Below are 72,089 nucleotides of genomic sequence, written 5' to 3'. Positions count from 1 at the left end.
CCTCGGCCAATCTCTCACCGCTTCCACCTTGGATGGATCCACCTTAATCCCCTCTGCGCTGACTATATGCCCAAGAAAAGTCACCTCTGGTAACCAAAACTCACACTTCTTAAATTTGGCATATAACCGATGCTCCCTTAACCTCTGTAAAACCTGTCGAAGATGTCGCTCGTGCTCTGCCTCTGAACTGGAGTACACTAAGATGTTGTCGATGAAGACAATGACGAACTGATCCAAAAAGTCCTTGAACACCCTATTCATCAGATCCATGAAAGCTGTCGGGGCATTGGTCAAACCAAAAGACATGACCAAGAACTCATAGTGCCCATACCGTGTTCGGAAGGCCGTCTTCGGTATGTCCTCATCTTTGATCCTCAACTGGTGATAACCAAATCGAAGATCAATCTTTGAGAACACCGTCTTTCCCTGCAACTGATCGAATAGGTCATCAATCATTGGTAGAGGGTACTTATTCTTGATAGTCAACTTGTTCAATTCTCTATAATCTATACACATCCTTAAAGTTCCATCCTTCTTCTTAACAAACAAAACTGAAGCGCCCCATGGAGAGTAGCTAGGCCTGATGAATCCCAAATCCGAATTTCGTGTAGTTGTATCTTCAATTCCTTCAACTCTGCTGGTGCCACCCTATATGGTGCTCTTGATACTAGTTCTTTGCCTGGTGCTAACTCAATAACAAACTGAATCTCCCTGCGCGGAAGCAATCTTGGTAGCTCCTCAGGAAACACATCCAAAAACTCACAAACCACCCTGGTCTCTCCTGGCTCCACTGGCAAAACCCTAGTAGTATCCACCACACTAGCCAGAAAACCTATACATCCACCTTGTAACAAGTCTCTGGCTCTCAATGCTGATATCATAGGTACACGGGCTCCACATACCGCACCCACGAAGAAAAAAGGATCCTCGCCCTCAGGCTCAAAAGTCACCATATTCTTCCTGCAGTTAATAGTAGCCCCATACCTGACCAACCATTCCATCCCTAAGATCATGTCAAAATCCTCCATATCTAACTCAATCAAGTCAATTGAAAGCTCCCTACTATCAACTAGCACTGGCAGTGCCCTGATCCACCTCCTAGAAACTACCAGTTCCCTAGTAGGCAGTAAAGTCTCAAACCCTGCAATCTGATACTCACTATGTCTACACAATCTATTAATCACTTTACTAGAAACAAAGGAATGTGTAGCACCAGAGTCAATCAATACAGTAAAAGAAGAGCCAGCACTAGAAAGTTGACCTGTCACTACTGAGGGACTAGCCTCGGCCTCTGCTTGTGTCAAGGTGAACACTTGAGCTGGAGTCAAGTTGTCCACCTTTCCTGCTTCCCCTTTCTTCACTGTTGGGCAGTCCTTCTTGAGATGCCCCACTGTCCCACACACATAGCAAGCCTTGGCCCGACATTCATCCTGATGGCATCTTCTACACCTCGGGCACTCCAGATAGGTCTGCCATGCCTCACCGCCACCCTGACGAACACCCTAACTACCCCGACCCCTCCTGTCAGGTCCAGCAGCGGTCGAAGTGTCAGGAGTCTTTCTCTTATAATCACTGGGGCCTCCGCCCCTACCTGATCCAGAATAAGGAGGCACCAATCTGCGACCCTCGCACCTCACTGCACTTTCCTTCCAAATCTTGTTCTTCGCTTCCTCAGCGGTAAGAGCCTTCTCAACGGCCTGGGCATAAGTTGTTCCCCCAGGTACCATTGTAATCCTTACATCCCGGGCTATCATAGCATTAAGCCCCCTAATGAATTTGTCTTGCCTGGCTGCATCTCTAGGCACAAGGTCTGGTGCAAATTTCTCAAGCCTATCAAATTTTAGGGCATACTCAGTAACTGTCATGTTGCCCTGCACCAAACCCACAAACTCATTAACTTTTGTTGCCCTGATGGCAACATTGTAGTATTTCTGATTGAACAAGTCTTTAAATCCTTCCCAACCCAAAGCAGTGACGTCCCTGGTCTGTGATGCCACTTCCCACCAGATGCGGGCATCCTCTCTCAACATATATGTGGCACAGGCCACTCTGTCATACCTCTCTATCCTCATAAATTCCATAATAGTATTAATCATAGTCAGCCATTTCTCGGCTTTCAGTGGGTCAAGTCCTCCCTCAAAATTTTGGGGATGCTGCTTCCGAAACCGCTCATACAATGACTCCCATATGTTCTCAACCGTTACTGGCTTAATTACAGGTGCCACTACAGGTGGCATAATAGGTGCTGCACTCCCTGCTGGAGCCTGCTGTCGTAGCAAACATATATATTCATCTTGGCTCTGTAATCGCGCTTGTAAATCTGCCATAAGTTGCTGCCAGTTTTTAGGAGCTGGTGAAGGAATCTGGCCCTGATCATCACCTCCAGTCCCAGACCTAGTGCCGGCTAGTCGCGTAGATTTTCTTGGATGCATAGCTATCCAAGTCAATCTGCAATCAACGACTCGACAATTAGACCAAGATGACAGGGTAAAAGCTTCTCCAAAATCCACTAAAGGAACATAACCAATCACAAACAATCAAGATATAGGCATTTATCCACATGCACCAACATTGCTAATAAGCATGCCCCAACATTACCACACAACAGCTAAGATATAAACATCCATCCATACACAATATGCAGTTAATCATTCGAATATTCATTTACATGCATGGCGATGCTAATAAGCATGCCTCAATACTTTCACACAGCAGTCAAGGGTTAGGCTCTATCAGTATCTCATGCTTCCTATAAATCCAATAGATAACAATAATCATAATTCTTTCCAAGCATACAAGCATATAAGCACATATACACATTACCAAACCCTGAATCGAGCTTGTCTCTAGCAGTGAATGTACATGTCCAGCCGGTCTTCAGGAACCATTCTTAACTGAAAACATAAGACTAAAATGTTAGCTAAAACAAAGAAACATAATAACTAAAACATAAATACTTACATTGGCGGTTGGATTCGGAGCTTGAGCGTGTGTATCAAGGAGAATTTCATGTAAATAGACCGTTGCTCTGATACCAACTGTAATGACCCAACTATTTCTAAGACTTAAACCATTAAAACTACTAGACATAACTACTACTTTGAAGAGAACATACATGAGAAATATTCATAACTTTATTGAAACTTTAAAATAATATTTGTAATACATAAATGAGCTCATTGTTTTAAACATAAAACATAACTTTAAATGAAATTGTTTAAAAAGCTAAATGTGGAAAATACATAAAAACATAATTTAAATAAAATACAGAAAATAACGTCGTCCTCGAATCGACACGCAGCCCATCTATAACGACCCAAAATCGCTATTAAGGCTTAAGGGCCTTGGGTAGTGTGCCTGGAGGGCATAATGGAATTTATGTTTGATTTTAATGTGTTAAATGCATGGTTATGATTTAAAGCATGTTATATGATTATTTGACTATTCGAGATGCATGGCTATGTGTATTAGTATGCATGTAGGCCCTGATTGTGTTAGAAGGGCATAATTGTAATTTTGGCCATTTTGGGCATAACTGTATTGATATGTGATGATTGTTGAGACCACATTGGTATGTGGATGTACCTGTGACTTGTGACTCGAGACGATCCCAGAGAGCGGATTAGCGGAAAGTCAAGGAGGAAATTTATACCCGGCTTGGGTTAAGCCTGGGGGTATAAGCTCGGATTTATAGAATATATTGAGGTTAATTTTGATATCGAGGAATATTATTTGGTGACTTTTCAGGTATTAGGGAGCAAGCGGGAAAATATTAGAGACACTTGAGGATTAGCGGGAATTGGATAAAATGACTAAAATGGCCCTACTTGGACAAAAAGGGTTTATAATTAATAGGGAGGGCATTTTGGTCAATTGGCTTTTAGAGATTGATTTATGAGGCTTTATTTAGTGAGTGGGATTATTAGAGAGTGTGAGAAATCTGAAGGAAAAGAAAGAAAGAAAAAGGAAGAAAAGAAAAGAGAGAAAACAGAGGGTTTTTCTAAAGGATCGGTTTGTGCATTCTTGCACCATTTCTCTCCATTTTTCTTGGAGCAAAACTCAGTGGAGAGCTAGGATAGGCTGAGCATCAAGGATCTTAAGGTTATACTGGAAGATTTGGCAAGGATTAGCAAGAACACATCAACTTTTGAGGGAATTTCTGGGCATGCTTTGAGGAAGAGCAAGCTATGAAGGTCTAGGAAATGAATCAAGGTCGAAATTGCATCAACGGTGTGCGCTAAGGCTCGAGTGGGATCGTGCTCAAGGATTCAAGTGTTGAAAGCTATCAAATTGACAGGTAAGAAAACTATAGCACCCACAGGACAGGGCATGGGCCCATAGTGTGGTTGCAGGGCACGGCCCTATATTGCATTACTTGTTAGGGTGCAGACTTGATTGAATTGATATATGTTCAATTGTTATTTGAGTTAGACTATCTATGATTATAGTTGAATGTAACGACGAGGAGCCGAGAACGGTAGTGGGGCCGGAAGTACCACTTAGCACGTGAAGTGCTTGTAGTCAGGGTGGGACCCCATGGATACATGTGATATCCTTACGGTGAGGACCGAGACCCCAGGCTTAGGTAAGGCTTCTGGGGCGGCATGGCCGAGTCGCATAAGTCTATTGGTTGACCCGTTTATCTGTGGTCTATCTGATATGATTAACTGTATAATTTGCATATGTTATGTACTGTATGAGTTTTCTTGCTGGGCTTCGGCTCACGGGTGCTCCGTGTTGCAGGTAAGGGCAAAGATTGAGTCAACCAGCCATGAGTACGGAGAGCGTGAAGCGACACGTACATGTTCAGCCTGCCCGACTGCTTTGGTTGGGGGTTTATTCAAGAAATGGCTGTAATAATCTATGATTTTTATAACTAATCAACTGTAAACTTATTTTAAGATGTAAATAGTTTTCAAACCTTATTTCGGGATCCCAAATGTTTAATACTAGAAGTTTTAGTGAAATAACGCATTTTCAAAGATTACAGCCTTAAACTTTTGATTAGTCACACTTTCGTTTTAAAAACCTCGGTTAGCAAGTTCATTGCACACTGTTTTGTCTTAAAACTCACTTGGTAACGGCTCTAAGGAAGTAGGGCGTTACACCATCCACTCCATTCACCTTAACACACATGCCAAGCTTCCAAGAATCTTTCCGCCTTTGTATCTATTTTTCTGCATCACACTAAAAGTAAAGGAGTGAGCCTAATGCCCAGCAAGGAAAAACTACTAACAACATAAAACATATACATAAATTATATCATAAACACATATACTATAAACATATGTCATATAATATTACAGTGGCCATTATACTACTTGGGGCTTGTTAACTAGGCAAGTCATATGCCCAATATATTTGTGGGGCTTGCTAGCTAAGCAAGTCATATGCCCATAAATTATTGGGGCTTGCTAGCTAGACAAGTCATATGCCCAAGGTCTATAAACATACTATAATGTAAAAATTACATAACATAAGATAACACAACATTAGATAATATAACATATCATATAAACATATAAAGTTATATCCTATTTTCCTTACCAAAATTGGGATATTTGAGAACAAATGCAGGACTTGGAACACTTCTAATAACAACAATAAAAATGGTGAGTATTTCTAAAGAGTAAAGAATAATTGTGGAAACTAAACCTTCAAGAAGAAACTTATCAAGGAAGATCTTTAAGTTTCAAGAACCTAATCAAAAACCAATATCAAAAGTTAGGATCTCAATAAAAGGAACTAAAGAAACTAAAGAGTTTTAAAGAACAAGACTTAAAGAATAAAAGTACCTTAGTTGACCTTAAGGATTGGTCTAACTTCAATACCGAAATACACTAATCCTCACTTCCCAAGTATTTTATAAAGCTTAAGAATTGCAAAGCTTTTTCCCAACCCAAGTGTTTATCACTCTATGGAATCACTAGCACCTTGGAGTCTCTGATCACAGCTTGAAGAGTGAGTGAAAGGGCTAGGTACTATGTCCTATTTATAGAGGTAAGGAGTGAAACTAACCCTATTTTGATTTGAATAAAATAATGAATAATAATTGAAAATATTTGAATATTCGTCAATCAGAGGCTGAAGACTCGGTCAAAACTATTCAGGGGCAGGTCTAAGTAGTTAAGGTTTATTTTAAAATAAAAAAAACTAAGTTTCAAAAATCATATCACTCCATGCGATATATCGCCCATATGTGGCGATATATCGGCTCTGGCCTAGTCCCGAGCCTCCGTTCGTACAATCGTTCAACGTCAACGTGTTTTCTGTATCCTTCGTCAGGCGATATATCGGCTCCAATGCTGCGATATATCGACATACGTGAATATTTTAAACACGTAATTGCACGGTTTTAGCATTATTGAAGTTGGGTAACTTCTTTGACTGAGTCAAACTACGACCCTAACAGTTTCTGGTGAATACTAAAGCTTATATTTTCTTATTTTATCATTAAAATACTTAATTCCTTAATAATCATGCTTATGACAAGTGTCATATTCCTATTGGCTCTATCTAAACCTTAGGTTATAATAAATATCATATTTATGACCAACAATATTAATCAAACCTTATGTTATAATTAATATTCTTAAACTATAGGTTAAACTTATAAAATCCATAACTATTGCTAGGAGTTTCAAACTAAGTCCCGGTTTGAACCAAAACCCACGAAATCTAAAATACTACAATTACTACTAACTATCTAGCTAAGTAAACATTCTGGGACTCTACAAAAAGTTTTATTTTGATGACATGGGACATTCAAATTTACCTCAATAAGACCATCATCAATATAGTTTCTTCCCCCCTCTTCAACATCACCGTATGTGTCATCATCATCATCACCATCACCATCACCATCACCATCACCATCATCATCATCATATTCTAAACCAACATCGTTATCATCTTTTAAGCCAGCATCGTCAAAGTCATCATCACTAGAAATGTCTGCAATAGAATCAACCTTTGCAGTGGAATCAATATTAGTAACAAGTTTATCCTTAGTGAGTGAATTTTCCATCTTCTTTATCAAACCCACACATAATGGAATCAGATCATGCTCTTGCCATGTAAAGAAACTAACAACGTCTCTACTATTCTTTATTGCAATCAGTTCAATTTCCACCATCGTCGTTACCTTGTAAGTTAATTATATATCGAGAGGTTGCGATCGATTTTTGTAACTTTATAAATATGTTCAACTAACTCCTCAAAAGTGAGGTTAGTTTGTACCAAACTTGATCTTGATTGTGAGCCATTTGAAATCCATTTCCATGAGTCTTCATTCTTTTTCCATAATCCATCACATAATATTACAATATTTTTCGATGACATCTGAATAAAAAATATGACAAAAAAACAAATATAAATTATTGGTATTAATTAAATTGAAATATTATATAAGAAAATTAAAATCTAAAAATTCAACGCCCTGTCTGAAAATTCGACAGTCTGTGTAAAAATTAGATAAGTGGTCGAAATAAATGACATTCTGTCTGAAAATTCGACATGTGGTCTAAAATTTAGACTGGCGATCGAAAATATACTACGACTAGTCTGAAATTTAGATAGCTAGTCTGAAATATTAGACAACCTGTCGAAAAATTAAACTGGTTGTCGAAAAATTCTGGCTTTCTCTGTCCTCGAAAATGGCCGAAACCACCATTAAAATTTTCAGATTTTCAAGCTTTGAGCTCCATAAAACTCCATAAATAAACCCAATTTCTTACTAATACTTTCAATCTACTAAAAAAATTATTTTACACTTTTAATCTACAAAAACAACACCAAATCTTATAAAATCTTATTTTTAATAAAAACTCATATAAACTAACCTTGTTGGCCAGATTTACGGAGAGGCGTGGTGGTGGCTGTGAAGGGCAGTGGTCCCCGACGACTATCCTAGGTGGTGGTGTTGGTGGTGGCAGCGGCGGGATGGGGGAGGGTGGTTGTGGGTGGGTGGGTGAGATGAGTGAGGAAGAAGAAGATATTTTTAGGGTTTTTTTGTTTTAATTTAATATTATATTATTCTAAGGGCAAAAAGGGTAATAATAAAGTTTCATTAATAAAAGAGGTCATTTAACTAAAAACTATGTAAAGTAGGCCATAGTGCAAAATGCATCATAAAAGTAGGTCATTTCCACCAATTTCTCTTTTAATATATACATAGTTGAGGGTATTAATTTATTTCAACAAACATACATTGCTCATTTCATTTAAAAGACATTTCTCATTTTTACCCAAAACTTCCAACAACAAATTAAACACTCAAAAATCATAAACTTGGAATTAAAACTTATATTTTCTTCATAAAATATAGAAAAAAAAAATGTAGGTGTTAATTTGAGTAAAAATATCATTTTAATGTGAATTAAAATACCCTTTGTGACGCCCCATGTCACTATGGCTGCTTTCTGGAATGGCGACTGGCCCTACAAACCAACACAGGTCTTTTCAGCGTGCTTTGTCCTCACTCACATGCTTCCTAGGAAAACTTCCCAGGAGGTGACCCATCCCTAGATTACCTCAGGTCAAGCACGCTTAACTTTGGAGTTCTCAAGTGATGGGCTACCGAAAAGAAGATGCATCTTGTTGATATAGGTAGTACCCATCAATCCATTTAAGCCCTCTTCAACTGTGTAGTCTCATACCTACACAGTCTTAGAATCATCACACTTGACCTTCCCCAGGCGGTGTGGGATTGCACAGCTTACCCGGTCTTTCCCCTTACGGATCACGGGATTCTGACTGTCACACCCTTTTAATTTTATAAAATCAACATAGCATTTGGAACACCACTTATGCACGCAAATCATTATTTCACAAAATTTTCTCACCAATTATACACAAAAATCAGCAAGCATCTCAACATGAAATTCATCTTTTAAATCATGCTTTTCAAAACTCATACAATAACCTACATGCTTAATCAACACAAGTCCAAACACAAACCCTAGCATGCACCTATTAACATATTATCACACTAAGAAAGAAACCCTAACATCATTTAGATATTTAAATCATAGGCATATCTCAAGATCAATCATGCATAAGACATGCTACAAGAAACCCTAGGCTGAAACCCACAACATGCTTCCATTCCTTATTGTTTTCCGAAACCCAAGAAATCCCTAGCATGTTTCTAACATGTATATGTGACATAAAATAAAACAACACAACATGCATCAAACCCTATAGGCCGAAACTCACATGACCTAAACATAAGAAATACCAAAAAATCTCATTCACATCCACATGGACCCTAACATGTTTCTACACCCTCTTTTTTTTAGGTACCATAATATTACCATTAGCATGGAATAAATTAATCAAACCATCTTAAATCATACAGACAAGGCCGAAACACCCTTAGTGCCATTACAAAATTATACCACCAACTTTTCGTGCTTTTGAGAAAATAATACATTAGGTTTGTAACAAAAGCATACAACAATAATCCTTAGCATATTTCAATGAAATTCAAATAAAATAAAAATCATGAGGAAAAATCTAAATGCATAGAAACAAACCATGGAAAATTCCTAATATGTCCAAAACAATAAACAAGATTTTTCCCATGACTAACTATAGAACAATGCCACAAACTAACCACATAAAATACCAAGCCACACGCCTAGGTCAAATCCTTCATGCATCAAAATAAAATAAAAACATCAATCCATATAACCGAAGAAAACATAATAACAATAGGGCTAAAGGTTCATTACCTCTCTTGATTATAAAATCAAGAACACAAAATATTCACCACCTCAACCAACCTCTAGGGATTCGAAACCCACAAAAGAAAAACAATAATATCAACATGAATACTAGAGATTAAAATAAAAATATGTGGATATAGAGGAGAGGATTTAATTCACTAAAAATCAAAGACACTCACCTATGACTTCAAGGTTCTCTTCTTCTCTTCTCCTTCTTTCTCTTCTCTCTCTCTCTCTCTTCTCTTGCACGCCAGCCCAAGGAGCAATATGCTCTTCTATTTTCTTTCTTTCCTTTTTATCTAACCCTAAAGAAAACTAGCCTAATGGGAATGGGTAAGTTTCATATTTTTAATTATTTTCATTTATTTTTATTTGATTTTTATCTTGATTGTAGAAAAATAAAGAGTGCATAAAAGATGACAACTATTTTCCTGTTTTAACTATAATTACTAAGGTGCATCACTACCTATCATGCACCTTGGTGCATTCAACCAAAACTCATTTTATTCACAAATTAAATTAATAAATAAACAAAACAATTATCAATTAAATTCACACAATTTCTACCAAACAATTCTAACAATTAAAAAAAACAATTCATAACACTTAACAATTAAATAAACAAAGCACAAAATAAAATAAAAAATTGGTGCGCTACAATTATCTTTCTAATTTTGTTGAATTTAAATAATTAAGAGAATCAAATTCAAATAATTATTTAAAGTTGAGATATTTAAAATCTCAACCAACTAAAAGATATTTTATTTTCCTAATAAAAATAAGATAAGATAATTAATTTTACAAATTCAAACAATTTAAAAATCAATTAAATATAAGATATTTAGCAAGCTTATATGAATTTTTATTAAGCACCTCACTTGGTGCTCAAGCTAGGGCCGGCGACAACAAGGTTGCTAGCACACAGGGGCGTGGGACTCTTGTAATGCCCTACTTCCTTAGAGCCGTTACTAAGTGAGTTTTAAGACAAAACAGTGTGCAAAGAACTCGCTAACCGAGGTTTTGAAACAAAAGTGTGACTAATTAAAAGTTAAGGCTGTAATCTTAGAAAAATGCGTTGTTTCAATAAAACTTCTAGTATTAAACATTTGGGATCCCAAAATAAGGTTTGAAAACTATTTACATCTTAAAATAAGTTTACAATTGATCAGTTATAAAAATCATAGATTATTACAGCCATTTTCGAATAAACCCCCAACCAAAGCAGTCGGGCAGGCCAAACATGTACGCGTCGCTTCACGCTCTCCGTACTCATGGTTGGTTGACTCAGTCATTGCCCTTACCTGCAACACAGAGCACACGTGAGCCGAAGCCCAGCAAGAAAACTCATGCAGAACCTAACATATGCAATTTATACAGTTTATCATATCAGATAATCCACAGATAAACAAGTCAATCATTAGACTAAGCAAACACGGCCATGCCGCCCCAGAACCCTTACCACAGCCTGGGGTCTCGGTCCTCACCGTAAGGATCTCACATTTATCCTCTGGGTCCTACCCTGACTATAAGCATCCCATGTGCTAAGTGTTACTTCCGGCCCCACTGCCGTTCTCGGCCTTGCCGCCCTCGGCCATAGCCGTTCATTTCACTATAATCATATATAGCATAAATCAAACAACATTCAAACAAATATCAATTCATTTAAATCTGCACCCTAACATGTAATGCAATATAGGGCCGTGCCCGGAAATCATCTCATCATGCAATATAGGGCCGTGCCCCGCAATCACACTATGGGCCCACGCCCTATCCTACGGGTGTTATAGTTTTCTTACCTGTACTCCGAGCTTCCTGATGCACTAAAGCCGCGAGCACGGTCCTCTAGCACGAGCCTCTCCAATATCCTAGTCACAACACACATGAAACATCCTTTAATACTAATCAATTCAAAACCACTTCCCGGGACCAATCCCACACTCTCGGGACTCCCAAATTCCTAAAACAATTCATCGGAAACATCTCCCGAACCCCCGGAGCAAAAGCTCAAATTTGCAAAATTTCCCATCCCGAAAAAGGCGTAGCGCCGCGGCGCTACCCGCAAGGGCCGCGGCGCCCAGAGAAGTCAGAGAGCTCCCTGACTGCAAACAGCCTCGCGCCGCGGCGCCCAAGAACAGGGCCGCGGCGCTCCTTCGCGAACCCAGAAAAACTGGGTTTTTCCTCTGCATTTCATCATCCAAAACACTCCCAAATCATCCCAAACTCACACCTAAGCCCCAAAATCACTTCAAAACCTCAAATGAACCACCCAACAACCCATAAACACTAGCATCAAGATCAAAACATAATCACACTCAAAATCCACCCTTTGATTTCTAATTTCAGCAAACTCAAACAAAACTTAAAACTTAACTCATGCATTTAAATTCCTCAAATCAAAAAAATAGAAACAAACCTAAAGATTGCATAAAATCCTTACCTCAAGAGAGAATTCAACCTTTAAGCTTCCTTGATTCTCCCCCTAAATCCTTCAAGTTTCAGCTCCCTTCTTCTCTTCTTCCTCTTCTTCTTCTCATTGCCCTAACTTTCCTTCTCTTTATTTTTAACAAAGCCATCAAATAACCCAAATGCCCAAACCGTGTACCCTATAATCCCAGCTGAAAATTGTCTAAACCCCTTGCCAAATGACCATGCTACCCCTCCAAATAATCCTTTCCCAACTAAGTCCTCAAGGGCACTCTAGTCCTTTCACTAATATTTCAATTCTACCATTTTCCAACTAAACTTGTTACTCACAGCAGTAACTAATGGTTACCCAGGTTACTCAATCATTAATAACCATAACCCGCTAAATCTCAACTTAACCATATAATTCCCAAGGTACCCCTAGGCTCCTCCCGAGCCGGGTATAGAAATCCCGTTGTGACTTTTAAGTTAATTTGCTCTCTAGGACTGTCTCGGCACGTGCATCACAATAATAACACCACACTCACGTGGTACAATTCACAGGATACAATTATCACATATATGTCCTCAGCGGGCTAAAATTACCAATTTACCCCTATCATGCAAACGGGGTCCACATGCATATTTATTTCACCTAACATGCATACTAACCACGTAGTCATGCATCTCGAATGTTCAATTAGTCATATAACATGCTTTAAATCATAATCAAGCATTTAACTCATAAAATCACACATAAATCCCAACATGCCCTCCTGGCACACTAATCAAGGCCCTTAAGCCTTATTAGCGATTTTGGGTCGTTACAACTCTGGTGTGGCAATGCGCAAGTGTGCATGGTGCAGGGGCGTGGGGCTTAGGCACGCACGGATGGGCGCAAACGCACTCGCGGTTGGGTGGTGCATAGGAGCTCGGTTGTGCACCTTATGTGGTACGTGGCTCGGGTTCCATTTCTTTATTTTCTCCTTCTGATCAGAATATTCACAATAGTAAAAAAAAATTACAAAAAATTCTCATGCCCCAAAGTGGCTTACACAAGATCTAAGAAAAATTAAAATTCAATTCCTAACCCAATAGTACCATATAATTAACGACTTATCATTCAACCACACACTCATAAAATAAAACCATCCATTCAAGGATGATAGTGGTCGCAGCCATAGTGCTTTACAACCTGTCAAATCTCACAAATTTCCAAAACGTCTCAAACCCCTTTCCGCTTGATTTTGTAACCTCCATAGACATAATAAGAGTTAAAATCATATCTCCAACAGCCATATCACATTATGGCTTTTTGAAATTCATACTCAAATGTGTAACTATTAATCTACACATTATTGGGTAATATTTGATAGTTACAAATTTGTAACTAAATTGTAACTCCAAAATATGTTACATTTGGACACACACATGTGTCTAATTTTGTAACACTCAATACTATGTTACAATGTGTGACAAATCACATTTTTTCACATTATTTATTCTAACATTATATTATAAAAAATAATATAACATTCCGCACTTTGATTAAATAATAACCTTTTGTAACACTTATTTAATCAATCAAACATTATATTAAGATATAATATTCTCCCCCATTTGATTAAATTATTACTCTCTATAGGAACCATTGCATTAGTGTATAAAGTAAAATGTCTTTTGACTTGAATTTTACCTTAGTTTAATTATCACATAGTTTGTTGGAAATCTAGTTTCACTAGGCTATGTACACTTGAGACCTCAATGTCTCGCTTTGCACCTTTAATGGCCTTGTGCACTTTCCATTCACAGACGTTCTTGAGAATACTCTCAATTCTCATGAGGGCGACACCAACCCTAGGTCTATAAAGGTAGAACTCTTATTGTATTTTGTTACCCTAAAATATTTATCTTCTCAAAACTAGGTTCTATTGAAAAACCTCTCGGTTTTGACCCTCAATTTGGTAACTCATAAGTACTCATATCTCAGATGTGACTATTTTGAGTACTACTAATATTCACTTGATTGACTTGTTATTACTTATTGAACCTAACACTAGTTAAGTAACATCTCGAGGGATAGGTTACCATCAACCATGAATCTCTTTAGGGACTTTAAGTCCCATCCCTCGAGATGAGGCAAACACTAAATCTCTCATTAGTGACTTAGTGAAAGGATCCACCAAGTTTTCACTTGTTCTCATATAGGATAGTGAGATGACTCGTCTTTGAATCAATTCTCTTACATATCTGCGTCTTAGACTAATATGTCTAGACTTCCCATTATACACTCTGTTGTATGCCCGAGTCAATTTTCTTGGTTATCACAATGTATCGATATGGTGGATACATTCTCTTAGATGAGATGAATCTCTATCGAGAGATCTCTTAACCATTCAGCCTCTTTACCGGTGGTAGCTGGAGCTGTGAACTCTGCTTCCATAGTAGAGTGAGATATACAAGTTTGTTTCTTGGAACCCCAAGAAATTGCACCCCCACCAAGTGTAAATACCCAACCAGTGGTGGACAAATTGTCCCCAAGATTGGATATCCAACTTGCATATGTATACCCTTCTAAGAATGAAGGAAATTTGGAGTAGTGAAGGCTTAGTCCCTTGGTTTTCTTAAGATAACCTATGAATCTCCCAATAGCCTTCAAATGATCCACACTTGGATTACTTGTAAACCTACTAAGTTTACTTACTACAAATGCTATATCAGGTATGGTACACTAGGCAGCATACATAAGACTCCCTATAGCACTTGTGTACTCTAATTGAGCCATCGCTCTTCCTTTATTCTTCTCTAGTTTTACACTATGATCGAATGGAGTATTGACTTCTTTAACCTTAAGATGGTTAAATTTTTTCAATACTTTCTCAATATAGTGGGCTTGTCCCAAAGAAAAACCCCCATTATTTTTCTTCACTTTCATACCAAGTATAGTATCAACTTCTCCAAGATCTTTCATCTTAAAGGTTGATGATAGAAACCTCTTTGTTTCTACTATCTCTATCATGATATCACTTAAGATAAGCATGTCATCCACATATAGACAAACAATTATCACATATCCCTTACAAGTTTTGAAATACAAACACTTATCTCCATTGTTATGTCTAAATCATTTAGACAAAATGACTTGATCAAATTTCTCATGCCATTGATTTGGAGCTTGTTTCAATCCGTATAAGGATTTTACAAGTCTACAAACTTTATGCTTATTATTTGGTAGGACAACCCCTTGGGTTGTTCCATGTAGACCTCCTAATTGAGGTCACCATTAAGGAATGCCATTTTGACATCCATTTGATAAATATAGAAGTTGTGTATAGAAACCAAAGCGAACAAAATTCTTATTGAAGTTGTTCTCACAACAGACGCATATGTATCAAAATAATCAATACCCTCATTTTTCCTAAACCCTTTAGCTACTAATCTAGCTTTAAAGTTTTGGATAGTGTCATCGGTGTGTTATTTCCTTCTAAATACCCACTGATACCCAATTGGCTTAGACCCTGGTGAGAGGTCTACCAATTGCCAAATGTTATTAGAAAGAATATAATCCATCTCATCATTGATGGCTTCTTTCCAAAATTAATTATCTCTTGATTGCAAGACTTCTCTATAAGTATTAGGACCATTCTCAACAAGAAGTACAATTGGAAATTTCCTAATGACTTCTTCTCTATTTCCTTCAACCATGTAGAAAGAAATTCTTTGAGAATCTATCTCATCCAATCGTAGACTTTTCTCTTCTCTAACCCTTTGACTTCTTCTAAGTTCAATGGGTTGCTCTACAATCCTTTGAGAATTCTCCACTTGAAAATCATTTTTTCGAAGTAGATTCTTGATAACTGTTCTCAAATAACAAATTCTCCTTTAGAGATGTTGAAGTTTGAGAATTGTTGTCACATAACATATTCTCAAAAAAATCAACGTCTCTCGATTCTATCACAATATTAGACTCTAGGTCTAATAGCCTATAAGCTTCACTATTGTTGGCATAACCAACAAAAGCACACTTTATGGCTCTTGAACCTAGCTTTGTTCTATTAGGTTCATTTTTCTTGCAACGTGCAAGACACCCCCACACTTTGAAGTGCCCTATGTTAGGTTTTCTTCCTATTATATTTCACAAAATGAAATATGTGAACACAAATACCATGTGAAAATTTCTCAAGAAAATATTCACTTTTAGTTGTCTAAAATATCTTAAAATCATTTAAACAAATTTTGTGCATTTCTAAGAGTCTTTTTGAGATTCTTTTGAAAAACACCACTTTGACATCTATTGATTTTCTCATCAAAATAAATTTGAAGATGTCAATTTTTCAAACACTTAAATCAAAGAAAATAAACCCTCAATGACTTATTTAAACATATCACCATATTTAACCAAAATGAATAAAATTATCTTCAATCTTATTCACCATTGGTATAAAAATTCAAATTTGATTCTCCAATTTTTTAATGTCTCCTCATTGAGACATTGAATATTTGAGAATTATTGTCATTAAATAATTCTCAAATATTTTCTTTTTTTACCACTCTTTAAACTCCAAGTCTATAGGTCAATATGTCATCCCATAATTTGGATCCCTTAATCCATTTTCTTGCAATAGCAAGACACTTATCAAAAGATGTAACCCCCTTAGGTTCATATTTTCTATCTCATAATTTCTCAAATAATGCTCTTTATTTACAGGTAACTCATCACATTTCAACAATAATATATGATAAAACCTATGTAAATTATTATCACCTTAATAATCATATTACATGTCACACCATAATAATTATGATAATTCACATGTATGTATCAATATACTTTTATATATTAACATAATTATGTCTTAATGTAATATCACATAATTTGCCAACATATATCTATCACATTAACATGCCTTTTGAATCACATAATTTATTGTAAGTATATATTACAAATATAATACAATAATTCACATATCCACATATTTATATATTCTATTGATTCACAATATTAATATATAGTCATGCCAATTTTAAACTACCAATTTATCATGCTTAAAAATTCTCAAAAGATAATTTTCATGTCAATATATGTACTACTACCTCACATGTAGCATACATATAAGATTTACCATCTCTAGATTATGAAAAACATGTCAAAAGTTCACTTCTAAGGATTACACATTAACTTTCACAAATAGATGTGTTAACGTGTATCTCATATTATATTAACATGTTAACATCTACACAATTATTCATATATCAACATATGAAAACATGCTAATACATTAATGAAAACCTCGTCACTATTATATAAAATAGTAAAATTAGATCCATCAAACCTATCCAACCTCACTAGGTCTTGATTCATGATCTTGATGGTCTCGCCTTCCATTGAAAAAAATAAAGGGATATGCTTTTAAATATTAGAGATAATATTATTGCCTCAGTGGAAATAAGAAAAACAAAGTACAACTCTAGACAAAAAGATACAATGGACAAAGTGATTGATTAAATAAAGTTACAAATCTATTGCAAAAGATACAAATAAATATATAAAGAAGTAGAAGGAGAAAAAAAAATAGATAGAGAAACAAGATAAGAACAAGAACAATATAGAAAAGCTCTTTACACTCACACAACCAAAGTGAAGAGCATTGGGGATCACCAACTTGAGCAAGTTTTAAAACCTTTGCCCAAAAGCTTATTTCCCCTATCTCAAACACTAAGGGAACTCTCACAAATGGAAATAGCTCTTTGGAATAAACAAGTCTTTTGGTGTATTTCTAGCCAAGTGCTCTAGTGGATAGAAATTGTGTGTCTTACAAGTGAGCATTAGGCTCCTATTTATTGAGTTTTGAGTCACCTTTTGAATTTTCAAATTCCAGCAACCCCTTTGGTTGTTACCAATGTTTAACTGGATGTTTATGGAATTAAAATGAAGATTTGGGAGTTACTTGGGATGTTAGAAATGTTCAAAACTGAAAAGAGAGAATGAAATTCGGCTGTCAGCGAGCCTCGTTGCGACCAGGAGTATCAGTGGCCACAGTGCTTTTCAGCCTATCAAATTCTCAAAAATTTCCAAAACGTCCCAAACTCCTTTCCACTTGATTTTGTAACTTTCATACACATAATGGAAGTTAAAATCATATCTCCAAAAATCATATCACATTATGGCTTTGTGAAATTCAAACTCAAATGTGTAACTATCAATCTATATCTTATTGAGTAATATTTGGGAGTTACTTTTGAACAAAAAAAAACAAGGAAAGAAATAAGAATATAAATCAATATATATATATAAAATATATAATATATGTATATATCCACATAACAAAAAAAAGTGATATATATATTAATAAAGATAATGTGTAGAGAGGTTTTGATTCAAGTGTAATTAAAGAGAGAGAGAGAGAGAGAGAGAAATCGGTATAGGTGAGAAAAATTAGGGGAGTTATCTCCGCTCACCTATTTCTCTCTTCCCACTTCTCCATTTATTTAAACGTGTTATGAAAACAGTTTTAACTACAAGACTCTCTATAAATAAAAAAGGAGGAGAAGAAAAAAGAGATCGACATTTTGCATCAGGAAAGAAACAGAGAAAAAAAAATCAAATCACAGTATTTCTTCAAATTGCTCAAGGTTTCACAGGTAAATATCAATCCCTAATTTTTTTTTCTTCTCTAGCTTTCTCTTGTTGCATCATGGAATGCACTCATTCCTTTCTCTTCATCTACCATGGAATGCACTCATTCTGCCCCAAGAATTAATGGATGCACTCATCCAAAAATCTATGGAATGCACTCATTCCACTACAATTCTATGGAATATACTCATTCCCTTAAAATCTATGGAATGCACTCATTCTCCTCCAAATCTATAGAATGCATTCATTCCGCCCTTAATTTATTTTTCTTTAAAATAAAGTTGGATTGGTATGCTGTCAAAATTATCTTTAAAAATGTTAATTTTGATTGAGAACAAAAAGTAAAAATTTGGCCAAAACCTAGAACCTTATCGGATCTCAAATCAAAATAATTTCTTGAGTTAATTTCTTTGTTTTAAACAAACGAAGTCCAAATTAATTGGTGAAAAAATTTATTCACGGCAATGTTTGATAGGTCAAACTGAATGAATATGAGCATATATATATATATACGTATTGAATAATTACATGTCATAATGGAAAAGAAAATAAATTTTTATAATGATCCAAAGTCCTTGTAAAGCCCAATCTCCGTGACTAGCGAATAAAAAAAAAGCACGGTACAAAGAGCTCGGGCTCTAAAATCAAACCAAGAAAGATGGTATGTGTCCTATAGAAAAAAAAAGATTAAATACATATTCAGTAAAATACAAAGGCCTTCAATCACGTTTGACTTGTTTTCAGCCTTTTATTCACACAATGTATTAAGAGATCTAAATATATGTGTGTACCTATATGTTCGAATAATAGCATAAAAGAGGACACAATCTTGGTCAAAGAAAAAAATTCAACTATGACTTTTGAAGAAATGATGATGTGCTTTCTTCTTGTCAACATTCATTAAGAAAAATATGCTCAGTAAGCATCCATACATATGTATGAACAATGAATTACATATATACATAAAAAGTGTCTGCAAAATTCGAAAGGCACAAACGAAAAGGCAAACAGGGAAAATCATATAATCATATATTAAAAATATCTGCTACCCATGTCATACATACCCAAATATTTGCTACACTTTTCCTTCCCAAATTAAATCATGTCTCTCAAATTTGGAGAACTTTGAAGAACGCACTATGTTGAGTATGATGGATGGTATAATTAAACAAAAGATGATATTTTTTCTAAATTCAAATTGAATTTTAGAATATAAAATAATGATATTTTCTTATAAATATCTATCTCAGATCTTATCATAAATTTGAAATTTAGAGTGAAGATATTATCTTATATGAAATTTTAAATTTATTCCTTAAAATTTTTGGAATAATCAATAAAAATATTGGTCAAATAACCTCTTTATATATAAAACAAATTATTGATAAAAAAATATAAAGAGATTTCAAGACATAAAATTTTCAAAAAAGAAAAAATGACAAAATTCTATAACCATGTAAATGGTATAAATTTTTCAAATCCCAAATGAGCTCATTAAAGCATCTAAAATGATAACATCCATTTTAAATGGTATCTCAAAGAGGTCTTTTACCTCAAAATTCAAAAGTGCGCTAAAATAACTTCAAAACTTTATAAAATGGTATTTTTAAAGAGGTCTTTCGTCTAAAAATTCAAAACATCTCTAAAATAAGAATAACCAAATTTCAAAGTGAGGTTGTCAACCTCAAAATTCTGAAATATCTCAAATCGTTTGAACTACGTTTGATTTGATTCCTCTAAAGGATATGTAGGCAACTTAGTCGCTAAAACTAAGTGCAGTCACATGAACCACAAATTCTCAAAAATCTCAAATATCAAACAGAACTCTCAAAATTCCATAAAATGCCATTCACCTCAGCATTTTTCATAACTTCCAAAATACTAAAAGATTCCATGATATGGTCATCTATCGAAATTTCATAAATTTCTAAAAATATCATGAATTCTTATAAATGGTCATTTACCGGAATTCTTCCACTCATTTTCCAAAATATCTATTTAGAACTACAAGTGACTTGATCCTTCATATAGAAGGTATGTAGGCAGCTTAGTCAGTCAAATTTACTAAGTGCAGTCGCAATTCCAAATTCCTCAAAATTACACAAGTAATTAATATCATCATAATTGGAATCAAAAAATTTTCCTTTAAATACAAAGGGTAGTAATTAAGAGATTATTCTTATAAGCTTAGATGGGCCGAACTCAAACTAATAAAGTCTTATGCTATAAAATCGGCATAGGTGAAATTGTGTTTGACATTAATTTTAATACATTAAATTTGAAATTTTTATCTAACATGATTTTTGGCACACCCGGTGGGACTCATTCTTCTTTTCATCTCCAAATATGATGACTTTACAAAATCAAAATTTTAGTGCTAACCTTGTTGTTTATATTACAGGAGGAAAATTACACCACAAGTTATTGTTTACTTCCATTAGTTACCAACTGTCGGCACTAACAATGGACAGAAGCCTAAGAGGAATCAGATTTTGGACTCATTCTCTATTGGCAGGGTGCCTATCACTTACAATGTACCCAAACCAATGTTGAACTTGAAACCCACTACCGAAACTCGGGAAGCCTGTAAAGGCAAGGTTGCTAGAGGCACCACCAAAACTCAGGAAGCCTTGAAAGGCAAGGTAGCTAAGGGTTTCAAAAAGAGGCAAAATCGCTCAATCAAAAGAAACAATGCCAAAATTGCAAAAGCTTCTACATCATTGCTTTATGAGGTAGTCAAAACTACAAAAGAAAAATCACTACCAATCATGGGTTACTTAGTTAACAATCAAAGGGAATCGAACCAACAATCTGTTTAGATTATGATTGGTTATATCCCAATCAACTTGCCCACAATGGCATCTGTGATGGTCACTTCGGTCATGGATGAAGAAATTGCACCAACTCCCCAAACTTTGAGGATCACCAAGGCAACAAAATATTCATCTACACCAAGTACTCCCAAAATGTCAAAGCTAGTAAAAGGTGACTCCATTATGCCCAAAGTTGGAATACTGGCTAAATCTGCACAGTCAGAAATTCCAACAAAAAGGTCATCTAGTCATCAAAGACAGCAACAACCACTCATGAAAAAGACTAGGCATTCGTTGGTTCACCTAATATTAGATGGAGGGTTAAAGACATTTTCCTCTTTCCCAAAGAGGGCTAGAATTTCACATTCGTGAGTCCCTAAAGCAAACACTTGCTCGTTCTTCGATAAAAGAGAAGGATGGTCAACAACTCAAAAGGGACAAAGTGAATGGGTATTTCTTCCTGGGTACCAACCCACAAGATTTGAACAAAATAACGAGTCTACACCCTACACAGGACCTATAACTCGTTCAAGAGCTCGTAGTATGAGCAAAACGGGTACTGAAAAATCTTTAAAATCCTCGACTGAAGAAGTGGAAAGTAGTATGTCAGAAGCCTCCATAAAGGATATTTATTTCAGTGATCAAGAAGAGGTGGTTCCCAATGAGCTCATTTCTCAGTTTGAAGCACTAACAATCGGCAGTGATAAAAATATGCCAGTGTTAGTAACTGGGGCAATGAGTCCAGAAGAGGAGGTGCAAGAGCTTCGCAAGAGATTAGCGAAAATAGATGAAGAAGTTGCTCGACTTTCTACACAATTAGCACAACAAGCTAATGTTAATGCATCAAAACAAAAGAAGCTGAAGTTGGGCAAAATTCTTCATCCTAAATACCTCCGCCAACCAGTATGCAACCTCTGCCAGTCAATGTGCAATCACCACCAGCCGATGCGCAACCATCATCAAATTTGAAAACTTTGATCATGGAAAGTATTCGAGAGTACCAGGTTGCAACAAGCATGCCTATCCTTGGGTATCACAAACCTTATCGAGCCTACTATGATCAAATTTTGTTTCCAGCAAACTACATCCGACAAAAATTTGAAAAGTTTGATGGAATCGAAGGGTCTTCCCATGAACATCTGGCATATTTCACCTCTGCATGCAGTGAATCCGCTCAGTTAGATGCACTTTTGATAAGACAATTTGTGCAATCACTAAAGAGAGCAGCCTTTACATGGTATACCCAACTTCCACCAGGGTCCATAAATACTTGGGATGATATGCAAAAGGCCTTTTTAGCACAATTTGTCAGTTTGAGAAAGGCGATAAACATCCATGATCTGGTGGAAACCAAACAAAGGCCTAATGAAAATGCAAACGAATTCATTACAAGATGGAGAAGTCTCAATCTCCAATGCCTAGAAAGGCTAATGGAACAAGTTGTAGTTTCGATGTGTGCTAGGAACCTCAACCCTGAGGTGGCCACTTTTGTTGGCACAATAGAACCTAAAACCTTTAATGAGCTAGTGCCAAAAGCATGTAATGTGGATATTCAAATTTCTCGGCAAAAGGGTGGCTTACAAAAGTCCTACCCAAAAATTGATAACAAAAGGGCACCGAAGAAAGAGGAGTCAATGGCCACCTTTGTTAATGTTGACAATAATAAGGATAAGGGGAAAACGCGAGAGCCACCAAAGAAATTAACTCTCAAAGAAAGAAAAGAAGTAAAATATTCATTTGATGATGAAGATGTTGAATATATTTTTGATGAGTTAATAAAATCCAAAGCTATTAAGCTCCCTGGACCTAAAAGACCTAACGAAGTCATCAAGACTAATCATCCAAATTATTGGCGGATATCACAGAATTGTCAGCCATCCGATGAAGGACTGTTATGTCCTCAAAAACATCATTGAAGGCATGATTAAAAGAAAAGAGATTGAGACTGACTCTTCTTTTGCGAATGCAACTTCATTAATTGAAAATGACCAACTGTTACATAGAGATGTAATTTCTATAGCATTTGAAGTTGATAAAGAAGTTACAATACTTCAAGCTCATTCCAATATGCCAAAGTCAGGAAATCCAAATATTTCTACTTTGTATGAACTTACGATGGAACCAAATCTGGAGTTGTAGGATGACTGGTTCGATAGTGAAGAAGAATTAGAAAGTACGTGGCAGACATGTTCTCGAAAAAAATCTACTAAAGTTCAAGGTTCATCCTTAATAAAAAATATTTCCTCTGAAAGTTCTGGAGTCAAATGTTGGGGCAAAAAGCATTAACACCTATTGAAGATACAGTGACAACCATGATGATGAGTTTCACCTTACCATTACGAAAGATTGATCAGTCACTTCCCAATGGAAAAATGCATATATCAATAAATTTTGGTAAAAATGTCAAAACAAACAAAGGGTTGTTTCTCTTAGCAAACGATCCTCAACTGATATAACTCCAAAAGCCTTCAAGATGGAAAAGAAAAAATTACATGTTAAGAAACAAAAACAAATCACAATTAATCAAAATAGTGATTGTTTAAAGGCCTCATTTGAGCCTGATGAGTTAACAATAGAGGAACGAAGGATGTTTCTTGGTGATGAAACAAGTACATCGACCCCACGGGTGTCGGTATTCAAAAGACTCAAAGCAGGCACATCAACTCCACGAGTGTCAGCATTTGAGAGGCTTGAATTTCCATCTGTTTTTCAACCAAAGGCATTCAGAAAGAATAAGAAATGGCAGTTAAAGTAAAAGAAACATTTGAAAATTACTTCTCACCAAAATGAGGGGTACGAAGCAGAAGAGGATCAAGAAGATGTGTTGCAAGTTAACTATCTTTCTTTTGAAGAAAGTTTAGCTGTAGATGAAGAAAACTCAAGCTCAAACTCTTCAGAAGATTTTGTGGATATCATTCAACCAGCACCTCAAGAACTAGAAGACAGGGGGCAAGCAACAGTTGATGATTTAACAAAACTCAATCCTGGTACCGAGGATGATCCAAAGCCTATATATGTCAGTCATTATTAAGTGAAGAGGAATTGCAAAAGTACAAACAACTCCTTTATGAATACAAAGGTGTGTTTTCCTAGGGGTATCAAGATATGCCAGGCTTGGATCCAAATGTTGTTGTACATAGGTTGGCAGTATCAAAAGATGTTCCACCTGTGAAATAATCTCAAAGAAGAATTTGACCAAAGTTAATCCCAAAAATTGAAGCAGAAATCAACAAATTGATAAGAGTTGGCTTCAAGAAGTTAAATACCCAACTTGGCTTGCAAACATTGTCCCCGTGTTAAAGAAAAATGGGCAAATTTGTATATGTGTGGATTATCGAGATCTCAACCGTGCCTGCCCAAAAGATGAATTCCCACTGCCCATTATGGAATTGCTAGTAGATGCTACTACTGGATTTAATGCATTATCATTCATGGATGGTTTTTCTATGTATAATCAAATTAAAATGGCACCTAAAGATGAAGAGCTCATCGCTTTTTGAACACCAAAAGGCAATTATTGTTACACCGTCATGCCATTTGGGCTTAAAAATGCAGAGGGAACCTACCAAAGGACAATGACCACTGTCTTTGAAGACATGCTTCACAATACTATCGAATGTTATGTCGATGATTTGGTGGTGAAAACTAAAGAAAGGAGAAATCATCTTAATGACATACGACGAGTCTTTAATAGACTTAGGAAACATCAACTCAAGATGAATTCTTTAAAATGTACTTTTGGGGTAACATCAGGAAAGTTCCTCGGGTTTGTTGTTAGACATCGAGGAATTGAAATTGACCCCACAAAAATTAAAGAACTTTTGGAAATGCCTCCCCCACGCAACTTGTGTCAATTACGGGGATTGCAAGGAAGACTTGCTTATGTCCGGAGGTTCATCTCAAACCTATCTAGTAGATGCCAACCTTTCACGAGACAAATGCAGAAAAATGTACCATTCATATGGGATGAGGCATGCCAAAACACTTTTGAAAGTATCAAGCGATACTTGTTACATTGACCAATGTTGAGACCTCCAATTTTAGGAAAGCCATTAATATGGTATATCACAGCATTAGATCGCTCGTTAGGAGCATTGCTGGCACAAAATAATGAGGATGGAGAAGAAATTGCCCTTTATTATTTAAGTAGAACTTTGGTAGGGGAAGAACATAATTATCCTCCAATTGAAAAGGTGTGCTTAGCTTTAATTTTTGTTGTTACAAAATTACGGCATTACTTTCTTTCACACACTATGACATTAGTGTTAAAATCTGACCCTTTGAGGTACATTCTTTCGAAACCCGTGTTGTCTGGACGATTGGAAAAATGGTTCATGATTTTGTCAGAGTTTGAAATCAACTTTGTCCCGCAAAAAGCAATAAAAGGACAAGCATTGGCTGATTTTCTGGCAGGGCACCTGATTCCAGACAATATGGAGTTGCATGAGGACCTTCCAGATGAGGAAGTTTTCACAATTGAAACCTCATCTTGGCAACTTTCCTTGGATGGGGCAGCAAAGAAGTGTGGGGCAGGTGCTGGAATTGTCTTTGGGACACCTTCTAAAGGACTGATACCTTACTCTTTTCACATCTTGGCTATATGTACCAACAATGTAGTAGAATATGAAGCATTGATAATCAGTCTCGAAATTGCACTTGAAATGCAAATACAATCACTGAAGGTATATGGAGATTCTCTTCTAATTACCAAACAAATTAATGGTGAATTTGCAGTCAAGCATGAGGCTCTAATTCATTATCATGAGAAGGCTAATCATTTGATTGCTCAATTCCAAACTATCACATTAGATCATAACCCTAGGTCAAAAAATGGCAAAGTTGATGCTTTAGCTAAATTAGCTGCATCACTAACAATTCCTGTTGAAAGGGATATTCAAATTACAATAGGAGAACGCCATTTGTTTACCCCGAATTATGGAGAGGTTAGAGGAAATAAGTACCATATATTTGGTAACTTTCCTTGAAAATACAAACGACAATGACTGGCGCCAACCAATTATTAACTATATCCAAAAAGGAGTCTTGCCGGAAGACTTGAAAAAAAGAGCGGATGTAAAAAGAAGAGCTCTTTGGTTTGTTTTCCTCAATGATACATTGTATAAGCATTCTTTTGATGGGATGTTGCTAAGATGTCTTTCAAAAGAAGAGGCATCACATGCTCTTCAAGAAATTCATGTTGGTACATGTGGTGCGCACCAAGCTGGCCCGAAATTGTCAGCTCAATTGAAATGGTTGGGTTACTATTGGCCTACTATGGTCCAAGATGCGATTAATTTCGCCAAATGTTGCAAGTTGTGTCAACTACATGGAGATTTTATCCATCAACCGCCTCAACCACTTCATCTTTCAATATTTTCATGGCCTTTCGAAACATGGGGAATGGATGTCATCGGTTTTCACGCCACCATCTTCCAAAATCCATAAATACATTTTGGCCGTTACAGATTAGTTCTCCAAATGGGTTGAAGTTGTACCCTTAAAAGAAGTACGTGCAGAAGATGTCGCCAACTTCATAAGAACTCACATAATTTATCATTATGGGGTTCCATAAAAAATTATATTAGACAATGCTCTTTACTTCAAATGTAAGACACTTGTCAAACTAATGGAGAAGTACAAATTCACGCAGAGTTTTTCAGCCAGATATAATCCGTTTTCAAATGGCCAAGCAGAAGCATTTAATAAAGTGTTGTGAAAAATCTTGAAGAAGATGGTAACCAAGAACAAAAGGGATTGGCATGAACGCCTCCCAGAAGCTTTATGGGCTTACAGGACCACTGTAAGAACTGCCACTGGTTGTACACCTTATAGCTTGGTGTTTGGTCTGAACTTTTGCTTGAAAATTGGAGCCATAGCCTCGAACATGTTTAACAACATGGTCGTCAGGTGAAGAATAATATCTCAAATCACCTGAACAAACATCCTCAATCTTAAATTGAGAAACAGGACCCTGGTGATCATTTGATGCTCGAAGCTCAGTCAATGATAAGGAGCGCGATAAGAGGGCCCGATCGTTATTTCTTTGCCAAATTCATCAGGAGCCTTTTGGGAGCCAATACTTCCAAGGTTAGACATATTGCAGAAAACTTTCATTTTCCTTATAAAAAAAAAAAGAGGATAGAAGTCAACATCTTTTTCTTTTAAAAAAATCTCAAGTAATGCACGCGTTCATAAATGACATGTACTTGCTTGAGGGGGAAACTGTTGAACAAAAAAAAAAGGGAAATAAATAAGAATATAAATCCATATATATATATAATATAGTATATGTATATATCCACATAACAAAAAAAACATGATATACATATATATATATATGAAAGACTTCTCAATGGTTACTACACATAGTGGGTACTAACAATTATGATGATGTGGCAACATAGTGACTTGGTATAACAAGTCACCTACAGGTAAATATGTTTTTTCTACATTAATTTTGAATTGAGTTTTTTTTTTTGCCATAATCAATGTTGTTTCCAACCAATGAGAAACACTAGCTATATTTAGAAATTGACATGCATTTGAAAAATGAAAAGTGTACAATATTATATTTTCATAATAAATACACGTTTTTCATCAGGTAACCCTTCCAAAATTTTGAAAAAAATCAAAATTTATTTTTAGAAATATTAATTAACAACTATAAATAAGGATCATTGATCTTAATCCAATAGTTAATGTTTACCGAGTTTTTCGAAAACTAGAATTATAAAAGATTAAAGAGCTTAAAAGAAAGGGTTTAAGAGAATTAAACAAGGTTTTTACTGTTGGTTTTTATTGATCAAATCAGAGATTATGCGCAGCGGAACAACAATCAAATTGTTAGATTAATCCCATAAGATTTCTAGATCTACTTCTTCACATGCATATATATATTGAATCAAGGACATGAACAGAAAAATGACCTCAGGTCCTTCCTTGCTGCTATCTTTTCGTATGGCTAAATCCTCGAGATCTCACACCAAGATCTTCCAAAATGTTCTCAGGCACACAAAGAACGAGTGTGGGCTCGCTATACAAATAATATGCAATAAACTATTTATCAGATGTTCTCAACACATGAGATCTGATAAAGTTTGGACCTAGGTTTTTGTGAAGAACAATGACTTTAGTTTTTGTCACTGTTCTCTTTCTCTGAGAGAGATTCCTAGATATTTTTCTATCCCTGAAAAGTTACGTTCTGTGAAAAACTGATATTCTATATTTAATATATCCAATATATTAAAATATTTGTTATTTTAAAAAAATTCAAAATAACTTATCAGTTATCAGATTTTTGTTTAAATAATAATATTTTAATCATATTAAAATATCTCATTATTTATTTAATATTTAAATAACTAAAATTGTGAAATCAAGAGACTAAGTACACTCTCTTATGCGTGTAGCACAGTGCATGTGCATTGTGCCACACATGTACCACATGCCTGTGATGGCATGTGATTTTTCCCAATTTTTATTATTATTTAAATACCAAAAATCCCAAAAATAAATTAATTCAAAATTAATTATATTTTTGTTAAATCAAATAATTAATTAATTCTTAATTAATTAATTACACATAATTAATCAATAATTATGTTTGATACATAGAAAAATATTTTACTTTTCACATAAGTCCTTTTTGCCCATTTTTTGTATTTGCCTTTGACAGTGATTGTTTGAGCCATTTCGGGGACCATGGACCTATAACATTAAGCTCCAATAAATTGAAACTAAATAATTAAACTCTTTAATTATAATAGTTAATTTATTAATTCTGATATTACTCCACTATAAATTCAGAATTGCACTCTTTATGTTATAGATATACTTTTACATAAATCTTTTTCTTAAGTCGTCCATTGATATAACCATCTTACAATAGTTCAACCCTCTAATTAATTAGTTCATAAATTAGAATGGAAGAATTACCATTTAACCTTTCTAATTTACTTCTTATTCCTTAAGTACCATTAATTCACTAGTGAATAATTAATCTATAATCTAATTATAGATTTGAGCTCAAAATCATTCAGTTCCAGAATTAACCCTTAAGGGAACTAATATACGATCCGTTAAGAAAGATTAGATTCCGTATTGTTGATACATGTTCCCAGGCATCCATGATATTAAATCTCCAAAACAAAAGTCATTAGCCTCATTCTTTGAAGAGACCTTAACGAATGAATCAAAAGATTTAATAAACAGGAACAGGAGTTCATGAACACTCAGGATTTAGGTTGATCTATAAATGATCATCAGTTATGATATGAATTACAAGTCTTTATTGTTAAATGGTTTTTGGAAAAAGACTCTAATTCATATCGGTCCATGTCATATATAATCATATTATATAAAGCACCTTTACCGAGATGTCTTTCCACATCAATAATCCGAATCTAGATTATTTGTATCATTATGATACTCAGTAAACCGCACTTACAACTCCAATTAAAGAATTCCATAACTTTAATTTGTTGTTGTTGACTATTTTTATTCATTCATGTGATCTTAATTCTCTCGTACTAATACAAGATCACATCCTCAATAATGAATATGGAATTTTTCTGATATTTTCAAAATTATTCAAACCATAATTTAACAATCTAAATATAACAATAATAATAAACTACTGTATTTAATTATTCATTGAAAAAACAAATGTCTTTACATGCTTTTAGGACACACTCCTAACATTTACGTGGTTGGGGTGTTAATGAGCCTTAGTCCATGAGATAGTTGTATTAGAGCTTAGAGAACTTTTGACAATGGAGTTTTATGTAAGTTTGAGCAGAGTAACTGCTTACAATCAAAATCTCGGATCCCCTCCTCAGTGCACCACTATTCGTATTTATAGTCACATGAGTGCACTAGGCTTGGGTCGGGCTAATCCGGGCCCAATAAGGGTGTAAATACCATTGGCTTCTCTGGTGGGAGCCCAATACAAAGGATTGAAATATGAAACATACATTAATCAAAGCCCATTGAGCCAGCCCAAATAATATCTTATTCAAGGACATACGACAAACTGGTGTTTCAGTCTGGGTGTTATGGGCTACGAGAAAGAATTGGGGGACAAGATCGGTCAGAGTAGTGGCGGCGCAGTTCTGAACCAACGACGTACAATCCCGATGTAGTCTCTTCTGCAGGTTAATCGTGGGGACAACACCCCACGCTTCATGGGACGATGTCAGTATCTTGGACACTTTATTGCGCCAAACTCAGACAACCCATCCAGGTCCATTTACCAAGGTCCCCCTTCGTTTACCAGGGCCCCGTTTCATTTATCAGGACCTGGGTTAATCCACGAAGATCCTGGCCCAATCTTTGATTTGGGAGCCGTGACCTCCTTTACTGTACCTCAGGGAACATCCCGATACGCAGTACCAGGTTTATACAACCTGCCCTGATGATGGTCCCGACTTACTCTCCCGGTAGCCCTTTGGGCCTTGCCGATACTTGGGCTGCCAATTCCCATTTTCCCTTCACCTAATGGGCCTGGTCTGGGTCTTAACTCCCAGGAAAGCGGCCCATGGACTTACAGGGTGGATCCATACATGTTGGAAGAAGGGATAACAATTTCCCCCAAGCCTTCATCTGGGCTTGCGCGGTGGAGGCTTGTCTCCCTCCCGGACCATCTCAGCACTTCCTGGCTTGTTTCCAAGGTGACGGGTTCGCAGACGGGTGACATCGCTTGCTGATCAATCACGGAGTGAAAACCCCCTTCGATTTCCGAGACAAAATCCAAAAAGCCCGGACCGTTTACTAGGATCTGGGTTCGTTTACCACAGCCCCGGTTCATTTACTTCAGGGCCATCTAGAGACCTTCCCGTTCGCCTTGCTTCATCATGAAGGGTGCACGTGTCCCTTTGTGACTGGCGCATTGATGGCACTTGGTTTTGAAAGGTCAGAAAAAATTCCATTGGTTACTGTGCTGGGGGCTAGTATGTACGCTCGGTTTATGATATTCCTCAATAGAAAACTAAAATGGAACGAAATTACCGATGAATATATTCTGGCTGAATCGAGGACAAAGTCGCTCTCTTTAAGACGTTTCGCGGCTCTGCCCTCAGTGTGCACGGTAGTCTATCAACCACGCCGTCCCCAGGATAAAACAGCCTCTGTACGATCTCTCCCTGCACCGAGAGGATCATTCTTGTACACCCTTTATAAAATTGCTCTGAGAAATTTTCGTAGAACCAAAAAAGAACTCTGTCTGCATTTTCAAAAGAACTCTATCTAACTTATACATAGAAGAAAATTCCAAAACGTCTAAAAACGTTTTTCATTAAATCAGAGGAGGATATAAACGGCAAAAAACGTTTATCTTCAATTAATCAAAATAAAAACCGTTTTGGTATTATTAAAATGAACGTTTTTTAAAATTAATTTAATTAATAAAATGATATAAATGTTTAGATACCTTTGTTGAAAAAATAAAACTTAAAAATACGACACCACACCACCCACCCGCCAGCCAACTCAGCTCGGCTCGGTCGGACGGACGGCGGCGGCGCGCGCGTGCGTGTGTGGTGGTCAAGTGTGTGAGTCCTCACCCATTCGCACAAAACTGGGTACCCCTTGGGGCACACCCCAAGTCATAGCATTTGCAACTTATATACACTCTATGAAGAGTGTTCCAATTCCATGTGGGACTTTTCCCATATCACACATAACTCAATTGTTTCAATTTTTAAATAATTCATAAAAAGTTCCAACAATACAAAGCGTCTCATCCGCACGAATGTTCCCATTATTGTCTCTGCGATAAAGAGGACCGTTGGATGGGACGACCTTTGAGGTTCTCTTCTTCTGGGTCGTTGGATCGGGGCGACGCGGATCACGCCTCTGGGGTACTGTGATCCATTACTCGAGTAGGTCCATTAATGTCCCTGCACGATCCAGGACCGTCCGATTGGGGGGGATCGCGCCGAACCATTAAATCGAGATAGCCTTCTGGTTCTTATAAATAACCTTAGATTTCCATTTGATATCTTTATATTCTCATAAAATAAAAATGCTTAAAGGACCTTTTATGTCCGAGCTCGCCGATGACATTTTCCATAGTCTACTTCATCTTCGCCGTAGCTTGTTCCCAACACACCCGATCTCCACACCTTCGCCTGAGCAGACGACATCAGCCTATCCCATAGACGAGCTTTTGAGCCGCCTTCACCTATTCAAGGCCGCAATTTTACAGTCACTGTCGCTAGAAACCCACCATTCTTCATGACCAGCCTTTTCCAGTAAGTTTTCTTGACTTTTGCTTTTATTTTCTTGCGTTTTCCATACCGTCATAATTGTCTATTTATGTTATTAGATCTTGCCTATGTTTAGACTGGCTCTGGGTGCATTAGAATAGGTTAGGAAAAATAAAAACTAGTACGGGCTGTCCCAGATCTTCTCAGGGTCGGGGGGTTCCTGGACAAGCGACAATAGGCCGACTTAGGAGAACTTCAGCTAGATCCTTCCTTTTTCGCTCCCGATCAGGGTTCCGCGACTTCTTGGTGATTCCAGACCTGATCCGGAGGGGACTCCTACAAGCAGTTCGTAGGAGAGCCCCCATACCTTAACCAACCTTCTTGGGTTTTGGTGCTGGCTACTTGGTTGTTTGTTTTGTTCTGTTTTGCTCCCAGATCATCAACCATGACTTCAGGTGTTACCCTTCATTCGGAAGAACAGGTTAATGCGGCTCCCGTCACTCTGTCAGGCTCCAAGGCTCGCAGTGGCAACAGATGGGAGATGGACGGGGTGCAGAACTTGTTCCGAAGTTATCGGATATTGTACGCCCTAGAGAAGCATTTGGGCATGGAGTCGACTTCCGGACTGTTCTATAACCGCCTGGCCAGAAAAGAGGAGAAGGCTCATACCGGCGTGGTGAGTTCGGGGCCTGGAGCGTAGGCCACATCAGTGCGAGAGCCACTCTCCTGCTTCATGACTACTTCGCGCAATTCCTCAAGTTTGTGGGGTTGCGTCGTTTCAGATCCTGCCTCAGGCGTACCGACTGCTTGCGGGATGGCGCATCTTTTGCATAGAGAAGGAGTTCCCAGATCCGACTCCGGCAGAGGTGCTATATTTCTACAAGTTGGAGCCACTGGTCAACGTCAAGGACAAGACCCTGGACAGCTTCTACAAACTGAAATTGCGTGGCAACTACGCTGCACCTACCATCACATGGAAGCACCCCCCGGAGGTCAGACATTACTGGTTCATGACGTCCGGGTTTCTTTTAGAAAAGAACCCCACATTGATGCTGGACTTCCAGCGAGTGGGTAAGTGACTTCCCGTTCCCTAGTTTCTTTCTTGTTTTCACTTTTTATTCCTCATTCTCGATATATTTCCTTGGATGGCAGGACCCTATGCCCAGACTCCCCTCACCCAGTTTATCCTGGACCAGAAGAAATTCTACTCCGCGCTAAGCGCGGAAGATTTGGATGTAGGGGGCTACGTCAACATCGAGAACCTCCGAGTGTTCGGGATGTTGGCGGCTAACAAAATGATCAAGGCCCCCAATCTTTGGGGGATACAATGCGAGAAAGGCCCGGCATTGAGGGAGGAGTTAGCCCTTGAGCACATCAGGGCTGTAGAGGCTGCGACCCTGGCATACGCGACCAAAAGGAAGCGGGACCAGACTGAGCAGAGGGAGAGTACCACCTTCGAGGAGCTGGAAGCCCTATTTGACGAGGCCCAACGGAACACGGGGACCCCCGGTGCTAGTGTATCAGGGCGAGGTAATTCACCTTTGCTTTTGACTTATGCTCCCTGAGTTAGGGACTTAGTTAGGGATAAACTAGTTTATCAAGGCCCCCTGTTCGGGGCTGATGGAGAGATGACACCTTCGTCTCCCATCATTGTAGATCATGAAACTCTCATGTACTTGTCCGGATTTCTTCAATATGGGAACTTCTTGGACCCAGATGACATGGGAGACTGAGTCCATTCCTTCGCCTTAGGGGAATTAAGTCGAGTCCGAGGTCTAGACGAGGGTTCGTCCTGAAGTACTTTTAGTCTTGTTATTACTCATTTGTCTTGACTTGTTCATTTTACTAATTCCCTTTTTGTTTGCTTATTTCATAAGACTCCGACATGTCAAATCCCGTAGAAAAGATGTAGCAGGCCCTTGAGGTCCGGGCTGCCAAGTCTAGGGCTTTGGCCAAAAACACCGCCAAAGGCATGCCCAAGTCAAAAAATCTGGACGCGATCCTTGAGAGCTCGGTGCCGGAGCCTAACTCAGTCGGGGAGGCCTCAGTCGTGGTCCCGATCACGACAGTTAATCCTGAAACTATCCCCGCTCTCCCTGCTCGTCCTCCGGTAATCGACTTGGAGGGGGAAACGGTGGTGAGTCGGAGTTCTGAGAAAAGAACCGCGAACTCGGCGCGGGTGAGGCCGCAAAAGGGACAAAGAGGGCCAAGACCAGAGGCGTTGGCTCAGCCGAGAAATCCTCCGGGGAGAGTCATCTTGCTACCAAGGAACTCCCGGATGCACCTACACTTCCCGTCCATCAGGCTTTTCCCGAAGAGGGAGAGGCGGTTTTGAGGGAGGAATAGTCCAAACTGGTGTCCCGGACGTGGGAGACTGGCCGGGGAAGAGGGAGGAGGTTTACCGGGCCCTAATGATCCATCGTAAGGCCAAGTTCTCGAAGCGTCCGACAATTTTTAGTGCTTCCCAGTCGATCGTGGACTGGCTTGCTGCTGAGACGGGGTTCCGTTCCAAATTGGGGCAAGACACGGCTCTGTTTGCTGCGGACTTGCTGGATCAGGTGGGGGCTACTATGTCCAACCTCCAGCTGAATCGATACGCCACCATAGCTAGCCAGGAGATGATATTCATCTCCCAGGCTCTCCGCCATCAGGCCACTGCTGTAAGTTACCCGTTTATACCTCCTATTTTTTCTTGCACTTATAGTTCTTCAGATTTTTCTAACTTCAATTCATTCCAGGACGCTCTACTGGCTCATCGGAATACTGACTTGGCGGCTGAGATTGCAATGAAAATGGAGACAAGCCAGCTAGAGTTGGAGGCGGCCATGAACCAGCGGGAAGCCGCTAAGGAAGCCCTAGCCAAGGAGGTAGCTCAAGCCAACGCGGATCGCAAAGAAGCTTCCCGGACTAAGTTTCAACTTGAAGAGACTATGTTCCGGAGAGAGGCCGAGAATAGCAATATGGTGGCCGGTTTGGAGGCGGAGCTTCTCCGAGTGAAGGTCCTGCAGGAGGCGGCCGAAGCCCAGTCTACCTAGGACCGGGAGAGGATCAGCGGTCTTGAGTCACGGGTCCGTGAATTGGACGACCTGTTTCGGTAGGAGGTGATGACATACGATGAGACCCGTCGCGAGAAAGAAAAGGTGGACGCCTTGCTGGAGGTCACCTTTGATGAGGCCATCTACATGGCCTGGCTCCAGGATAAGAACATGAACCTCTTGCTTTACCCTAACCCCGCCACAAAAAGAGCCGAATTTGAGGCCAAGGAGAAAGAAGATGTGGAACCCTTGGACGAAGAAGAGGCAGACGAAGCTAACCCGGAGGCGTTGGGGCACGGTGAAGCCTAGGCCGGGTCTTCTATTTGTCTTTCTCTCTTTCCTTTTTTTTTTGTAACATTTTTATGGACGCAAATGCTTCTAAGACAGTTTTTATATTTGGATTTACTTCATTTCTTGCATAAGGCTTTCCTGTTTCCATTCGTTAAACTTTTACTAAGTGTTTTCACCGCCTTATGTAAACGAGTCGAATGTTCGGTCCCGGTTCCAACGACTGGGACTGTTGGGGAAAAGTTGCAGGAAATGTCTCTTCTGGTGACCCGTGTTTGGGTCTTGACGGCCTGGACTAGATTATTCTGGTTTTATAATACGGGCTCCAATGGCCCGAACCGCCCGAGATCTTTCTAGATTTTAACTTATCAGCTCAATTTACTCCTGTTGCTCAGGTTCCAATCGGCCTGGGCCATTAGGGAGTTGATAATTATCACTAAATCTATTCGTCTTGATTCTAGTGTTCAGGTTTTGACGGTCTGGACCATCAAGGATTAGCTGATTAGCTTATTTTAAAACCTAGGTTAGGTTCTCATGGCCTGGCCGTTTATAAGACTAATTTTAGACAACTTATACCTGAGACTCGCGCTCCAATAGTTCTGTGCTATTTCAGAGATGACGCGGATGGGTATCTAGTTGTTTGGGACCACGCTCGGTCAACCAATTTTTAGGTATTTTATATCCCTGAGAAACGCATGTCCGGGTTAGGACTTGGGCTGGCCCGTATGTCCTACTGGATATTTCACCTCCCGGACTATGTATGTCTGGGTCGGGATCAGGCCTGAGCCTTAATTCCTATAGTTTGTACCCCCGGACCGTATATGTCCGGTTCGAGACTAGGCCTTAACCTTGTGCCCTATTTGGTCTTGTTCTCAGACTTGCTCGTGTGAATGGATACACCCCCCCCCCTAGTGAGCCAAGAATGGTCTTGGGTCACTTTCTTATGGATACGGACGAGAACTTTCATTGTTTCACAATATTTCTTTATGACATTTTGTACACGTCATTTTTATTATTCAAGAAATCGCCCTGGGGCATACATTGTTTACAAAGAAAATATAAAGCTGAAACATGCTCTCCTAACTACTGATAGTACTTACGAAGATGTTCCGCGTTCCAGGCCCTTGGGACTTTAGTTCCATCGAGTCGCTTTAAGCGATACATTCCTGGACATACTTCATGTTGAATTTCATACGACCCTTCCTAGTTCGGGCCCAGAACCCCCACTCTCGGATCTTGGGTTGTAGGGAAGACTCTCCTTAGGACTAGGTCGCCGATTCTGAACCTTCGACTTTTGACTTTCGAGTTAAAATGCCGAGTGATCTTGCCCTAGTACATCTTCAACTGAACTTGCGATTCTTCCCGGATCTCTTCTATGAGATCCAAGGATTCCTGGAGTAAGGTGTGGTTCTGGGCGGGATCATACGTGTCCCTCCTATGGGATGGGACGACCGTTTCTACGGGGATGACGGCTTCGCACCCGTACACCATGGAGTATGGAGTGTGTCTGGTAGACGTTCGTTCGGTGGTCCAGTATGCTGATAGTACGCGGGGCAATTCTTCTGGCCATTTGCTCTTGCAGACTTGAAGCTTTTTCTTTAATGTCCCCTTCAAGATTTTGTTGATGGCCTCTGTTTTCCCATTCGCTTGAGGTCTGGCGATCGCAGAGAAGCTCTTGATGATACCATGTCTTTCACAGAAGTCTGTGAAGTGTATGTTGTCAAATTGCTTCCCGTTGTTGGACACAATCTTGTAGGGGATCCCGTACCGGCACACGATGTTGTTGATGACGAAGTCCAAGGCCTCCTTGGAGGTGATGGTGTTCATAGGCTCTGCTTCGACCCACTTGGTATAGTAGTCAAAGGCCACGATAGCATACTTCACACCTCCTTTCCCAGTCAGGAGCGATCCTACTAGGTCGATTCCCCATACCGTGAAGGGCCAGGGACTTGTCATTAGGGTTTTTTCCGTTGGAGGGGCTCGCATGATCTTTGCATACCTCTGGCACTGCTCGCATTTGCGGACGTAATCAACATAGTCTTTTTTCATGGTTGGCCAGAAATATCCTTGGCGCAGGAGGTTTTTGGACAAGTTGAGTCCGGCTGTGTGATCTCCGCAGAAGCCTTCGTGTACCTCGTGCATGATTGCGCTCATCTCAGTCTCGGACACGCATCAGAGGCATGGCATGGATAATCCTCTACGATAGAGCTTTCCCTCCATCATAACGTATCTATGGACTTGGTACTGAAGCTTCCTGGCTGCTGCCCTGTCGGTGGACAACCCCCTGGTTGTTAGGTATTGGATGATGGGTCCCATCTAGGACGCGGAGTAGTCTATAGCGTTGATCGTGGAGGGTTGGATACTTGGTACGGGGAGATGGTTGATCAGGACTAGCCTGAAAAGCTCTGCCTCAGCATCCGTGACCAGATTCGCCAATGTGTCCGCAAACACGTTTTGATCCCTGGGGATCTGGCGGATGGAGTGCTTCTTGAAAGTTTGAAGCATCTCTCACGTCTGGGTTACATAAGATGTCATCTTTTCCCCTTTTGTTTGGTATTCTCCCGAGATCTGTCTGACAACCAACTGGGAATCACTGTAGATCTCTAGGTTTGCGGCCCCTACCTCCCGGGCTAGGCGCAACTCGGCCAACATGGCCTCGTGCTCGGCCTCGTTGTTTGAAGTCTTGATCTGGAAACGCAGGGAGTTTTGTAACTGGTGTCCCTGAGGTGACACTAGGATGATTCCGGCCCCCGCTCCATTTTCATTCGAGGCTCCGTCTACAAAAACCTTCCACAAGGGTGCTGCGGGATCCGTGGGGTCGTCCTCTTCAGTGACCTCGGAGCATTCCACGATGAAGTAGGCTAGGGCTTGTCCCTTGATTGATATTCTAGGGATGTATGCAATGTCGAACTGACTCAATTCCGTGGCCCACTTCAAGAGTCTTTCTGATGACTCAGGTTTTTGCAACACTTGCCGCAAAGGGTGGTTGGTCAAAACCCTTATGGCATGGGCCTAGAAATAAGTCCTAAGCTTCCGGGACGCGATTAGTAGGCAAAACATTAACTTTTCGATTAGTGGATATCGTGATTCTGCACCCAATAACCTTTTGCTTACGTAATAGACCGGGAGCTGGGTCTTCCCGTCTTCCCGTACTAGCGCGATGCTGACAGCGTGTTCGGTCATGGCCAAATAGAGGTACAACAGTTCTCCCTCCACCGATTTCACCAATACTGGTGATCGGGCCAAATGTTCTTTCAGTCTTTGGAAAGCCTCTTCGCACTCAGCTGACCATTCGAACCTTTGGCTTCCCCGAAGGACGTTGAAGAACGGGATGCATTTTTCCGTGGCCTTCGAGACAAAACGGATCAAAGCGGTTATCCACCCAGTTAGGCTCTGAACATCTTTGTGCTTCCGGGGTGAGGGCATCTCAACCAATGCCTTGATTTTGTCCAGATTGGCTTCTATTCCCTAGTAGCTTACTATGAACCCCAGGAACTTCCCAGATGCTACGCCGAAGGTGCATTTTTTGGGATTCAACTTCATCCCATACCTTCGAATGATCGTGAAGGCTTTGGCCAGATCGTCAGAATGTTCGCTGGCGGTCTTGGACTTGACCAGCATGTCGTTGATGTATGCCTCCATGTTTCGTCCCAGCTGGGCCCGGAACATTCTGTTGACTAGCCGCTGATAGGTGGCTCTGGCGTTTTTGAGTCCGAAGGGCATGACAATGTAGCAGTATACCCCCTTGTCGCCTGAGTAGGCGTCATTGGAAACTAGTATGTTCCTGGTCCACTACATGCATAGAGATCTGATTGTAGCCTGAGTAGGCGTCCATGAAACTCAAGATCTCATACCCGGATGTTGCGTCCACCATCTGGTCGATCTGAGTGAGCGGGAAGCAATCTTTAGGGCAAGCTTTGTTGAGATCCGTGAAGTCGATGCATGCCCTCCAAGTCCCGTTTGGCTTCGGCACCAGCGCTGGGTTGGCTAGCCACATGGGATACAAAGCTTCTCGGATGAATTTGATCGAGTATAACTTCTCAACTTCCATCTTGAGGGCTTCCGCCATTTCTGCCCCTAGGGGTCTTCGTTTCTGCTGGACCGGGGTCGCATCCTTGTCGATATTCAAGGCATGACAGATGATATTGCGGTCGATCCCGGTCATATCTGAAAGAGACCAGGCCAGGACATCCTAGTTCTCCTTCACCCGGGAGATGATGGCGGCCCGGACCTCTGATTTCAGGTTCTTCCCGACTTGGATTACCTGGGTCAGGTCGATGTTACTGATGCACACCTCTTCAATCTCCTCCATGGGTTCCAGTACGTGGTCCTCCCCTATCCGCGGGTCCATATCATCCTCTTCCCGGACATTCTATCTTGCCGTGGGAGGGGGCAGGACTGGATCGGCGGTTTCCTCAAGAGGTTCTTCACGGACCATGTAAACGGGTCGGGTGAATATGTGGTAACATTTCCGTGCGCTCTTCTGATCTCCCCGGACTGTTCCCACTCCTCCATTATCGCAGGGGAATTTCATGCATATGTGGCAGATGGAGGTGATTGCCCCGAACTCGACCAATGCGGGCCAACCGAAAATGATGTTGTAAGAGGTGGGGCAGTCCACCACCACGAACGTACAAAATTTGAACGAGCTTTGCATCTCGTTCCCCAGTGTTGTGGGCAACTGGATTTTTCCTGTCGGGAGTATTGAGTCCCCATTGAAGCCGTAGATCTGGGTTGGGCACGAGGCTAGATCTGCCTCGGTCAAGCCAATTGCAATGAAGGAAGGTTTGAACAAAATGTTGATGGAGCTTCCATCATCCACCAGTACTCTGGACACCATCTTGTTGGAAATTTGGGCATCAATGACCAAAGGGTCATGATGCGGGAAATGGACGTTGCGGGCGTCGTCTTCCGTGAAGGTGATGGGGAGATTCATCAACTTCGGTCGTTGAGCCGATGCTTGGACTAGGGCACATATCTCTTGGTCGTGGTCAAGTTCGATGAGGTAACGCTTTTGATCATTATGGGACGGTCCTCCCAGATGGGGCCCGCCCGAGATGGTGGCTATGTGACCATCTACTCGCGAAGATGCGGTCCCAGCCGGGTAAGGAATTCCAGGTCTGGGCACCTGTACGGCAAGGGCCCCTGAGGGGCCTGCGATCCCAGGCCCTTTGCGTATCCTCCCTGGGAAGGTGGGTACGCTCCAGGTGCGCTCAGGATCATGGACTATTCAGGGACTGCTAACAGTCTCGGAACTATGTCCCAACTTGATCAAATTTTCTATCTCGTCCTTTAGCTGCCAATATTCTTCAGTTGTGTGGCCCGCCTCCTTACCTTTTGCTGGAATCCCTTGGGTTTTTTCCTCCTTTGAACATGGGGGCTGATCTCCGGTAATGAATCGTCCTTTTTGTGGCCAAGTAGATGTTTTACCTAGTATCCACTAGGTTGGTGTACTCCGAATACTAGGGCTCGTAGCCCCTCTTGCCTTTCATAGATGGTCCAGACCGATTTGGTCCCTTCCTGGATCTATTTCCCCAGAAGGGATTCACACTTGCTTCAGTTCCCTCCATCTGGGACGGTTGGGCCCCGCGCGGGAGCAGCACTATACCCGACTAGTGCAATTCTGTATCCAGGGAAAGGGGTAGTCTGGGTCGGGGCATATCCCGAAGACGCAGGCCCATAGACCGTAGGTGCAACAAAGGTTATTCCAGGCGCAGCTGCCGATCCCAGCTCTATTGGGGGAGTCAGGTACTGCTGGGCTAGATACTGTGCCCTGCCGGGATACTGTGCCCCGTATCCTGGAAAGGTTTGGGCATTTGGCTGAGGTGCCAGTTGCCATCCAAATGCCTGGATTTGGGCCTCCTCCCAATTGATAAAGCCTTGGGCCCTCCTTATGAATTCCTCGAGGGTGGCCACCTTGCTGTTCTGCATGTCATCCCAGAGGGGAGACCCAGCCTGGATTCCAGATTGTAGGGCCACTAGGCGCTGCCCATCGTCCACCTTGGTTTTGTAGGCTTCCTCTGTGAAACGCTGGATGTAGGCCCTCAACGTCTCCGTGGGGAGCTGCTTGATGTTGGCGAGGACACTGATCTACATGTCCATCCTCATGGCGGCCACAAACTATTTGAGAAAGTTGACTGCAGTCCGGACCAGGATTGGATGAATCCCGGCTTGAGCCTCTACCACCATTCCTCTGCAGGTCCGCCTAGAGTAATCAAAAAACAGAGGCACTTGTCGTTGTCGCAGACGTGGGCTACGGTCATTAACCAATTGTAGCGCGATAGATGATCTTTGGGGTCGGTGTTCCCAGTGTAGGCGGGTAGGTTCGACATCTTGAATCCTTTGGGGAGCACCACGTCCAGGATGTGCTTGGCGCATGGCTCCTTTTCTTCCTCGTTGGAATCAGTGTCTGCTCCCTCCTGCTTGCGGACTAGGCGGTCCGTGACTTTCTTTAAGGCGGCCAGTTGTTCCATGAACTATTTGGCCGTACCATCTTCCAGGGGAACTTTCTCATTCCTTCTGTCATTGAGATTGTTTCTTAAATCTCCATCCCAGGGGCGGATCTTTTCCTTGTGGACCTGTTCCTTTCGAGCATTCAGCCCGTCGCGCAGGTCTACCCAGGATGTATCGTCCCCGGAGCTAAGGGTGTTTGGCTCGTCATTATCCTGGCGCCCCCGGTGGCCCTTATTCACGGAAGCGCTTAGGTGGAAATACCGTTCCCGTCCAATTCGCCTTGGGGCGGGCCGGGGCTTGGTACCCTGTGGGCGCGTCCCTTACGAGTTGATTGGGTGGCCTTGTCCTGGGATGGGGTGCACCTTCTCTTTCCTAGGGAGTTTCCGAGGGCCGGTCCCAGTTTTCTGGACGGGAGGGACTTCCCTCTGGGGGTTTTCCTTGGCCTTCCCTTTCTCTTGGGCCGGGTTAACCGGGCCCTGTCCAGGAGCTTGTCTCGGAGCAGGAATCAGCCTCGCATTTTCGGGCGCACTATTTCCAGCCTGCGGAGTGGGCGGTTGTGTTCCTGGAGGCAGAACAACTGGAGGACTAGCCACCAAACCTTGGGCGGCTATGAAAGCTTGTAGGGCTTAAAGGGACTCTTGCATCCGTCGAGTAGCTTCCTTTTGTTTGGCAATCCTGGCCTCTTGGTCCAGGACTTGCTGTTTTAGTTTAGTCACCTCCGGGTCCTCCTTGTTGGGGTCTACTTCTTCTGGGATCGTGGGATCCTCAGCTTTGAGATCGTGATATTCCCCCTCATTTCCCTCCTCTTCCTCATAGTAATCTTGGTCATACTCTTCCCCCACCTTCATCATTCTGCGACTCGTCAGGTTGGGATATCTGATGAGGTGTGTCCTCATGCTGGCTCTAAGGAAGAGGTTGGCTAGGCAGTGGCCCTCCATCACCTTATTCTTGGTTAGGAGGGTCGAAAGTGGTGTGTCTCGTGTTCACCATTGTTGCAGACGTTCAAGATCAACTCAAGCTTTCTCACTTGCTCTCAATGAAAGCACCAAAATGTTTATCGAGTTTTTCGAAAACTAGAATTATAAAAGATTAAAGAGCTTAAAAGAAAGGGTTTAAGAGAAGTAAATAAGGTTTTTACGTGGTTGGGGCGTTAATGAGCCTTAGTCCACGAGACAGTTGTATTAGAGCTTAGAGAACTTTTGACAATGGAGTTTTCAGTAAGTTTGAGCAGAGTAACTGCTTACAATCAAAATCTCGGACCCCCTCCTCAATGCACCACTATTCGTATTTATAGGCACATGAGTGCACTGGGCTTAGGCCGGCCTAATCTGGGCCCAATAAGGGTGTAAATACCATTGGCTTCTCTGATGGGAGCCCAATACAAAGGATTGAAATATGAAACATACATTAATCAAAGCCCATTGGGCCAGGCCAAATAATATCTTATTCTAGGACATGCGACAAACTGGTGTTTCAGTCTGGGTGTTATGGGCTACGAGAAGATTTGGGGGACAAGATCGGTCAGAGTAGTGGCGGCGCAGTTCTGAACCAACGACGTACAATCCCGAGGTAGTCTCTTCTGCAGGTTAATCGTGGGGACAACACCCCACGCTTCATGGGACGATGTCAGTATCTTGGACACTTTATCGCACCAAACTCGGACAACCCATCCAGGTCTGTTTACCAAGGTCCCCCTCCGTTTACCAGGGCCCCGTTTCATTTACTAGGACCCGGGTTCATCCACGGAAATCCCGGCCCAATCTTGGATTTGGGAGCAGCGACCTCCTTTACCGTACCCCAGGGAACATCCCGATACAACCTACCCTGACGATGGTCCCGACTTACTCTCCCAGTCGCCCTTTGGGCCTTGCCAAGACTTGGGCTGCCAATACCCATTTTCCCTTTGCCTAATGGGCCTGGTCTAGGCCTTAACTCCCAGGAAAGAGTCCCATGGACTTACAGGATAGATCTGTACATGTTGGAAGAAACGGGGATAACAGTTAATGTTAAAGTAACCATCCATGGGTAGTTTGTTGGGAAAACTTACACAAGATCTTTAATTATTTTCATATATATCTAATATTAAACAAATTAATACGAGATAGCCTAAAACATGTTTCTAAAATTGAATTCAAAGAGAAACAAAGAATAGAATACTTACAGTATACGAAGTGGAATCAAAGAGTCATTCCTTTAGTTTCTCTAACTCTTGTATCCTCTCTGTCGCAGAGTATTATCAAGAAACTGAACCAATCTTCTATTTTCTTCACAGCCTTCCAATGTATCCTTAGAATCACCTAGACTAGTGTGGGCAATTCTCAACACATGAGATAGATATAGAGAGAATAAGAGAAAGTAACAAAGAGGCTTAGAAAATGACTTGTGTTTAGAGATAATCTAAAACTATCAAAAAATCTGACTTGTGACTTATGTTTTGACTTCTCTCTAAGCACTCCCTTTATAGACTCAATTAGGCCATTTAATTTAATTAAAAAATCAATAAAATAATAGCCATTTTAAAGTCCTAGGTCGAAATTATCATGGGCTTTAAGCCCGTGAAAATTTTCATTTTATTATAAGCCCATTGGACTTAAAATCAAGGTCTGTATTATTTTCTATTGATTTAATTATTTAAATCCTTTATCAAATTATTTATTTATAATTTAAAATTTTGATTTAAATTTATTTATTAATTTATAAACTAATTTATCTTAATTAATAAATCTGCCATAATTTATCTTTTCTTCTCAAAATTACACAACCCTGTGAAACTATCCAAAATTGACCTGGTCAACTTTGATAATTCTAATTGATGATTAAATCAATTAAGTGAGACTATCTAGATGATTTTATCCAAGGTACAATGGGGACCATGGGCCTATGAAATCAAGCTCCAATAAGTTATCATAAATCTAACAAATAAATTTACTAACTTATTAATTCCTCGTAACTCCACTATAGACTTGGAATTGCACTCTTGAATTCATAGAACACTCTATAACAAATATAGATACGTTATTAATTATCCATTGTTACAACCATAATTTTCACTCAATCCTCTATAGACGGTCTACAATGAGATAAGACTAAAATACCGTTTTACCCCTCATTGTATTTTATCCTTAAAACACTTAGTTCCATGTAAATGATATTTCAGTAAACTAATTTAATTACTGAAATGAGATCTCTATCATTTAACACCTTGAACCAAACTAAAAGGAAATTGTCGTTTCACTTCTTCATCATAAGCTATAGATGTTCATATCTATGATTAACACTCCCACTCAATTATATTACCGAGTTCCCAAGATGTAAGCATGGGCTAGTCCGTAGGGTAAGCTGGTAACGAACAAGTCAAAGTACTCAAATAATACAATCAGTTAGAATACTAACCACTCAAAATTGAGATTGAATTGACCTATGGTCAACTATATGATATGACTAGAATAGATAATAACTGTACGTTTACTTATCTTATCAACTGTCAATATCAGTCTTGTCCGATGTAACAAATACATCTGATCTTATCTACTTTGCTAATGTTCTGGAAATAACATAACACTGTAATGTGTCAGTAGATCATATTGTTGATTGGCAAGTCAGTGTAAATCATGTGCACTGACTAATCTTAGGACTAACTTATTTTGAACATATATTCATATTTATATTCCACTGTGATTACGTCACTATAAATAAGATTAGCTATATGCTTGAGATTTAATAGAAGTTTATATTAAACAAATAATCATGAAAATAAAACATGTGAGCAAAGTGATTGACCAAGTCAAAAAATGATTTCTATTCTTTTATTGATATTAAATGAGATTACAAAGAATTTGGGTTTTAATTAGGGCATAAAACCCCAACATAGTTACCATTAAGAGTGCTATATATATGTATTAATAAGGATAATGTGTAGAGAGGTTTTGATTCAAGTGTAGTAAAAAAAAAAAAAAAAAGAGGGAGAGAGAGAAATCGGTATAGGTGAGAAAAATTAGGGGAGTTATCTCCACTCACCTATTTCTCTCTTCCCACTTCTCCAAAAATTAAAACGTGTTATGAAAACAATTTTAACGACAAGACTCTCTTTAAATAAAAAAGGAGGAGAAGAAAAAATAGATCGACATTTTGCATCAGGAAAGAAACAGAGAAAAAAAAATCAAATCACAATATTTTTTCAAATTGCTCAAGGTTTCACAGGTAAATACCGATCCCTAAATTTCTTTTTCTTCCCTAGCTTTGTCTTGCTGCATCATGTAATGCACTCATTCCTTTCTCTTCATCTACCATGGAATGCACTCATTCCACCCCAAAAATTAATAGATGCACTCATCCAAAAATCTATGGAATACACTCATTCCACTACAATTCTATGGAATGCACTCATTCCCCTAAAATCTATGGAATGCACTGATTCTCCTCCAAATCTATAGAATGCACTTATTCCGCTCTTAATTTATTTTTCTTTAAAATAAATTTGGACTGTTATGCTGTCAAAATTATCTTTAAAAATGTTAATTTTGATTGAGAACAGAAAGTGAAAATTTGGCTAAAACCTAGAACCTTATCGGAATCTCAAATCAAAGTAATTGCTTGAGTTAATTTCTTTGTTTTAAACAAACAAAGTCAAAATCAATTGATGAAAAAATTATTCACGGCAATGTTTGATAGGCCAAACAGAATGAATATGAGCATATATATATATATATATATACATATTAAATCATTACATGTCATAATGGAAAAAAAAGGCTTTATAATGATCCAAAGTCCTTCTAAAGCCCAATCTCCATGACTGATGAAATAAAAAAAAAAAGCATGGTACAAAGACCTTAGGCTCCAAAATCAAACTAAGGAAAATGGTATGTGTCTTTTAGAAAGAAAAAAAGATTAAATACCTCCAATCACATTTGACTTGTTTTCAGCCTTCTATTCACACAATATATGTGTGCGAATAATAGCATAAAGAGGACACGATCTTGGTCAAAGAAAAAAGTCAACTATGACTTTTGAAGGAATGATGATGTGCTTTCTGCTTGTTAACATTCATTAAGAAAAATATGCTCGGTATGCATTCATACATATCTACATTGAAAGTGCCTACAAAATCGGAAAGGCACAAACGAAAAGGCAAATAGGGAAAATCATGTAATCATATATTAAAAATATATGCTACCCATATCATACATACCCAAATATCAATTATACTTTTCTCTCCAAAATTAAATCATGTCTCTCAAATTTAGAGAACTTTGAAGAACACACTATGTTGAGTATGTAAAGGATTTAAAAAAACAAAAGATAATATTTTTTCTAAGTTCAAAGCGAATTTTAGAATATAAAATAATGATATTTTCGAATAAATATCTATCTTAGATCTTATCACAAATTCGAAATTCAATTTTTAAAAAAATAAATAAATTTGAAATTTAGAGTGAAGATATTATCCGATATGAAAATTTAAATTTATTCCTTACAAATTTTGGAATAATCAATTAAAATATTGGTCAAATAACCTCTTTATATATAAAACAAATTATTGATAAAAAAATATAAAGAGATTTTAAGACATAAAATTATCAAAAAAGAAAAAATGACAAAATTCTATAACCATGTAAATAGTATAAATTTTTCAAATCCCAAATGAGCTCATTAAAACATCTGAAATGATAAAATCAATTTTAAATGGTATCTCAAAGAGGTCTTTTATCTCAATAAAAATCCCAAAAGAGATCTTTTACCTCAAAATTCAAAAGTGCACTATAGTAACTTCAAAACTTTATAAAATGGTATTTTTAAAGAGGTCTTTCGTCTAAAAAATAAAAAACATTTCAAAGGATCTCTAAAATAAGAATAATCAAATTTCAAACCTCAAAATTCTGAAATATCCCAAATCTTTTGAACTACGTTTGACTTGATTCCTCTAAAGGATATGTAGGCAACTTAGTCGCTAAAACTCAGTGCAGTCACATGAACCACAAATTTTCAAAATTCTCAAATATCAAACACAACTCTCAAAATTCCATAAAATGTCATTCACCTCGGAATTTTTCATAACTTCCAAAACACTAATTGATTCCATGATATGGTCATCTTTCGGAATTTCATAAATTTATAAAAATATCACGAATTCCTATTAATGGTCATTTACTGGAATTCTTCCACTCATTTTCCAAAATATCTATCTAGAACTACAAGTTGTTAGAAATTTATTTATTTGGGTCATCATATAAATGAGTCAAAATTATGTGGTCTATTTTGGAATGAAGTTTATGACTTAAGGGCATGATTGTCATAATTTTTATATGTGGATACCATAAAGACAATTTCTGATTTGATGAGGGGCCAAATTAAAAATAGTAAAAAATGATTAATTACTGTTTTTTTTCAGTTATTAATAAACAGGTATTGGTCCCCATTTTGCATCGTATCTTTTCACTCTTGAATCCCCATCATCAAGAGACAAAAGTTTCAGAGAAAGTTTTGATGCAAAATTGGAAGATCATACCACTCTAAAATCGATTCTATAGACTCCGGTACGCTTCCGCTAATCTTTGTTATTTATTGTTTAATTTCTCATGAATTAATTAGGGCTAAATTCATATTAAAGTATTTTTTATAATTAGTACCAGAGCATCCCTAAATTAATTCTTGAGAAATTTATGGTAGTATTGGTCTTCCATAAACTTGTTGAATATCCAAGTTTCTCTGAATTTATGGTAGTATATACAAGTTTCGAATAAATTTATTATTGAATTAGTGCTATTCGTTTAGTACTTTCGGGTTGTAGCCATTCCTGTTTTTGACTTCAATATATGCATATGTTCCTTTGAAAAAAAATATATATATATATATTTACGTCGTTCGATGGATCCTGGGCGTATGTGGTTTTTTTTTTATTTGGTGCTTATTATTTCATCTGTTACGAAATGTGATTTTGTATACTGTATCTATTCACTTACATGTTTATATATAGGATCATCTTATTGATATATATATATATATATTTTTTGGTTTATTTCGATACAGTTTCAACCAAGGTGAATATGATTATGTATATAAGATAGTACAACTTTTCCTTTCTCATTTAGTATAATTCTTTAATATAATAATCATTAATTTGTTTCTTTGCATATTGGATTCTTCCAATTGTTGAACGAAACGTGATGTTCAATTTTTTTTGTTTTGTTTTGTTTTGTTATGATTATTATATGATGTATATGATACTTTAGTTCCAGTCATACAGTAACAATAAATTTTAGTTTTGGTTTTGGATTTTATCAAAAGTATCTAATATTTTAAATAGATTAATTGAAACAAAATATCACCAAAGTGATCACTTTTATGTAGATTAATTTAATTAAAATATTAAGATAATTGTATGTATATATGTAATTCATGCGTTTATTAACGGATCCAAAGGTGAGTTAGTATTTGCCCGAATTTCATGCATACCTGTGGTGATAAATGTGTGACAATTATATGATATTTTATGTGAGCAATATGTTAGTCCAAAGATTGCATATTGTTTGACATAACTCATTGTCAATGTTTGATCGCTACAACAAGAGTATCACTTATAGTTAATATTATTGTCCAAAGACTTGATATTGATGTTATATTTGGTATCTTGAGATGGGATTAACCATTATTTGAATTTATTGTTTTATATGGATTCTTATGTGAGCTTGTTTTGTTATTTTGTTCTATATTCAGATAATTCATCTACTCCTGCCACAATAACTACCAACATTAACTCTATTCCCATGCTTAATGGGACAAATTTCAAGAATTGGAAAGGGAAATTACTTGTAAACCTTGGTTGCATGGAATTAGTCTATGCATTAAGGCAAGAACAACCTTCACCTCTTATTGCAGAAAGCACTCCTGATGAAAAGATGGAGTTTGAGAGATGGGATCGTTCTAATCGCATGAGTCTAATGATCATGCAACAATGCATTCCAGAAGCCTTCGGAGGCACAGAATCTGAAGAGATCACTAAGGCCAAGGATTTCCTCGATGCAATTGAAAAATGTTTCACTAGAAATGATAAGGCTGAAATGACTTCACTTCTGGCTTCATTGATGTCCATGAAGTATAAGGGTCGAGGAAATGTTAGGGAGTACATTATGGAAATGTACCAAATTGCTTCGAAACTTAAGGCACTTAAGATCGAGCTTTCTGAGGATTTGCTTGTTCTTATGGTTTTTGATATCGCTTCCTGCACAGTTTAACCAATTCAAAATTAGTTATAACTGTCAAAGGGAGAAATGGACTCTAAATGAGCTAATTTCTCACTGTGTGCAAGAGGAAGAAAGATTGAAGCAAGATAAAACTGAAAGTGCTCATTTGGCCAGTGCCTCTAAAGATAAGGGCAAGAAAAGGAAATCTGAGAATGAAGCTGCTAAGGGTCCAACCCAAAAGAAACAACAGAAGGATTCAGATGGTTGTTTCTTTTGTAACAAGCCTGGACATGTGAAGAAAAATTGTACCAAGTATCATGCATGGCGTGTAAAGAAAGGTATAATTCTTACGTTGATTTGTTCTGAGGTTAATTTAGTTTCTGTACCTAGAAACACTTGGTGGATAGATTTTGGTGCTACTACTCACATAAGTGTTTCTATGCAGGGTTGCCTGAGCTACTGAAAGCCAAGTGATGGTGAAAGACACATCTTCGTGGGCGATGGAAAATCGGTGGAAGTGGAAGCAATTGGGCATTTTAGGTTGTTGTTAGGAACTGGTTTTTATTTGGAATTGAAAGACACTTTTGTTGTACCGTCTTTTAGACGGAATTTAGTTTATGTTTCTATGTTGGACAAATTTGGATATTGTTGTTCTTTTGGAAACAATCAGCTTAGTTTGTCTTTAGATTCAAATGTTGTAGGAACTAGTTATTTGAATGCTTATGACAACCTTTATTTGCTAGAAACAATTGCATCCTATAATGAAACCTTGCATGTGGAATCACGTGGTACTAAACGCAAATTAAATAAGGAAAATTTAGCCTCATTATGGCATAAGCGCTTAGGTCATATCTCAAAAGGTAGAGTTGAGCGTCTTGTGGCTTATGGCATTTTAGAGTCTCTTGATTTCACAAACTTTGATGTTTGTGTCAATTGTATCAAGGGAAAACAGACCAAAACTAAGAGATTAGGTGCAATAGATCTACAGATGTCTTAGAATTGATTCATACAAATATTTGTGGGCCATTCCCGACAGCATCATGGAATGGTCAACAATATTTCATATCATTCATAGACGATTACTCACGTTATGGGTACCTATATCTCATTCATGAAAAGTCACAGTCTCTGGATGTGTTCAAAGCTTATAAAGCTGAAGTTGAGAATCAACTCAACAAAAGGATTAAAAACGTCAGATCCGATCGTGGTGGTGAGTACTACGGTAGATATGATGGCTCAGGCGAACAACGTCCAGGACCGTTTGCTAAATTCCTAGAGGAATGTGGTATTGTCCCACAGTACACCATGCCAGGATCACCTAGCATGAATGGTGTAGCTGAAAGACGCAATAGGACTCTTAAGGATATGGTAAGGAGCATGATTGTTCATTCTACCTTACCTGAGTCCCTCTGGGGAGAAGCTTTAAAGACAGCAGCTTACATTCTGAATCGAGTACCAACTAAAGCAATTGCAAAAACACCTTATGAGCTTTGGACAGGTCGAAAGCCTAGTCTAAAACACTTTCACATTTGGGGATGTCCAGCTGAAGCAAGACCTTATAAGCCACATGAAAGGAAATTGGACTCCAAAACAGTGAGCAGCTACTTTATTGGTTATTCTGAGCGATCTAGGGGCTATAAGTTTTATGATCCCACAATTAGAAATATTTTTGAGACAGGAACTGCAACATTTTTTGAGGATGTTGAGTTTGGGGGGAGAAATAAGGTAAGAGACATTGCTTTTGAGGAGGAATTGAATTCAAACCCAATTTCTACTATCACTTTTGAAAATATTCAGGTTCCTACACCTATCGTTCATCAAGAAGTGAATCCAGAACCTCAACAAGACAATGTTGAACAAACCCCTATTCCAAATGAGGAAATTGTTCCCAATTTCTACTATCACTTTTGAAAATATTCAGGTTCCTACACCTATCATTCATCAAGAAGTGAATCCAGAACCTCAACAAGACAATGTTGAACAAACCCCTATTCCAAATGAGGAAATTGTTCCAGAAGAACAAACTCAACAACCTCAAGAACCAGTGTCATTAAGGAGGTCCACGAGAGAAAGGAGAAGTGCTATTTCAGATGATTATATTATATTTCTCCAAGAACATGAGAATGACAATGGAATGATGGAAGATGACCCAATCAACTTTCATCAGGCCATAAAAAGTTCTAACTCTCAAAAGTGGATGGATGCCATGAATGAGGAGTACAAGTTCATGCAAGACAATAAAGTTTGGGAACTTGTCCCATTACCAGAAGGTGCAAAACCAATTGGTTGTAAATGGATATTTAAAACCAAGAGGGATGCAAATGGTAATGTAGAGAGGTATAAAGCACGTCTTGTAGCAAAAGGCTATACTCAAAAAGAAGGTATCGATTTTACAGAGACTTTCTCTCCAGTTTCATCGAAAGACTCTTTTAGGACAATTATGGCACTTGTTGCTCATCTCGATCTTGAGTTACATCAGATGGATGTTAAGACAGCATTTCTCAATGGCGACATTGATGAGACAATTTATATGGTGCAACCAGAAAACTTTGTGTCAGGAGACCCAAAGAACATGGTTTGCAAATTGACAAAATCTATCTATGGACTCAAGCAAGCTTCTCGCCAATGGTATCATAAGTTTCATCAAGTAATTATCTCATTCGGTTTTGAGATGAATGTTGTTGATGATTGTGTATATCATAAGTTCAGTGGGAGTAAATATATATTCTTGGTTCTATATGTCGATGACATATTGCTTGCCACTAATGATATAGGCTTATTTCATGAAACCAAGAGATTTTTATCTAAGCATTTTGAGATGAAAGATCTTGGGGATGCTTCTTTTGTATTAGGAATTTAGATACATCGAGACCGTTCTTGGGGTATTCTTGGATTATCACAAAAAGGCTATATCGATAAAGTGCTTAAAAGATTTGGCATGCAAGACTGTAGACCAGGTGATACCCCTGTTGCTAAAGGAGACAAATTCAATCTTAGTCAATGCCCTAAAAGTAACCTTGAAATTCAAGAAATGCAAAAGATTCTGTATGCATCAGCTGTTGGGAGTCTAATGTATGCTCAAGTATGTACGCGTCCAGATATAGCGTATATTGTTGGCATGTTAGGTAGATATTTAAGCAATCCTGGTATGGACCATTGGATAGCAGCCAAGAGGGTTATGAGATATCTCCAGAGAACAAAACATTATATGCTCGCATATAGGAAATCAGATCGTTTGGAGGTTGTAGGGTATTCTGATTCTGATTTCGCTGGGTGTCAAGACAGCAGAAAGTCTACATCAGGTTATATTTATCTGTTAGCTGGAGGAGCTATATCCTGGAAAAGTGTCAAACAAACACTTGTAGCTTCTTCCACAATGGCGGCAGAATTTGTAGCATGTTATGAGGCATCCAACCATGGTATATGGCTGAGAAACTTTGTCACCGGGCTGCGCATTGTGGATGGAATTGAAAGACCACTTAAGTTGTATTGTGACAATAAGTCAGCTGTATTGTATTCCAACAACAACATGAGCTCAACAAAGTCAAAACATATTGACATCAAGTTCCTTGTTGTAAAAGAAAGGGTACAGAGTGGACAGATTTGTATAAAACACTTAGGTACAAACTCCATGATTGCAGACCCCCTTACTAAGGGTTTGCCGCCCAAGGTCTTTCATGAGCACACTGCTCGTATGAGTGTTTTAGAGTATGAGGATATCTAGATTCAGTGGGAGTTTGTCCTTATTATCCTTTGTGTTTTTTATGTGTTTCATGAAACTTGTATAATTGGATATTTTTCTGATCATAAATTATGTTATTCAGTTTATTTCACTTTGTACATTAAGCTAAAGTTTTGATCTCTATAAAGTAAAGTAGGACCAATTGAAAATTGACATGAATAGATCACCATGCATGTAATTTTCATACCACATTATTATGATTGATCTATGTCATTTAACTGTATCGATATATGTGACCATTGATGGGTTTAGTTGTGATTGATACAACGAAAATTGCTTTGATCCTATGTTGATATAGTTAATGGACGAGATTGCACATGCTTATGGTTATGATGATAAAGTTATGAGCTCAATACGGTTAACACATTTATATATATATATATACATATGTGGCCCAGTGGGAGATTGTTAGAAATTTATTTATTGGGTCACAATTGTATATATAAAATGTGTGTTGGGTCATCATATAAATGAGTCAAAATTATGTGGTCTATTTTGGAATGAAGTTTATGACTTAAGGGCATGATTGTCATGATTTTTATATGTGGATACCATAAAGACAATTTCTGATTTGATGAGGGGCCAAATTATAAATAGTAAAAAATGATTAATTACTGTTTTTTTTTCAGTTTTTAATAAACAGGTATTGGTCCCCATTTTGCATTGTATCTTTTCACTCTTGAATCCCCATCATCAAGATACAAAAGTTTCAGAGAAAGTTTTGATGCAAAATTGGAAGATCATACCACTCTAAAATCGATTCTATGGACTCCGGTACGCTTCCGCTAATCTTTGTTATTTATTGTTTAATTTCTCATGAATTAATTAGGGTTAAATTCAGATTAAAGTATTTCTTACACAAGTGACTTGATCCTTCATAAAGAATGTATGTAGGCAGCTCAGTCAGTCAAATTTACTGAGTGCAGTCGCAATTCCAAATTCCTCAAAATTTTCCCAAAATTACACAAGTAATTAATATCATCATAATTTGAATCAAAATGTTTTCCTTTAAATACAAATGGTAGTAATTAAGAGATTATTCTTATAATCTTGAATGGGTCGAACTCAAACTAATAAACTCTTATACTATAAAATCGATATATGTGAAATTGTGTTTGACATTAATTTTAATATATTAAATTTGAAATTTTTATCTAACAGTTACAAATTTGTAACTGAATTGTAACTCCAAAATATATTATATTTGGACACAAACATGTTTCTAATTTTGTAACTTTCAGTATATTATAATGTGTGACAAATCACATTTTGTCACATTATTTAATGAAACATTATATTATATAAAATAATATAGCAATATCTCTATTTTGATTTAGGCCCATATTAACATGGGTTAATTACATCTTCTACCGTAATCTAAAAAAAAATTCGTTTTATACGGTAATGTTAACAAATTACAAAAATACGGCATTCACTACCTACCACCCACCCATATATATATATATATATATATATATATATATTAACCCTTTGTTTTACTTTTTTATTTCAATTTTTAATAAGAATTAGGCATATCAAATAATATAATAATAAAAGTAATAATAATTATAGTTACTACCTTCAATAAAATAAAATAAAATAGAGTAATTTATTTTATTTAAAATAAATATATTTATTAATATTTATACAATTACTCAAAAAATAAATAAATATTTATACAAATTACAAATATATTATTAATTAAAATTAACATTAATAACTATATGTTACAATATATAGTTAAAGATAATCACAATATTATTATTCTTTATAAAAATATTATATATATTTTTTAAATCATAGTTAGTCAAGTCTCAACACTCCATGTTAAACCAAAATCATAATCTAATTCAAGTTTCAAGTTTTGTTACAAAAATATATTTAAAGTTAAAAAATTAGTTTTGTAAATCTTTGTAATAATCATGTTAAATTAATTTATAAATATTTATGTAAATGTGAGTTACAAAAATAAACTTTTTAGTTGTGAAATTAGTTTTGTAAATTGTTGTTACAAAAATGTAAAACTTGTTTAAAGAAAAATATTGTATTTCACCACTATATTCAATAAAGTGTTTTATAAATAATGAATATCTTAAATTTATATTTTTAAGTTGTATAGCATAAATATGATGTTTCATGTAATTTTTTGGTACAATATTGTAACAATATGAAGAAGTATAATAATTTTATGTATATTTTGCTTATGATTTCTTAACTATAAAATATTTTCGTAAATATTAGTTACAAAAATATCTTTCTTAGTTGTAAAACTAAATTTGTAAATTATTGTTACAAAAATAAAAAATTTAGTTACGAATTTGTTTGTAAGTTTTATCTACAAAAAAAAAAAATCTACAATTATATAACTGATTTTGTAAATATTATTTACAAACACGTAACAGATATTTACAAGTTCGTAACATATATTTACTAGTTTGTAAACGTTGATCACAAGAAATTGTATTTTACAGCTTTTATTTATGATTTTGCCACTCCGTATTTACAATTTTGCCATTCCGTGTTTTTATCCAAAAATTCCGTATTTTTGTAAGGTACCGTATTTTTCAGATTTTTTTTAACTTTTAGTGCATTTTTGTAAATTTCCCTATTAACATTGGTCGACCTGAGCAGAGAAGGGTGGGGTAGCAGCTAGGACATCAGAAAGAGTAGGAGGAGAAGGGTGTGGTGGTTGAGGACCGCCCTTGTGATGGACTAAGAGGAGAAGACGCCATGGAAGTGAGCCATAGGGCTCTAATATCAAGATAAAAAGAAAGAGAAACTGTGTAAAACTATATATTTCATCTACTATGCTCAATAGTTACAGTGCAAAGGGTGCCTGACCCCTATAATTAAAAATATAATAAGTTGCTAAACGTTAGCAGCTTATTGGTTAGCCTATAATGAATATTCTAACTACGGCACTCAAGAATTGAAGGAGAGTCAATTATTACAAACAAACTTTGTGACTACTAATTATTTCTGAATCAAGACTAATCATTTGTTACGTCGCTCATTTATGAGGTGTCCGAGCCACTCATTCTAACAGGGCCATATAGAATATTTCAGGTTTTGAGTTAGGAATATTTTGCATAACCAAGCTTGAGCTTCTGTTGGTAGGTATCGCCCCGCTTGTCCTAAAAATTTCCAAGACTCTTACGTCACAAGTACACAAATTATTTTCCCTTTATTTCTTAAGATATAAAAATGTACACATTATTTATTTGAAGTCTTTTTAAAGTTGTATATATTTTAGAACTAAAATTGTTAATTAAGTAGATAATGATAAAAACAAAAGTCACTCTTACTGAATACACAAGTTTTGACTACTTTTAAGTGGGAAAATGAAAAGACGAACAAATAAACAAAGAGACATAACCAAAACAATAACGGATAACCGGATTTCTCACATATTCTAACAAATTAGAACCTTTTGCTCGTCAAGATAAAATTCAGCAACTGAATGGTTGATAAGAGTTTCTTTTTCCCTGAATATTCTCTCCTTTGCCTTCTCTGCCTGAAATTTCCACACGAATGGAAGCGTTGTTAGTTCTTTCCGAGACTAGTTTAATTAATACTATATAGATTAACTCTATAAATAACACCGTAATATTCATGAGAAACATTTTAATTAGAATTGATTAAAGAAAATTACGCTAAATATATGATATATATGAAGTTATTTATAAAGTACAACGGGATTAGCCTCCCAAATAGACTACATTGTAATGATTTGTTTGCTTATGAAAATAAATTATCTCAACAATAAGAAATGAAGAACCGTCCAAAAATTTAAACATTTATATCATAGTAAAACTTCACCTGCTTTTGCCAATTTGTGAAAATTGTTATGACCAAAAAGAAAACTGCTTGTAGAGTGGTTCCTGTCATTATTCCAATCCACAAGCCTTTCCCTCTTAACTTGAAGACAAAACCCAACAAAGCAGCTAATGGTATGCCCACTACATAATATGCTCCAAGATTTACATAAGCTCCTATATCCTGCCACCCACTTCCTCTGGCAACCCCTAATATTGCAGATCAATAAACTTTTCAACGTTTTCTGCTTCATATAGTAATTTTGTTTATTCCTGTAATTTTATATCTGTATGGTTTTTAAAGATAATGAAATTTGATTAATAAAAACAAAACTAAAAACTAACCAGAAAGAACTGCTACCAAACTGTCCACACCAATTGAGAAAGAAAGCAGAGGAACCATCTCCGTAACATAGTCCACCACTTCCTTCTCATTGCTATAAGCGTATCCTAAAACATTGCGACTGCAAAAGAGAATTGTACTCCCTACAACTGCTTCTGCAACTCCAAGAACCAGAGCCACTCTGATCGCAAGTTTAACTGCCTCAGCATTCCCTGCTCCTAATCTGTTAGAGACCTGGGTGCTGCAAAGTTTTTCTTTCTTTTTCAGTACTATTACACATACATTATTCCAAATATGACTACATGGATGGAACTTGAATAAAAGGAGTTCATGATACAGTTATAAATAATATTATTTATGTTCCTTCATTTAAAATAATAAAGGGCAAAAAAAATATAGAAAGCAGAGGAAGCGTAGAAAGCACCTTGCAGCAGCACCGATCCCATATGGAATGTAAAAAATGGATGTGGTGGTAGTAATGCTGCAAAAGAAATGTCTTTAGAATTATCTAACAGTTTCGAATAAGAATTCATTTCCCGAAGGGATCGTATACATAAATGTACCAAAAGAGTAAATACCATATAGAGAGAACTGAAGCCTCGAGCTTTGCATTTGGAAAGAAACCAGAGAGGAATACTAGAAGCTCGAATGAGGCGTATTCAAGGCTGATGATCATTGGCAGAAAAAATAACCATTTAAGGCTTAATTATTTCTTATAAATACGATAAGAACCAAAGGATAATGGAAAACCAAACTCTACCAACCAAAGCATTAGCGCGGATGGAATAGCGAGGCTGATAAACTCTCTTATGTGTCTGAAAGCCTCCTTGGAAAACTTAATTCGGGTTTTCTCACAAGCCGAAGAGTAGTTCATGTAAAGTCCAAGGAAAACTACATTGAGCCAATACGAGGCTCCAATGGAAAACGCTGCGCCCGAAATTCCAAGCTCAAGCTTAAACACCAGAATCCAACACAGAGGAATGTGCAAACACAGAACTGAACATGAGGTTATGAGCATTGGAAGAATCAATTTCTGAGATTGGAAGAAGCGAACCAGGGATTGGAGAACTGCGTAGCCAAACAAAGCAGGGATGAGGCAAGTAGAATATTGTCCAGCAACTTGTGAGATTAGAGGGTCTTGGCCAAACAATATGAGAAGTCTGTCCATGTATGTCCATAGGAGAGATATTGGGACACAAACCAAAGTGAGTGAGATTATTGCACACCAAGTGTAGTCTCCCAACTTGTGATATTCTTCGGCTCCATATGTCTGTCCGCATAAAGTTTCCAAAGCACCCGCCATTCCGAGCTGCATGAATCATGTCTAGAAATTCAAATTATAAAAACTGATTATAAATAAAATCAGATAATTATAACACTTGGAAATTCAGTCAATCAGAATTTCTACTATAATTGACCTGTGTCCTTTCAGTTTATTAGGATATCATAATAACATTCTTTTCTAATTAGGAATTCTTATACAAGTTTTTGAAATGATGTAGTGTTGTTTCATGTAGGATAGTATGTCTACCAAGTGTTCTAAAATTTTAAATGACAATAGACAATTTTACTCTGCACAAATTAGTTAAGATCATTGTACTAATTAACCAAGGGTGTTTCAATTATCATAATGATCTATCCAGGCCGGCCCCTCTTCGCGGGCCGCAAAAAAAAGTGATATTATTACAAAATATTACACTTAAGATGATATTTTTTAAAATTTGGGACCTTTATGTGTGGAAAAAAAAAATAGGACTTTTTAATTTGGAGTCTAAGCGTGGGTCTGCCTGACTTGCCCAGAGCCAGCCCTCCATCTATCCCATTCATAAAGTGTTTTAAGTATAATTTCTGGAATAGAAGGCTCTATGTTGAACAACTAGCTACTATCACAAGGTTAAAATAAAATTACTCCAAAGTCTTCATGTTGGACTCTATGCATATCCAACCAATGATTGTGATCACCCACCATATTGGCTGGAAGTAAATCTCAGTCTTCAACTCACGTACATGAATTGGCTGAGTACAAATTTGAACTAAACATTTGAGAAAGAAGAGAAAAAAAGCATTTGAAGCAAGGAATGTCACCTACTATTTTGGCACATTCCACTTTTAGTTTTGATGTTATAATAGTGACGATTGTTTTATTTGTTTTGCACCACTTTTTCTTATTAGTTTTGTTATTTTGTCATTCCGTTTGAGGTGTTCAAAGTATTTTCTTTGTAAAACTCAAACAACTTTTATGTGATTTTTTTATATATAAGAAAATGTTATATGTGTGATATATTGAAAGGATATTGTATTTGGAATATTTGTGTTTGGAGAGGAAAGTTGTAAAATGTATTGAATTCCTCTAAAAACTGAAAGAATTACAAAGCTCACTTATATAGTGGAGCTCAACACATTAAAAAAGGACCCTAAGGAATACGGCCCAATAACAGAAAAAACAAATACAACTGATCTACCAAATGTAATTAAGACCAAGTATAATTAAGCTAAGTCAAAACAATTGTTACTGTCTTACATATATAATGGAAAGAATATTTAATAGCTCACCCAAAATGTTTCCAGCCCAAAAGTTACTATTAGAAACACCCCAAGTTATTACCCCCTTAGAGCACTCACATAAGATGTGTTAAAATATCTCAATCCTTAAAAAAATAGCAAAAACCTTAAAATAGCCACCTTCAGATGAGATGAGGTACTTTTTATGTATTTTACACAATATACTGTAGCTAAGCTACATTTAGGAATAACTATTCATTGTTGTATAAATATTTTATTATTTTCTATCCATTCAATCTCTCTCATTCACTCTCGTATAAATATATATATATATATAAATGTACACATACGTAGGCATTTAGATTAGGGAAAATTACACGTAGTACAGCTATATGTATATAGGAAGTTTCTACTGTGGAACATGTCGTTATACTCATCAATACAGACGTTTTTATTTTTGCCAATGAAAAAATTATAATCTAAATTTTTTATATGACGGTATAAAATATAAGTATCACACCAGTTTTAAAAAAATTCCAAATAATTTACAATGTCCAAAACACATTTGAAAACAAATTATTTCACGTGTGTATAATTCAGGCTTTAAAACAACTTGTTTCATGTTTTCGATATTATAAATTATTAGGAATTTTACATAAAACTATAGGAGGTTCTAAATAACTATATTGTACACCATTATATAAAAAAAATAGATTATAACTTATTCATATGCTGAAAATATAAAAACAAATTTTGAAGTTTGTTTTATATGCACGTAAAACATATGATTTTGAAGTATGTTTTCGTCATCGTAAATTATTTGAAATTTTCTAAAAACTAGTAAAATGCATACTATAACTACAATATACACAATCATATAAAAAATTAAGTTATAATTTATTCACGTTCTAAAAATAAAAATGTCCTACATGAAGCGTCACCACAAACTCTTGTTCATCCTCTGACTCAGCAAGGGAACGGAAAGCAATTCAATGGCATATATACATATATCGTATACATACACACATTGTATGAGATTTTTGAGTCACAATAATTTATAACTTTGTGGAAGTATCATTTTTAATTGAATGTATGAAATACTAAATCCCATACTATTTTATGATATTTTTTAATATTATATCATATTACATTGACAAATTTTTTTATCTCTAGCCTACTTTGTTTTGTACACTCTCACTAATTTGATGATTTATGTCATTTTTTAAACAACATCAATTTTTCCAAAATAATTAGTCATGATGTTTTATCTTTAGTACATTTTTGTCACCATTAAACACAATTTCATTTATAGAAATCAAATTAACTGCATGATTCTCTAAAAGTATATTATTAAAAGAATAGTAAATAATATATTAATTTAAGAATAATTAACTAATAGATATCCATTAATAAAAATAATTTTCACTACAAAAATTGGGTCAAAATAATAATGATAATAAAATCGAAAAGTTTTCACTACAAAAATTTCTTTGAGTATGTATTTATTGAAACATTCTAAACATAAAAACCGAAATCCAAACAAGTAAGAGAAATTAAAAGAGAAAGGACAACTTATGTGTATTTTCAATTACTCTATTTTTTTTTATTAAAGCCCAAGAGTCAATTATTCTATTTGCAAATCATAAATAGATAAACCTCTGTACACATTTCAATAATAAAATAGAAACACTTTTTTATAAGTATATAAATAAGGAAAATAAAATATTTATATGAATTTATTTAAAAGAAATAACAACAAATTGTATATTGTTTGTATTATTGATAATATATTTAAAAATTTGATGAAAATCAATGTGTATACCTGAAATCCTTGGTGGAACTCTTTCATAAATTATGAATTCAAAGAAAAGAAGAAAAGCTTCACACGTAATATTGGGTTAATTTGAACTTGTTCTTCTTTAAAATATGATAATGAGTAATGAATATGATAAGGAGTTCATCTTTTTAATATAGAAAAATAAAATAAATGTTTGATGGTGGAAAAATTGTAATAAAATTAAAATATCATGACCTATTATTTTGTAAAAATAGACATTGTTTAAAAAATGACACACCATTAAATTACAGAGAGAGTGCAAAAGGGAGTAGCCTAGAGAATCTCCTTAGCATTATTATTAGTGTAATCCACATGTCATTCATTGATTAAAAAGAATGTAATATAGAGTGTATTTCACATTTCTATTTTATTAATATGATATTATTGTATGAAGCATAATTTAATGATGGGCAACAGTAATGACATTTTTATTATTTGCAAGAATAAAAATGTGAGAAATATACTATATTATAATGTTAACTATAGCAAATAGTTATATATATATAAATACATACTATAATATATACTACAATAAATTTATATATATATATGTTGATATATGGCAAAAATGAGTGATTTGTACTCAGCTTTGTTGTTTGAGGCGTCAAACCCAAATCTAAAATCACTATGAACCCAGTGCCCCTCGGGGATACTAAGATAAGTCTTGCTCCAGTTCCATTCTTGGTGGAAGACCTATCTAAAAATAGCTTCCATGTGGGCCTGACCATCTAGGCCTCCTCGGGATGCTCATGTGTTCTTGTGCACTAGGCAATAAAATCCGCCAGTGCTTGTCTCTTTATGGCAGTCCTTGGGTGGTAAGTAATGTCGTACTGATTTAGTTCAACTGCCCACTTAAGCAGTCTCCCGAAGGACTTCGGCTTCTGGAGGACTTGCCTTAAGGGCTGGTTGGTGATGACCCTAATCGGATGCACCTGGAAGTAGGGTCGTAGCTTTCGAGAAGCTATCATCAGGAAAAATGTCAACTTCTCCATGAGGGGATACATGGACTCCGCTTCGAGGAGTCATTTTCTCACGTAGTAAATGGGATGTTGAACACGACCTTCTTCGCAGACTAAGGCAACACTTATGGCGTTCTCGGAGATAGCCATGTAGAGGAGGAGGGGTTCTCCATCTACAAGCTTTGACAAAATTGGAGGGTTCTCCATGTGGGCCTACAACTGCTGAAATTCCTGTTTGCACTCCTCCGTCCATTAAAATCTCTGACCTCCTCGGAAGGTGTTGAAGAAGGGAATGCACTTGTCAGATGCTTTCGAGACAAAGCGACTCAAAGCTACTATTCGACTGATCAGGCTCTGCAGATCCTTGTGCTTCCTGGAGGATGGCATCTCTATTAGGGCTCTTATCTTCTTGGGATTAGCCTCTATTCCTCGGGCGCTGACAATGAATCCCAAGAACTTATCAGAAGCCACCCGAAAAGTACATTTATGGGGATTTAACTTCATCCCAAATCCGCGAAGGACTGAGAACACTTCTGCCAAATCTTTCACATGGTTATGGCTTGTTCTTGACTTTACCAGTATGTCGTCTACATAAATCTCTATGTTCTAGCCAAGTTGGTTTCTGACATCCATTTTACTAATCTCTGATAAGTGGTACCAACATTTTTTAGACCGAAAGACGTCACCTTGTAGTAGTAGACACATTTGTCTGTTCGGAAGCTGGTGTGCTCTTGATCTACGACATGCATTGAGATCTGATTGTACCCCGAGTATGCGTCCATGAAGGACAACAGCTCATTCCCGAAGGTAGCATCTAATCAATATTCAACAAAGAGAAGCAGTCCTTCGAGTAGGCCTTATTGAGGTCAGATAAGTCGATACATGTTCTCCAGGTGCCGCTACGCTTAGACACTAGGATCGGATTGGATAACTACTTCGGGTACTGAGCATCTCGGATGAAACCATTCGCGAGAAGCTTGTTGACTTCTGCCTTCAAGGCCTCCGCCTTGGTCTGGTCAATGGTCCCCCTCTTCTGTTGCACCGAGGAAACATTTGGATCTACATTCAAGGTGTCATATGATATTTAGGTCAGTGCCTAGAGTGGGACCAAGCAAAGACGTCTTGGTTTTCCTTGAGAAAACTCACCAGAGCCTCTCGCACCTCTGACTTGAGGTTCACCCCGACTTTAGTTTTTCTCTAAAGGTTGGAGGCGTCAAGGATAATCTCCCTAACTTCTTCCATGGGCTAAACAACACTTTCTTCTCCAACCCTGGGGTCCAATTTGTTGGACTCCCTTTCTTCTTGAATAGCCTGGACCTCTATTTCCTCGAGATAAGGTTGCTCGAGGGCTACCGCCTCAACAACCATAGCTGGATGCTTAAGCCACACATTGTAGCACTGACGGGCCTCTTTCTAGTCTCCGCAGATAGTGCCTTTTCCTGCCTGGGTGGGAAACTTCATGCACAAATAGCGTATAGAGGTGACTGCTCCAAACTATACCATGGTCGGACGTCCCAGGATGGTGTTATAAGCATAGGAGCAATCTATGACCACAAAAGTGTAATACTTGAAGGCCTGATGAGGCAATTCTCCTAGTGTCACTGGAAACTTGATCTGCCCCATTGGAATAAGATTCTCCCCCAAGAACCCGTAGAGAGTAGAGGTGCACGGGGACAGGTCACTAGTAGTCAGCCCAATCTTCTCGAAGGCTGACTTGAACATGTTCACCGAACTCCCATTATCCACCAGGATCCGAGCCACTATTTTGTTGGAAATTTGGCTCTTGATCACCAAATAATCTTGGTGGGGGAAAATGCACTCTCCGAGCATCATCCTCGGAGAAGGTAATGACTTGATCTGTCATCCGTGGCATCTGTGCTGGAAGTTGGGCTAATGCCAACACTTCATCATCGGGATTTAGAGCTCCTGCGTAGCAATTCTGCGAGCCCCTCAATATGCCCCCAGGTGGGGTCTTCCAGATATAGTCCCTACTCTCTCGTTCACCGGGGAAGGTCCTTGGGCTATTTGTTGTGGTGGTGCCATAGGCACTAGGCTTGGTGCTTGGGGAGTTGCCACCTACTGTGGAGGCAGGCCTATGGTCGGAGCCTCAGTAGGGTGTGCTCCAGCCCTGTTATACTAGTGGAAAAGCCCCAGTTAGATGAGATTCTCGATCTCGTCTCTAAGTTGCCTGCACTCATTGGTGTGGTGCCCCACATCATTGTAAAACCGACAAAACATAGTAGAATCTATTATCTCCCGATCCCTTTAGATTGGTTGAGGAATTTGGTAGTGGATATGCTACTCCGTGGCTAGGAAAATGTTCTCTCGAGTATCCGCCAAGTTTGTGTACTCGAAGTACTGAGGAGGAAACTTCTCATCGAGAGTTTCTCCAGTTCTCTTGGGCTTCTTACCTTGCCCTTTCCTTTACATTTGCTCTCGATGGGGGTCTCGCTAGGTGTCATTGATTGGGCTAGAGCAACTATTCCAACACTGAATGTAGGCTAGAAAGCACTGTATCCAGTGGGAGCTGCGTCATAGCGGGACGAAGCGACACTAAAACCAACCATGGGAACGGTATTGAAGCCAGCTGGTGGAACACCTGGGCTGAAGTGTGGAGCACTCATAATACTCTCTTGGACAGGAGTGTATGGAAAGAATTGGGGTCTCAAGGCCATGACATTCGAGACTAACAGAGCGGGGAACGAGACTAGTCCTTTGAAAGCTCTGATGTGGGCATCCTTCGAGTCGATATATTCATCGGCCCGATGTATGAAGTTGTCGAGCCTGTGGCATCCTCTCTGCTGGAGGTCATCCCATAGCGGAGAACCTGATCGAGTGCCAGCTTGTAAGGCCATCAGTTGTTGGCCATCATCGACCCTTTTGATCTTGGCTGCTTCCTCCTTAAAACGCTTCATGTAAGTTGTAAGGGTCTCGAGGGGTCCTTGCTTTATGTTGGCTAAAGTGTTGACCTCGAAGTTCACCTTCCAAGCAGCTATGAATTGTCTTCGGAATGAGGTGGAGAGTTGTTGCTAGGAGTGGATGGAATCTGGCCGGTGCTTCTTTAACCACTCATCTGCTGGTCTCGTCAGGGTTAACAGGAAGATGTGGCATTTAGCATCTTTGGAGACATGGTGAACCAACATCAATTTATTGAACTTCGAAATATGATCGGTAGGATCTGTTCCTCCACTATACGGAGTGAAGTTTGGCATCTTGAAGCCTCAAGGCAATGGGGCTTCTAGAATGTGAGGAGTGCAAGGTTCCCCATCTTCATCCTCCGAGTCGGAGTCATGGCCTTGTCTCTGAGCCATCTTAAGCATTATCCTCTTCAAACTCTCCAAATTTGCATGGAGAGGGACATGATCTTGATTGGCACTCTGTGTCGGATGTTCCCTAGTCCGAGCGTTAAGATCATCTTGAAGGTCTGGCTGTTGTCTTCTCCTAGTGTCGTCCTCAGGAGCTACTTTGTTCCTGTGAGAGCTCAGGTCATCTCGCAGGTTGAGTTGTGTGTGGCGGCGACCACCGTCCTCGGGGTATCCCACTTCGGTCTCCCCTTCGGAGTCAACATATTCATTGTTAACTAAGACGTTGATTCCTTGTCCTCGATTGGCGGAGATGTTTCTCTTGTTGGCCCTTTTGCCAAGATTTCTTTGAGGCTGGTGAGGTGCTGGCGGGACACCACCTCCAGGCCTAATGCGCTCTTTCATAACACGCCTGAGCGAAATGCTCTAGGCTCCACGCATGCTAGAGGCCTAGCGGTGTCCTCGAGCACCATGCCTCTTATTATCATTGGCCTTTCTCGGGGCTTGAATGGGCTTCGAAGCCTAACGAGGTCTTTTCCTCTGGGAGGGCTCTTCATCAACCTTCCCATTGACACGATCCAGTACTGGGTGCACAAGTGGTGCGCCAGCTAGTGGATCTTGTGCCATGTCAACGAGGTGCTTGAGAGGCACGCCCCTAGCGGAGCAGGTGGCACTTCAGCTGGGTGCACAGGCGGCACGCCAGCTGGCTGCCTAGACATCCCTTGAGCCGCCAAAGTGGCCCTCATGGCATTAACCATCTTCTGCACGACGGTGATATTTCCCTCCTGGGCATCTATTTTTTGCTGCTGGGAGGCGATTTGACCCTTGAGGGTCACCACTTCCAGTGGCTCCTCCGTATAAAAGGACTGAGAGTAGTCACTCTCGTAGTACTTGCCATCCTGGCCATCGTACGCGACATTCTCATCGTGATCTTCTTGGGCCACCTCCGGATTTGTTGGCAGGGGTGGTCGGCTAGGTTTTCCTCCCCCAGCGGTGGTGGGAGGAGAAACGTCGTCAGGTGTGTTTCTTCTGGTGTTCACCATGGTTGACTGCCTTTTTCGCTATTAACTAATTAAAAGAACTTAAAGAAAATGCAGTAAGAAGACACAAATTTTACATGGTTCAAATTATTAATTAACCCTAGTCCACAGGTCTATTGTATTAGGATTTCGGGAAGTTTAAAGATTTCAAGCTTCTATGAGGTTCGGGAAGCTCTTAGCAGTGCTCTGAATACAAAAATTGGGGATCATTTACAATGGGTGCCCTAGCTCTATTTATGGTAGCTCTGGACCATTAATTCCCTTAACAAGGATTTATTACAAAATATTATCAATTAATTGGGGTCTAAATGCTAGTTAATACACATTCTCGTAATAAGAGTGGTTGTGGGCCCGTGCGTATCACACGGAGCCCATTTCCGAGGTTGCAGCCCACAAACTCTTGGAAAAACATGCCCCTAACAATGTCAGGGAATTGCTGCATGTTTTCCCATGTTAGGCAGTGTATTAGGACATGTTGTTTGTTTCCTGTACGGACTTGACACCACGACTAAAATGAATATTAAAATTTTCAGGCGACTGCTTGTGGTCCAGGGTCGTTGTGCATGACACCTGGTGTTTCCCTCCAGGTCCCCAAGACAACTCATCCAGGCCTAGAGGACTAGATGAACATGAGATCGGGACGGTCCTCAAGATGTACCACACATGAAGACAGTCATCTCTGGAGGTGGATCACAACATATTGGGAATGAATCACCTTTCGAGGAGCTCTAAGCGTGCTCTAGACTTTATTAACTCCCGTGGAACTTAATTACTTTTCTACTTACTGCCACATGTCAGTTAGTAAAAATACAGACAACACTAACAAATACAAAATTAATATTTTAATAATTATTATTACTAATTTAATTTATTAATTATAAATACTATAACGTAATAAATATCAAACAGATTAGTATAAATATATATTTTTTAATTAAAAGTTTGTGCATGAGGCATTTGCCCAATCACTAGTATATATGTTGATGTTAGGTGCAATTTACAAAAACACCAAAATAATTTTACTAATAAATAGTAACTAAAGACATAATTTGACCAAAAGAAATAGGTTCTCTTTACTCTTTTATACATGTTATACCCTAGATCATATCATAGATTCACCTTTTTTTTACATATATGTTATAGATTATAGATAGATTGCGTGTGGTTCATGATCTTACAATCTTTGTAATATACACAGTTATTTAATTTTAAATTCATTTATACAATTTTTATTTTTAGATTTTTGTAATTGGTTATAATTTAAAATTTAGCCCTTTTACAAACGTTCAACACGTTTGTTAAAAACAGAAAACAAAAGCTTATCAAGTTACTTATTACTAGGGTTGAGCATCTAAACCGACCGCACCGCACCATACTACACCGTAAACCGCGGTGTCAAAAGTGTAATAGTTCGGTATGATTTGTATTTGAGCTAAACCGTGCGGTGCGCGGTTTGGCGGTGTAAAATTTTGGTTTGCACCGTACCGCACCGCATACTTACAAATATATTAAAAAAAATAAACTTTACTTATATACCATTTTTTTTATAGTTACCCAATATAGGAGACTTGTATATTTTTTTTGTGTTTTACTGAATTTAATTGATAACTTGTGATGTTGTTTAGAACTTATTAAGGATTTGTTATGAACTAAGGATTTAGTATTTTTTAAAAAATTTAAATTTTGTTATAACATATTTTTTAACACAAACGGTAGAAAACCGGCCAAACCACACCGCAAAAAATGGTTTGGTTTGATCAGTTTGGTGCAACCAAATCACACCACATGGTGTGTTCTAGTTACTAAACCGCACTTGTGGCGTGTTGTATTAAAAAGTGTTCAAACCGCCCAAACCACACTGTGCTCACCCCTACTTATTACTCTATAATCATATAAAAAGTAGGTAACACACCTTAAACGTGAAAGAATAAAATAAAAGTAGGTGACAGTAGCAGTACTGCACAACTTGATCACTGACGGTCACGTGAGAAGTGAGGACAAATGAAAACCTTCCATAAGCGATAATACTTTAGAAAGTATATTATATATTATACTTTGAAAATAATATTCTTTTGTTTAAAAACAAGATAATTGATTGGTTTTAAATCTACTGTTTAAATTTTGGATAAACCAACCATTATTTTCGTTCCCTTAAACAATGTATGCATACATACATACGCCTTTCATCAGAATCTAGGAATTTTTTTTACAGGGGTGAAAATTTAAATTATTATATTAAATATAGGAAGATTATGAATTAGTAAAAATATGTGTAAAAATTAAATAATGTAAATGTACATATAATGGACAAGATATAAATATTGTATGTAAAAATTATCATGGAACATAACAGTAAAATTTTAAATATATATATAATAATACATTAATAGTAGAAAAACAAAACAAAATCAAAAAAACAAAATGTTTCATTGAGAGACGTGGATTCTTATAGGATTTTGGGCTTTATAGCAAACAAAAAAAATCCCAGACCTGTGCCTTTCATTGTTCAGTATGGTTTTATTATAATTCCTCTAACTTCAAAATAATACAGTTTTATATTGACAAATATGAGTGATTTGAAAGAGGAATATTAAAAAAATCATCTTTTATATTATATATATTAATGATTATGTACTATACATAAATATATATATGTATGTATGTATATATGCGTGCTGGATTATTAATTAAAAGCATAAGCATAGGCAGCAGGCAGCAGGCAGCAGGCAGCAGGCAAGAGCAGATGGAGGGAAGAGGAATGCAGGTGGAATGGAAGAGCTTACAAGAAGGCAAAAGCCAGTGACATCGGCGAAAGAGGTGGCAATGGCAGCACCGGAGAGGGAAAGTTCACCAAGATGTCCGGCCATCATGGTCGACACAACCTGAGGCAGGAACTGAGACACAGTCACCACCACCATCGGCACCGCTATCACACTCATCTTCTTCACTTCCCCCACAAAGCTTCCCCCTTCAGCTCCACTTTCATCATTCTTCTCCCTCTTTACCAACATCGGGACTTGCTCCTCATCTTCCATTTCTTTTCTATTTTGCTTCTGCTAATTATTAACTGGGCACTTGGCAGAGAGCGAGATACAGAGAGAAAGTCTTTCTATTCTGTTCTATTCTATTCAGCCCAATTATAAACAGGTAGATACAAATTAATTTTCGCCTATAATAATATTAAATATATATGATAGAAAAGGTATAATAATATCTTATTACGCGGAAAAACGTACCAGTAAACCTATCTGTACTTCACCTTCAATTTATGACCATAAATGGTTATGATGCATGTCATCAGATTCAACGGTCACATAATGACAAATTATGCCATCTGTGAGGTGGAATCTCAATCCTCTATTTAATTTACAATTACTTTTAATACATATATTTCTCCCACCTTCAATTTACAAATAAATACTTATGTTTTCTATCTTATATTTTATAATTTGAAATTTTATCAAAATATATTTAAAAAATAATTTTGACATGTGTAATATTTTTAATTACAAAAATAATTTAAAAAAAAGAGTGAAAAGGGTTAAAAAAAATAGGGTAAAAATATTAAAATAATTTTAAAAAAAGAATGGAAAAGGTTAAAAAAAAAGAGTAAAAAGATATTTTAATTATTTTGTTATTTTAAAAAAATTTATAAGTTGGAATAATAAAAATATCGTGTCAAAGTTGTTTTTTAAATAAATTTTCATTACTTATTTATTTATAATTGAGGGTAATTTGGTCATGTTGTCCGTGTTTTCACCACTAGACACGTGGCAATTAGGAATAATTAGCGACAAGACAAGTC

The 72,089-nt window shown here is 37.8% G+C and overlaps 2 protein-coding genes across 4 annotated transcripts; one reads left to right on the top strand and one right to left on the bottom strand.

Annotated features, from left to right (window-relative positions):
* Positions 1-25,834: 25,834 nt before the first annotated feature.
* LOC133814767 (uncharacterized) lies at positions 25,835-26,566 on the top strand. The gene has a single exon (XM_062247687.1). It carries the CDS (start codon positions 25,835-25,837, stop codon positions 26,564-26,566), a length of 732 nt encoding a protein of 243 aa, XP_062103671.1.
* A 31,083-nt stretch (positions 26,567-57,649) lies between these two features.
* On the bottom strand, positions 57,650-71,449 carry LOC133818545 (protein DETOXIFICATION 14-like). 3 transcript variants are annotated; one of them, XM_062251465.1, is made up of 7 exons: positions 71,068-71,447; positions 59,409-59,953; positions 59,223-59,309; positions 59,069-59,125; positions 58,647-58,885; positions 58,306-58,511; positions 57,650-58,000 (listed from the first exon to the last, which is right to left on the bottom strand). In XM_062251465.1, the coding sequence occupies exons 1-7, from the start codon at positions 71,317-71,319 to the stop codon at positions 57,899-57,901; spliced, it is 1,488 nt and encodes a 495-aa protein (XP_062107449.1). In that variant the 5' UTR covers positions 71,320-71,447; the 3' UTR covers positions 57,650-57,898. The 3 variants fall into 3 exon arrangements, with proteins under 3 accessions (XP_062107449.1, XP_062107450.1, XP_062107451.1); XM_062251466.1 differs by having other exon boundaries at positions 59,409-59,968; positions 71,068-71,204; XM_062251467.1 differs by lacking the exon at positions 57,650-58,000 and having other exon boundaries at positions 58,459-58,546; positions 71,068-71,449.
* Positions 71,450-72,089: the final 640 nt, after the last annotated feature.

Source organism: Humulus lupulus, chromosome 2, assembly GCF_963169125.1.
Source record: "Humulus lupulus chromosome 2, drHumLupu1.1, whole genome shotgun sequence".
Taxonomy (NCBI): domain Eukaryota; kingdom Viridiplantae; phylum Streptophyta; class Magnoliopsida; order Rosales; family Cannabaceae; genus Humulus; species Humulus lupulus.
This window is presented reverse-complemented; position numbering and strand designations above follow the sequence as displayed.

Bases quoted from the DNA above. Each gene is read 5' to 3' on its own strand.
- LOC133818545 (XM_062251465.1), bottom strand. From the start codon at position 71,319: ATGGAAGATGAGGAGCAAGTCCCGATGTTGGTAAAGAGGGAGAAGAAT. The intron at 58,512-58,646 runs GTTAGTTTTTAG...CTGCAATATTAG, and splicing joins TTTGGTAGCAGTTCTTTCTG to GGGTTGCCAGAGGAAGTGGG. The intron at 58,001-58,305 runs GTGAAGTTTTAC...TGGAAATTTCAG, and splicing joins TCACAAATTGGCAAAAGCAG to GCAGAGAAGGCAAAGGAGAG.
- LOC133814767 (XM_062247687.1), top strand. From the start codon at position 25,835: ATGACATTAGTGTTAAAATCTGACCCTTTGAGGTACATTCTTTCGAAA.